The sequence below is a fragment of the Bos javanicus genome, chromosome 2, assembly GCF_032452875.1.
Source record: "Bos javanicus breed banteng chromosome 2, ARS-OSU_banteng_1.0, whole genome shotgun sequence".
NCBI lineage: Eukaryota > Metazoa > Chordata > Mammalia > Artiodactyla > Bovidae > Bos > Bos javanicus.
In genome coordinates, this window is record NC_083869.1 from 63,554,550 (window position 1) to 63,626,638 (window position 72,089).

The 72,089-nt window shown below is 42.4% G+C and overlaps 1 long non-coding RNA gene across 2 annotated transcripts; it reads left to right on the forward strand.

The window, feature by feature from the left end:
* The first annotated feature begins 7,804 nt into the window (after positions 1-7,804).
* Positions 7,805-50,736, forward strand: LOC133260882 (uncharacterized). 2 transcript variants are annotated; one of them, XR_009741018.1, is made up of 4 exons: positions 7,805-7,972; positions 24,636-24,850; positions 34,718-34,911; positions 44,277-50,736. It is a non-coding gene; the product is annotated as an uncharacterized LOC133260882 (long non-coding RNA). The 2 variants fall into 2 exon arrangements; XR_009741017.1 differs by lacking the exon at positions 24,636-24,850 and having other exon boundaries at positions 7,806-7,972.
* Positions 50,737-72,089: the final 21,353 nt, after the last annotated feature.

Below are 72,089 nucleotides of genomic sequence, written 5' to 3' on the forward strand. Positions count from 1 at the left end.
CAGAATTTATGATTCTATTTGGTTACTCAGACAATTAGGGTATTCTCTTAGGCAAGGGAGAGTCTAGGTATGAGCCCTGGGGCTCTTCCATGGCGGGGTGCGGGGGGGGGGCCCAGGGGGGGTGAGGTGGGGGATGGGAGTGAGGTGGGGGGGTGGGGAGATGGGGTGGGGGGTGGGGTGGGGTCTGGTTTTCCAGTTGGTTTGTCGTTTCCATAGATACCAGGTATACAGCTCAAAGTCCACAGTCCGGCCCAAGATGGAGTCCTGCTTTCAAGATGGAGCCTGTTCTGTTTCCTCCATCACAACTAGAGAAGCCCCTGGGTGCCACAACGAAGACCCAACACAGAAAAAAAAAAAAAAAAGTGGTTGCCCAGTATTCCATTCTTTGGTTGTTTAAACCATTTAACTAGTCATTAGCTATTTAAATGATTTAACTGTAAACTATTTAACTAGTCTTCTCTTAAGAAACACTGAATTATTTCCAGTCTTTGATATAAGCAAAACTGCACTGAATAAACTCATATACATGTCGTCTTGTACCCATCTTGCAGGTGTGTCTATAAGATAAATTCCAAGAAGTAGGATTGATGGGGCAAGTCTATGTTCTTTAGTGGACTTGCTAGCTATGAACAAGTTGCTGTTTTCTGAGACTGTTTCCAGGTGGTTCAGTGGTAAAGAATCCACCAGCAATGCAGGAGACGTGGGTTCAATCCCTGGGTTGGGAAGATCCCCTGGAGAAGGAAATGACAACCCACTCTAGTATTCTTGCCTGGAGAATCCCCATGGACAGAGGAGCCTGACGGGCTATAGTCCATGGGGTCACAAAGAAAGAGTCAGACAAAACTGAGCACGCACGCATGCACAAGGCTGTACCAATGTGTGCACAGTAGTGTACTATGACCACTGAGAGGCAGACTTGATTCAATCATGTGTTTCTTAAATATCTTGGATTATGAATCTTCAGTGTGACAGGCAGTGTTTAACTGCAGTAAATTACAGTTGGCACCTCTGGCTTACCTTAGTGTCTCACTTCTCAGTAATGTCCCAGCATTTTCGTGTCCTTGGGCCAGGACCCGCTACCAGACTGGACACAGGGTGCTTGCTCTCATGCAGGCCTGGTTTCCCCAAGATGCTGCTTAATTTTATTGGCTTGAAATAACTTTTTCAGAATAATGCTCTCTTCTATAAAGTCTTGACTGCTTTTAAGGTCATCAGATTGTTACTAAACACAACTTGGATCTGCTCGCCCACAAACAGTAAGGTCACTCTACTGACACCAGGTTGTGGTAAGGGCAAGTGCAGCATTTACGGCGGGCACCAAGCTGGAGCCTAGAGCAGTTAGTGCTTAAAAGGCCTGAACTCCCTGAAAGCTTTCGGGGAAATGTTTATAAAGACATAGTGAGGGAAGGGAGTTGTGGGGTGTGGGATCCACTCACAAATATTCTTCTGATTGGTTGGTGGTGAGGTAATTGGGAGTCAACATCATCAACCTTCTGGTTTCAACCCATCTGGGATCTACATAGGCAGCAGCATACAATTAACTTCTACCTGATGGGGGTTCCAGTATCTAAAACAACTCAAAGGACATGGCTCAGAATAGTATCCACTGACCTTGAAGAAGAACTAAAAATGGCTTTGACTTTGTTTAATGGCTAAGCTATTATTATTTTGTTTTCCTTTCTCTCTGCATTTTTTCACTTCTCTGATTATATTTACTCTTTGGAACTCAGGGAAGGCCCAGGAAGCCACACTTTTTCTACAGACAAAAGGTAGGCAGAGGACAAGGAGGGGGAGAGAGGTCTTTCCCAACAAGGCCCCAAAGGGTCTTGCTTGGTTACAAAAATCACAGTTAAAACTTGTGACTTCCAGGAGTGTGTACCTGGGAAAGCCCAGTACTCCAGCCACCCCTACATATATCCCTGTTTGCTTTGAGGCTTGGTTTTTCCTCTTGAGGGTATACAAAGGGTTTCTCTTTTTTGCATTCATGAATATACAAAGACTGCTTCTCAGAGGTACAAATGACACCATCTTACAAGTCTCTGGTCATATTAACCACTGCTTTCAGAAGCTGAAGCAGTCTTGTCTACAGTCATAGCCTCATCTTGGTTCTTTCTAGAAGAGTCTTCAGATGAACCCTTTGCTTGATTCTGCCTCTCCTCTTAGTTCCTCTCTTGAGCAGCATTTCCTTTTATTCTGGGAGGGAGAGCCCAGTAATGGAAACAGTATATTGATTCTGCAGCCTTTGTTGTCTCTCCAAGCCTCTGATTCCTCAGCTGTAAAATGGGATCATTAATAGCATCCTCTAAGCTTCACAGAGCAGTAGTGAGAATGCTCTGTGCACTGAAAAGTGCTGATTATACAAAGTGAAGTAAGCTAGAAGAAAAACACCAATATAGTATACTAATGCATGTATATGGAATTTAGAAAGATGGTAACGATAACCCTGTATGTGAGACAGCAAAAGAGTCACAGATGTATAGAACAGTCTTTTGGACTCTGTGGGAGAGGGAGGTGGGGCATGATTTGGGATAATGGCATTGAAACATGTATAATATCATATAAGAAATGAATCGCCAGTCCAGGTTTGATGCAGGATACAGGATGCTTGGGGCTGGCATACTGGGATGACCCAGAGGGATGGTATGCGGAGGGAGGTGGGAGGGGGGTTCAGGATTGGGAACACGTGCATACCCGTGGTGGATTCATGTTGATGTATGGCAAAACCAATACAATATTGTCAAGTAATTAGCCTCTAATTAAAATAAATAAATTTAAATTTAAAAAAAGAGTATATTTTTTCTAATTTTAAATTAAAAAATTTTATATCAGACTGTAATTACTTTATAATGCTTTGCTAGTTTCTTCTGCCCAATGAAGTGAATTTGCTCTATGTATACATATATTCTCTCCCTCTTAGACCTCCCTCTGACTCCCCCATTCTACACATCTGCAAAAAGGAAACATTGAAGACATAAAAAGGGGTCTGAATATTGTGTATTAAAGCATATGTATGAAATCTAGAGAAATGGTACTGATGAACCTATTTGCAGGGGAAGTAGAGAGACACAGACACAGAGAACAGACGTGCCGACTCAGCAGGGGAGGGGAGACTGTGGGACTAATTGACAGAGTACCCTTGAGACAGATATATTACCAAATGTAAAATAGATAGTATTGGGAAGTTGCTGTATAACACCGGGAGCTCAACTGGGTGCTCTGTGACAACCCAGAGGGGTGGGATGGGGTGGGCAGTGGGAGTGAGGTTCAAGAGGGAGGGGGGATATGTTTACTTTTGGCTGATTCACAGTGTTGTTGGGCAGAAACCAACACAGCATTGTAAAGCACTTATCTTCCAATTAAAAGAAAAAAAGTCCACAGTCTAGCTATGCTAATCCCCGCAATTGCTATTTTCCGGTATTTTGTATTCTCTTCCCATCCTTATCCCCACAAAAACAATCAGATACGATCCGGAGCTGAATCACCACTCCCTCCAGGCTGCTCTCTGCCCTTCTGTTCTCCAGCCCATGGGAAGGGAGCAGAACCGAACCCCCTTCAGGAGGATGCAGGGTGAATGATTTATCTCTGAGTGTTTTGAAAGAGATCAGACATTTTATGCAGCATGATCAGGCTGATGTAGAGTTTGCCTAACACCAAACAGATAAACACAGACAAAAAAAAAAAAAAAAAAAACACTCAAAAGAGGCTTTGTAGCAGCGATGACCTATTTTTCCAAGTATCTCATAGTTTTGAAAGGGTCTTTATATGTATTAACTCACTCTAACCTTTTAACAGTGCAGGGAGGTAGGTAGGACAGAACTCATTTATTTATTTTTGTTTTCTGGTTGAGGACAAGAAGCCCAAAGAGGCTGAATAATTTGTTCAAGGTTGTGGTTAGTTTGTGCTAGGGTTGGACTTGGAACCCAGATTTGATAGATTCTTTTCTCGATCTTCAAGTTTTTGTTAATTTAATCCTTCATTATAATCTCTGTGCTTGGTGGCTATGGACTAGTATTGCTTTTGTATCCATCTCTCCATGGTATCTCTCAATATACACTCAACTGATTATTTGATTAGTAAAGTAAGCTTGGAAGCTACATATTTGGTTATCTGAAAATCAACAATTGTCAGATATAACTTACTATAACCCTTTCTAATGAACCCTGCTGCTGCTGCTGCTAAGTTGCTTCAGTCGTGTCCGACTCTGTGCGATCCCATAGACAGCAGCCCACCAGGCTCCCCTGTCCCTGGGATTCTCCAGGCAAGAACACTGGAGTGGGTTGCCATGTCCTTCTCTAATGCAGGAAAGTGAAAAGTGAAAGTGAAGTCGCTCAGTCGTATCCGACTCTTCACGACCCCATGGACTGTAGCCTACCAGGCTCCTCCGTCCACGGGATTTTCCAGGCAAGAGTACTGGAGTGGGGTGCCATCGCCTTCTCCTAATGAACCCTACTGAACTACAAATCTGGTGGCTTTGCATTTACTTGGAAGAAAAGGGTTACAGACTTGAGATCTAATAATTCAGATCTAATAGGACCCGACTTTGTATGTTATTAATACTGTAAAGTTTTCCAATCACTTTTATATATTTTATTACATACAGTTCTCACTGCGTCTCTGAGGCAGTTATGACAGCTTTGAAACCCTGATGCATCTGGGTCTGCCACCCTCTGGGGTCACATTTCACTTGAACATGCAGATATGAAGACTCACGTCTCCCTTCTGTGTGGTTCAGAAGGGAGCATTCAATGGTTCTGTGTATTTCCGGGGGAGACAAGCTTGGGGTGGAGAATGGAGAGATGAGTTCTGTTCTGCTTCAGAGGGGCCCTTATGAGGGAAGTTTGCAGCCCCCTGGTCAGTGTCAGCCTACCCTGCTGCCATCTGCTGGCAGGATGCTGTCTGATCCTCATGAGTGCTGTACCCTGCCTGACTGTCACGCTATGGACAGCCTTTCTTCATCCTGACAATTCACTATTCATATCAGATTGCTCTGTATTGCAGACTTTTTTGAAGTTTGGGGGAAAATGGAAGATAATTACACTGCAGGTAGAAAACTACCTTAACTGCCATTCAGATGTTCTTGTTCATAGAAATCTACTAAGCACTTTTCACCGCAGGGAACTTCTTATTCACCTGCTGCCATTTTGTCCAGCCTTCTCACTGCCAACAAGGTCTCCATCTTCCTTTCCGACAACTCTCCACCCTTTTATTCTGGGCCTAAATTTTCTCTTACTTTGGTTTGCAGAGCAATTCCTTTCTTCAGCTTGTTTTTAACCTTATCTTTTCAGACCATGACTCTGGAAGTTCTTACCTTTGATTCTCAATACTTTGATAAAGTATTTTCCTAAATAAAGAGCTATTAGATTTGAATTCCTAGCTATACCAAAGTGACTACAGCTGGTTCTTATATTAAGTATTGATTTTTCTTTCCTTTTCATGAATAATTCTTTCCATTTAGCAGATGAGGAAACTGAGGCTCCAAGTCTATAATTAAATGAGCACCAGAGCTAGTAAGTGGTGGTGCTGAGACCTTATTTTTCCACTCTGTTCTGTTTTTCAAGAGACTTTAATGACAACTTCATTGTTTAATGTTGTCATGATATCAAGCTGTATCTTAATTTATTTTTCTCCATTAGAACTGATTACCTCAAAGAACACTTTTCATTGACTTTCCACTGCTCAGAATGCAAGGAACAAAATCTCCACCCTAAGGAGCGATGGATGTCATAGCTGCTGTTCACATAGCTGAGTCAGGCTGTTTATATTCCTTGTAAAAGTAATTGTCTCATTAATCTTCACCTCAATCACCTAGTCCTGTGCCAAGGTCAAAGATGCAGGTGAATTGCAAATGTGTCCTCATGCACGTGGAACACAGCGCCTATGTCAGTTTGGTTTGACATGGCAATGAATGTTGAGGAGTCAGAAGCTGGAGGTGAAAGAGATGGAGGCCCACCTTTTGCAAATGTGCACAGTGTCTCTACTTTTAGTAACACCATAAATAAGTATGTTAACCAGGCATGGAAAAATCCTGTTCAGCAAGGGAGGGCTAATTTCCCTAAATTCTACCATTGTTGCAGAAACCAGTACTTGAGAAACCACGCACCACACTTGGAGAGTTGGAGAACTTAGGTATATTATGCCGGTGGCCCCAGAGGAGTTAACACTCCAAGCTCTGACCTCCCAACAAAGGGGTTACAGAGTTTTTATATATGGACAGGCGTGATTGAGCAGGTTTGTGGGTTTGTAGGGGCTCGAATGATTGCAAAGAGTGGGACAATGGTGGGTGAGATAAGATCCAGTTCCTAGTATTGTGAGTCCCCACTTTCTGAGACCTACATGATCTAGACTTTGCAAGGAGCAAGCTGAGTTACAGAGCCAGAAGGAGAAGGAGGTTATATAAAAATTTTCATTTTTCCTCTTCACCATAAAAAAGGCTCAGCACTGAAGAATTGATGCTTTCAAATTGTGGTGCTGGAAAAGACTCTTGAGAGTCCCTTGGATGGCAAGGAGATCAAACCAGTCAATCCTAAAGGAAACCAACCCTGAATATTCATTGGAAAAACTTATACTAAGGCTGAAGCTCCAATACTTTGGCCACCTGATGCAAAGAGTTGACTCATTAGAAAAGACCCTGATGCTGGGAAAGATTGAAGGCAGGAGGAAAAGAGAGTGACAGAGGATAAGATGATTGGATGGCATCATCGACTCAATGAACTTGAGTTTGAGCAAACTCTAGGAGACATTGAAAGACAGGTAAGTCTGGCGTGCTGCAGTCTATGGGTCACAAAGAGTTGGACATGACTGAGTGACTGAATAACAACAGCAACACATTTACTCATTTACTCAGTATTGAATTAAATGGTAAACTTTTACTCCATTCTTAGGCCTTCGTTTGTTTTTTACTCATCATCCTGCTGTCACAGAGGCAATGACTTAAGTGCAGAAACACCCATACAGACAAGAGTTTTCACATCAATGCTCAAGTTACATCACTGGGCAATCACTGGAAAAGAACTATATCACAGCAGGTCACTGATTTGTGGGCTAGGCTTAGGAGAAAGAAATAAGGGAAAGGATCCTTAGAGATGGATTATACATCTTTTAGGAGAGAGAATCAAGTGTGTGCTTTTTAATTTGATTTTCTTATTCGACAGTTATTCACTGGGCCAGGTACAGTGTTAAATACAGGAAAAGCAATACATAAGATGCTGAGCCTGTTGTCAGAAGCTGAGGGTAAACAGGTGATTATGTTATGACTGCACAGATGAGCTGACAGGTGATGGGAGAGAGGTAAAAATCCAGGGTGCTGTGAGACCCTAGAGCAGCACAGTCTTGGTGGGCAGAGAGAGCTTCTTTGAGGAAGTGTCACCTAGAAGAACCCTATGGGGCCTTCTTGGAACAGATTCCCCACCTCCATGTTCTCCACCTACCACTTGTCTGTAGAAAACTTCAGCCTCTTAGAACTTCTCACTTCTCTGAATTCCAAAGACTAAATTTAATCAGAGAAGTGAAAAAATGCAGAAAGAAAGGAAAACAGACAAGCAAGACAAAATAATAGCCCAGCCATTAAACAAAGTCAAGGACTTTTAGTTCAAGGACTATGAATAATATTCTGAGCCGTGTCCTTTGAGCTATTGTGCAGATGCTGAAACCCCCGGCAGGTGGGAGAAGTTAATGCTCCCCACAAGCACGGAGACCTCCAGACTGGTTGGAACTAGAAGGTTGATGATGTCACCTCCCAGTTACCCCACCATTAACCAATCAGAAGAATGTTTACATGCTGATCCCACACCCCACAATCCCCTCCCTCCTCCTGTTTTTAAAACATTTCCCTGAAAGCGATCAAGGATCAGTCTTTTAAGTACAACTGTCTTGACTCCTTCCCTGAAAGTGTTAGTCACTCAGTTGTGTTCGACTCTTTGCAACCCCATGGACTATATAGTCTGCCATCTCCTCTGTCCATAGGATTCTCCAGGTAAGAATACTGGAGTGGGTAGCCAGTCCCTTCTGCAGGGGATTTTCCAGACCCAGGGATCGAACCCAGGTCTCCTGCATTGCAGGCAGCTTCTTTACCATCTGAGCCACCAGGGAAGCTGGTTCCTTGCAATAAAGGATGCACTTTCCTTCATCAAACCCAGAGTCAGTAGATTGGCTTTACTGTGTGCCAGCAAATAGAACCAAGTTTGGATTGCTAAATGGAAGTAAGCTGGTATCTGAAGGATGAGAAGGAGTTTGTTAGGCAAAAAGAGAGGTGCAAGTGGATGTTCTAAACAAATGGGACAGCAAAGTTCAGAGGTTGGAAGAAGAATTGTGAGAGCAACTGCTGCTGCTGCTGCTAAATCGCTTCAGTCGTGTCCGACTCTGTGCGACCCCATAGATGGCAGCCCACCAGGCTCTCCCATCCCTGGGATTTTTCAGGCAAGAACACTGGAGTGGGTTGCCATTTCCTTCTCCAATGCAGGAAAGTGAAAAGTGAAAGTGAAGTCGTTCAGTCGTGTCCGATTCTTAGCGACCCCATGGACTGCAGCCTACCAGGCTCCTCCATCCATGGGGTTTTCCAGGCAAGAGTACTGGAGTGGGGTGCCATTGCCTTCTCCGGTGAGAGCAACTAGGTGTGGTCAAAGGGGAAGAAAGAAAATAAGGATTAGTTTTGGACTCAGTGAGGTTGAGATACTTTAGAAGCATCTAAGTAAAGATGCTCAAGAGAAAAATGGAGCAGACACTTGGGGAATGAGCACTGCATGATCTCAGGAAAACCTTCTAGTGGACTGGTCCAGGAGATGTCACAAGTCAGGCAGAGCTGGTGGGATGTGGCACATGGTAAATGTGGCATGTCTGCCGGCCAGATTCAGCTTCAGGATGGCCACTTTGAGACCCTGAAAAGAAATCAATTCATTGCATTTGCAGATGAAGAAACTTGACAACCATGGTTCAGTGACTTGCCCGGTGACTCATCTTTGGTTATTGTCAAAGCAGAGAGAAAACACACATGAGTCCTGAGTGCTTTCCCATGCTCCACCCTGCTTCAGTTTAGAATAGGCATTCACAACCCCCAGTTTGGTGCCAGGTTTCAGGTGAGGTGAGGAAGACCGGATACTTATTTATCTGCCAGGATAAAGTCATGAAAATTCTCCATGCTGTAACTGATCCACTTTGCTTATGCCTGAAACTAACACAACATTGTAAATCAACTATACCCCAATAATTTTTTTTTTTTTTAAGTAGAGAATACAATTCACATGAGCCTATCTAGGAAGCAGAAACAGACTCACAGACATAGAGAACAGACTTGTGGTTGCTAAGGGGGAGGAAAGGTTGGGGAGGGATGAAGTGGGGATTTGGGGTTAGCAGATGCAAACTATTGTGTATAGAATGGATAAACAACAAGGTCCTATTATGTAGCACAGGGATCTATATTCAATATCCTGTGATAAGCCATAACGAAAAGGAACCAGGAAAAGAGTATATATATATATATATATTGAGTCACTTTTCTGTACAGCAGAAATTAAACACAACTTTGTAAATCACCTAAACTTCGATAGAATTAAAAAAATAAAACCCACTCTCCATGCTGTACTGAAGAAATAAGGCTTTTCATGCACTTTTTTCTCTTTCTTTTGTGAACAGAGGACAGTGTGTGTGCTTTTCCTCCACTTGGTACAAATGGTATACTCATACCCCTGATTCACAGAACATTCCAGAGTCTCCCAGAAACCTCTGGAATCCTTTGATAACACAGACCTCACATTAGAGAGTAACATTCCCACTCAACTCAGCTAGCACTTTTGGGGCTGCTGCTGCTGCTGCTGCTAAGTTGATTCAGTTGTGTCCGATTCTGTGCGACCCCATAGATGTCAGCCCACCAGGCTCCCCTGTCCCTGGGATTCTCCAGGCAAGAGCACTGGAGTGGGTTGCATTTCCTTCTCCAATGCGTGAAAGTGAAAAGTGAAAGTGAAGTCTCTCAGTCGTGTCCGACTCTTTTCGACCCCATGGACTGCAGCCTACCAGGCTCCTCCGCCCATGGGATTTTCCAGGTAAGAGTACTGGAGTGGGTTGCCATTGCCTTCTCCTACTTCGGGGGCTAGCACTGGGCAAATGGGCTTCCCAGATGGTGCTAGTGGTAAAGAATCCATCTACCAATGCAGGAGACTTAAAAGATGTGGGTTCGATCCCTGGGTCTGGAAGGTCCCCTGGCGAAGGGCATGGCAACCCACTCCAGGATTCTTGTCTGGAGAGTCCCTTGGACAGAGGAGCCTGGTGGGCTACAGTCCATAGGGTCGCAAATAGTCGGACACGACTGAAGCAACTTGGCACGCACACACTCTGCAAAAACTGTTTTTAGTTTCTTTTCATTGGGAATGTAAGAGGTTGAGGGTGACTGGCTGCTTCATATTAGGGCACAAATAATACCAAACTTGTCTTTTACATCTTGAGGAACATCTTAAAACTCTTCACAAGCCACCAAAGCTTTGGGGGAAAACAACAAACAGTTTTCTCTCAAAGCTTGCCAAGCATAGCCGGGCCCCTTGCGTCCTCCGAGGCGGGGGCAGGCCTCCAGAGCTTTGAGGGCCTAGAGAAACATGAATGGACACAGTAAATTCCTTCATTCTTTCATGTTTTGAATAACAAAGATTTTACTGTATGGCGTTGCCAGATCTGGTTCTCCTTTAAAAAATTCTTTAAACTGAATTTCCTTTTGGCCTCAGGCAGGACAAGCCCATTTCATTCACTGCCTTGGGCACAGGAAGTGACACACCTTTGTCTCTTTTTGAGTACTCTGTGCAGAGAGGCCAATACTAGGATAGCGTTTTGAGAAAAGAGTTTCACTCAGAGATCAATCAGAAAGAAGACAGTAGGTAAAGCTCTCAAGTCTGTCTCCTGGATCCAGGGTGCAGTGTGAGATGTAAGGAGTTGGGGGGAATTTCAAACTTGGAAGCTGGTTGCTGGTCTTGAATTAGTCCACACAAGCTATTCCTGCTGCTGGAGTCAAATTTTCCTTACTGAAGAACTTCTTGCTTGCTATGGAGAAGGAAATGGCAACCCACTCCAGTGTTCTTGCCTGGAGAATCCCAGGGACAGGGGAGCCTGGTGGGCTGCCGTTTCTGGGGTCGCACAGAGTCGGACACGACTGAAGCGACTTAGCAGCAGCAGCAGCAGCAAGGGGTTCTGGAGGCAGCATTTCTATTCTTTAGGCTCTGCAGATGGAAGGTTCTTGGTTCCAGGTCATCCTGGCAGCATGGGTTCCCTTCGTGCATATGCGCAATGCTGTCTCTAAAAACCATTCAAGGTTTGATTAATCAGCCTAAGGAGGCAAAACGAGTTAAAACTGGCCAGTGTTTTACACATTAATTTACTGCCCTGCTTCCCTTTCCTTGCTTTTTTTCCCTCTTCTTGTTTCTATTTCTAGCTTCCCCTTTCTTGCTTTTTTCCCACTTTCTTATCTTGCTTCTTGACTCTTTTTCTTTAAAAATTTTTTATTGTAATATTGTGAATTTACAATATTATATTAATTTCAGCTGTACAACATTGTGATTCCATATTTTAAAAGATTTATACTCCATAGAGATCTCTTCAAGAAAATTAGAGATACCAAGGGAACATTTCATGCAAAGATGGGCACAATAAAGGACAGAAATGGTATAGACCTAACAGAAGCAGAAGATATTAAGAAGAGGTGGCAAGAATACACAGAAGAGCTGTACAGAAAAGATCTTCACGACCCAGAAAATCACGATGATGTGATCACTCACCTAGAGCCAGACATCCTGGAATGTGAAGTCAAGTGGGCCTTAGGAAGCATCACTTTGAACAAAGCTAGTGGGGGTGATAGAATTCCAGTTGAGCTATTTCAAATCCTGAAAGATGATGTTGTGAAAGTGCTGCACTCAATATGCCAGCAAATTTGGAAAACTCAGCAGTGGCCACAGGACTGGAAAAGGTCAGTTTTCATTCCAATCCCAAAGAAAGGCAATGCCAAAGAATGCTCAAACTACCGCACAATTGCACTCATCTCACACACTAGTAAAGTAATGCTCAAAATTCTCCAAGCCAGGCTTCAGCAATATGTGAATCGTGAACTTCCTGATGTTCAAGCTGGTTTTCGAAAAGGCAGAGGAACCAGAGATCAAATTGCCAACATCCACTGGATCATCAAAAAAGCCAGGGAGTTCCAGAAAAACATCTATTTCTGCTTTATTGACTATGCCAAAGCCTTTGACTGTGTGGATCACAATAAACTGTGGAAAATTCTGAAAGAGATGGGAGTACCAGACCACCTGACCTGCCTCTTGAGAAACCTGTTTGCAAATCAGGAAGCAACAGTTAGAACTGGACATGGAACAACAGACTGGTTCCAAATAGGAAAAGGAGCACATCAAGGCTGTATATTGTCACCCTTCTTATTTAACTTATATGCAGAGTACATCATGAGAAACACTGGGCTGGAGGAAGCACAAGCTGGAACCAAGATTGCCAGGAGAAATATCAATAACCTCAGATATGCAGATGACACCACCCTTATGGCAGAAAGTGAAGAAGAACTAAAGAGCCTCTTGATGAAAGTGAAAGAGGAGAGTGAAAAAGTTGGCTTAAAGCTCAACATTCAGAAAACTAAGATCATGGCATCTGGTCCTATCACTTCATGGGAAATAGATGGGGAAACAGTGGGAACAGTGGCTGACTTTATTTTGGGGGGCTCCAAAATCATTGCAGATGGTGATTGCTGCCATGAAATTAAAAGACGCTTCCTCCTTGGAAGGAAAGTTATGACCAACCTAGATAGCATATTAAAAAGCAGAGACATTACTTTGCCTACAAAGGTCCGTCTCTTCAAGGCTATGGTTTTTCCAGTAGTCATGTATGGATGTGAGAGTTGGACTGTGAAGAAAGCTGAGCATCAAAGAATTGATGCTTTTGAACTGTGGTATTGGAGAAGACTCTTGAGAGTCCCTTGGACTGCAAGGAGATCCAATCAGTCCATCCTAAGGAGATCAGTCCTGAGTGTTCATTGGAAGGACTGATGTTGAAGCTGAAACTCCAAGAGTTTGGCCACCTGATGTGAAGAGCTGACTCACTTGAAAAGACCCTAATGCTGGGAAAGATTGAGGGCAGGAGGAGAAGGGGATGACAGAGAATGAGATGGTTGGATGGCATCACTGACTTGATGGACATGGGTTTGGGTGGACTCTGGGAGTTGGTGATGGACAGGGAGGCCTGGCGTGCTGTGGTTCATGGGGCCACAAAGAGTCGGACACGACTGAGCGACTGAACTGAACTGAACTGATACTCCATTTAAAGTTACTATAAAATATTGGCTATATTCCCTGTGCTGTACCATATACCCTTGTTGCTTATTTATTTTATACATAGTAGTTTGTACCTATTTATCCCCTGCCACATGCTGCCCCACCTCACTTTCCTCTCCACACTAGTAAACACTAGTTTATTCTCTTTATTCCTGGAAAACTGGGGCTCAGAATTTCCTGTCTAAAATAGGAAATTCTTCATATTTCAGCCGGGAAACTTGGGGCACAGATAAAAATATGGGAAATACATTTACACAGTTAACACATTTTGAATTGTTTTTGAAGAAATCATCAAAATTTTTATATGTCTTATGGTACTCATTATCAGAGTACTCCTTATGAGAATGAGTATCAGAGGTACTCACTATCAGAACGTGGACTTGGTAAAACGTGACTTTCACATGGCTTTCTTGTCCATATTTATCTTGTTGGTAGATTCATTGGCTTCTTTTGACTAATTAGTTCTTTCTGAAGCAAAGATTAAAATGGTATATCTAGTTCATGTGGTTTTTAATAATTTCATGCAAAGTAATTTATCAGTTGATTTTTCTATTGTATATAATTTCCCATTTTCATTTTGTCACTTTTTTCTTCTTGTTGTTTGTAGCTATACATCAATTTTTTTTTTAATTGCAGTAGAGTCTGTATTTGTGTTGCAATACAACATAGTGATTCAATATTTTTATGGCATAGGGTTTATTTAAATATTACCAAGTTGTGAGCTGTTTGGAGATGAATTGCTTGTGGGTAGCTTGGTTTGCAAATATTTCTTTGCTTTCTGGGTTGCTTTCTTTCATTCCTTAAGGCCCTTCTTTTGGGCACCTGCTTTGAAACTGAAGTAGGTCGTGTTTTCCTGGTTTTGGGTTTATTTCCCATTGCTCTATGAGATTGATTCAAAAAGACCTTGCAATAATGTCATCCAAACTCAAAAAGACCTTGTAGTTTATATCATCACATGTCCTACCTATGTTTTCCTTAAGACTTTCATAGACCCCCTCCTGACCTTTAGAAATTTATTAATTGGAGTTAATTCTGTGTATGGTGTTAGAATGTTCTAACCTCATTCTCATTTTCTTTGTTTTAATAACCCTCACAAGATCCTTCAGAGTGTCTCTTACCAATGTATATCCCCAGCATCAGGGGAGGAATATTCCCTTTTCTCCACACCTTCTCCATCAGTTAGTGTTTGTGAAGTTTCTGACAATGGCCATTCTGAGTGCTGTGAGGTGATTTCTGCTGAAACTTCCTGTGGTTTCAATTTGCACTTCTAATATTTAGCGAAATTGACCTCTTTTCATGTGGTTTATTTTCAAGGGTGAGTTCATGTTACATCTCGAGGAGGCTTCTTATAACTCAGCCCTGTTTTGAATTCTTTTCTCACAACCACCCCTAGGATGTTTGTTGAGATCAGCTGTTTTTGACTTACAGACCCTTTGGCCTTGAGAATACTCAGTGCCCGTCAGCACACTTGCTCCTTGGAAGAAAAGCTATGACCAACCTAGACAGCATATTAAAAAGCAGAAATATTACCTTGCCAACAAAGGTCCATCTAGTCAAGGCTATGGTTTTCCAGTGGTCATGTATGGATGTGAGAGTTGGACTGTGAAGAAAGCTGAGCACCAAAGAACTGATGCTTTTGAAATGTGGTGTTGGAGAAGACTCTTGAGAGTCCTTTGGACTGCAAAGAGATCCAACCAGTTCATCCTAAAGGAAATCAGTCCTGAATATTCATTGGAAGGACTGATGTTGAAGCTGAACCTCCAATACTTTGGCCACTTGATGCGAAGAGCTGACTCACTGAAAAAGACCCTGATGCTGGGAAAGATTGAAGGCAGGAGTAAGGAGTGACAGAGGATGAGATGGTTGGATGGCATCACCGACTCGAGGGATATGAGTTTGAGTAGGCTCCGGGAGTTGCTGATGGACAGGGAAGCCTGGTGTGCTGCAGTCCATGGGGCCGAAAAGAGTTGGATACCACTGAGCGACTGAACTGAACTGAACTGGATCAGCACAGCTTTTCAAGATGTCATTACAGAAAATGGCCACAAAGCAGCAGCATTATTTAACCTGATACATTCCCCTCCCCCCACCCACCCCCCGACCCTCCATCGCCCGTCATTTCTGTGTGCTTTTACATTGGAATAGAGGTGATTTCTTTCTTTCTTTCTTTCTTTCTTTTTTTTTTTCCCATGGGGATGGTCTGCTGGTAGGGATTGGGGGTAGGAGGAGAAGGGGATGACAGAGGATGAGATGGCTGGATGGCATCACCGACTTGACGGACTTGAGTTTGAGTGAACTCCGGGAGTTGGTGATGGACAGGGAGGCCTGCTGCTGCTGCTGCTGCTGCTGCTGCTGCTAAGTCGCTTCAGTTGTGTCTGACTCTGTGTGACCCCGTAGATGGCAGCCCACCAGGATCTGCCTGGCGTGTTGCAATTATTCATAGGGTCACACAGAGTCGGACACGACTGAGTGACTGAACTGAACTGAACTGAGAGGTGATTTCTGATTTTATGTGTGTTTCAGGTGTACATGAACTTGATTCATTAATGCATGAACAATTATCTATTCTCTTTCAAGTTCTTGTTCCCATCTAGGTGATTACAGTGTGTTCAGTAAACTTCTACCTGCTATTCAGTAGGTCGTTTTCCATCACCTATTAGATACATGTATGTGTGTCTACGTGAATTCAAATCTCTTAATTTACTTTGCCTGTATCTAGAGATTGACGGAGAAGGCAATGGCACCCCACTCCAGTACTCTTGCCTGGAAAATCCCATGGATGGAGGAGCCTGGTGGGCTGCAGTCCATGGGGTCGCTAAGAGTCGGACACGACTGAGCGACTTCACTTTCATTTTTCACTTTCATGCATTGGAGAAGGAAATGGCAACCCACTCCAGTGTTCTTGCCTGGAGAATCCCAGGGATAGGGGAGCCTGGTGGGCTGCCGTCTATGGGGTCGCACAGAGTCGGGCACGACTGAAGCGACTTAGCAGCAGCAGCAGCAGAGATTGAGGGCTCCTGCAGAGGGCAAGAGGCACTCCAGAAACATCGTGAGGTCACACTGCCTACCACATCCTCCCAGGACTCTGAGCCCCACAACAATCCAGCCTTGGGGGACCCAGGCCTGCCCGGTCTCCAGAGATGTGATTCCAGTCAAAGTAACCATGGGATGAGGGGAATAGAGTCAGCATATGTTCTATACTTATTGTGTTTATACAGTTATTTGAACTTGAGTATATATGGGGGAGCCTGGTGGGCTGCCGTCTATGGGGTCGCACAGAGTCGGACATGACTGAAGCGACTTAGCAGCAGCAGCAGCATATAGGTGAATTACAAGGCAGTGGGTGTTTTGTTTTTTGCTTTTTTCAATTCATAGCCACTCCATTCACTTACACATAGATGTGTATATGCTGTATTTCAGGCACTGTTCCTGTATTGATTATTACAGAAATTGGAGTATCATTCCTAGTGTTACCCAGTGGGTCCTTGTGATTTGTTTTCTAAATAGTAGTATGCACATGTTAGTCAAGTAGCTCATTTTCATGTGCCCAACACCTTTTTTCTCTGCTAACAGTAAGTGAGAAGAGTTTTTCCCAAGTCTGTGAACTATTAATCTTGGCTTAAGGAGCTCATATGTATCCATTTTTAGGTTCCACCTAGAAGTGACGTCATATTTGTCGCTGCCTGTCTCTTACGCCACTTGCTATGATCATCTCTGTCTTCTTGCCTGTGCCTGAGCTTGGCATTGTTTCATTGCTCCTTAAGGCTGATTAATCTACCATTGTGTGTATAGAACCCATTTTCTTTATTCATTTCTGTGTCCTTGTACACTTAATTTGCAGCCATGTCCTTGCTATGGAAACTGGTCTGGCAGGGATGGCATGGCTACCCTTTGTCTTTGAAAATGTTGCTTTTCCCTGACTGTATGCCCAGGCATGCGAATGCTATTTCCTAAGGCACTTCCATGTTTTGTTTCTAACCATCCTCCATGTTGTTCTTTCTAGTGAGTGAAACAATGGACATTTTTAGTAATCCCATTCAAATTAATCTCTTGATGGGAATTCTGTTCCTGAAACTTCCCCATTTTTATTTTGCTAACCTTCATTCTTGATTATTGCTTTTGTTTGTAGGTATCCATCACTCCTTTTCAACTGGGGCACAGTTGATTCACATTACTGTATTTGCTTTGGGATACAACAGAATGATTCAATATTTTAATGGAATGCAAATGCCAAGTTGTTTCAGTTGTATCCAACTCTTTGCAGCCCCATGGGTGGTAGTCCACCAGGCTCCTCTGTCTATGGGATTTTCCAGGCAAGAATACTGGAGTGGGTTTCCATTTCCTTCTCCATTTAATGGAATATCTACCATTTAAAGCTATATGTCAAGGCTGTATATTGCCACCCTGCTTATTTAACTTATATGCAAAGTACATCAGGAAAAATGCCAGCTTGGATGAAGCACAAGCTGGCATCAAGATTGCCAGAAGAAATATCAATAACCTCAGATATGTAGATGAAACCACCCTTATGGCTGAAAGTGAAGAAGAACTAAGAGCCTCTTGATTAAAGTGAAAGAGGAGAGTGAAAAAGTTGGCTTAAAATTCAACATTCAGAAAAGTAAGATCGTGGTATCCGGTCCCATAGCAAATAGATGGGAAAACAATGGAAACAGTGAGAGACTTTATTTTTGGGGGCTCCAAAATCATTGCAGATGGTGACTGCAGCCATGAAATTAAAAGACACTTGCTCCTTGGAAGAAAAGCTGTGACCAACCTAGACAGCATATTAAAAAGCAGAGACATTATTTTACCAACAAAGGTCTATCTAGTCGAAGCTGTGGTTTTTCCAGTAGTCATGTATGGATGTGATAGTTGGACTATAAAGAAAGCCGAGCACCAAAGAATTGATGCTTTTGAACTGTGGTATTGGAGAAGACTCTTGAGAGTCCCTTGGACTGCAAGGAGATCAAACCAGTCAATCCTAAAAGAAATGAGTCCTGAATATTTATTGGAAGGACTGATGCTGAAGCTGAAACTCCAATACTTTGGCCACCTGATGCAAAGAACTGACTCCTTGGAAAAGACCCTGATGCTGGGAAAGATTGAAGGCAGAAGTAAGGAGTGGCAGAGGATGAGATGGTTGGATGGCGTCACTGACATGATGGACTTGAGTTTGAATAGGCAGGCTCCGGGAGTTGGTAATGGACGGGGAAGCCTGGTGTGCTGCAGTCCATGGGGTTGTAAAAGTCAGACATGACTGAGCAACTGAACTGAACTGAAAGATGTTATAACATCTTGGCTATATTTCTCTCTGATGCATACTATATCCTATTTTCTTCTTACATTATACATAGTAATTTTTGTCTCAATTTTTACTTCAATCTGGCAACACCCACAACCAAATCCCCACAGGCATCCATTTTCTGGATTTGTGAGTCTCTTTCTGCTTCATAGATAAGTCCATTTATGTCTTATTTTAGATGGAACTTAAATGTGATTTCTTATGGCAATTTTCTCTGTGTTTCTGACAACCTAGCCTTAGATGAGAATATGTAAATATATTTTTCTGAGAAGAGTGTAATTTTGGGGAATAGTATAATGTCAAATAGAAGTTTATTCTCTAGATCTATGAGTCTGTTTCTGTTTTGTTATATTATTTATATTATAATATTTGTTTGTTTTACTTTTTCAATTCCACATATGAATGATAAGGTACAGGTTTGTTTTTCTCTGTCTGACTTTTATTTCACTAAGCATAATACCCTGTATGTCTATCCATGTTGCTGAAAATGACATTATTTCATTCTTCTTAATTGCTGAGTAATATTCCATTATATGTATACACACACACACACACACACACACTCATCTTTATCCATTCATCTGTCCATGAACACTTAGATTGTTTCCATACTTTGGTTTTTGTAAGTAATGCTGCTATGAACATTCGGGTGCATGCATCTTTTCAAATTAGTGTTTGCTTCTCTAGTCTTGCTTCTTTTTCTTGGTTCCTTTTCCCCTCCTTTTCTGTATCACTTTTCTCATTTCTCTTTTGTTGTTTCCGATGATGGCTGGGCAGCTTCAGTGGCCATTACACTGCTTTCCCTGGTGCTTACCCATCCTCCAGCAGTCTGGGGTTCTCTGCTCTGTTATACCAAGAAAGAAAAGCTATGACCATGAAGGTAGGGGCTGGCGAATGTGTTTCTGGCTGAAAATCTGTCAAGGAAAAAGGCCTTTTTGGTATGTGAAGAGGGGGCTGGAGATGTACATCAAGGGATCATCTCATGATTGAAAAGTGAGTTTGGTCCTCTCAGTCCGATGCCTCTAACTTCACAGCGATGAAGTCACTTTATTCTCAATGACATTCTCAGGCTGTGGTTCTTTCCTCTTCTCGAGGCAGAATTAATTGCTTCTTCATCTTTGATGCCTTTGCTTTCATGTATTCTTGTGTTGGGGCACTATCACCTCGGAATAGAATTGGTTGTCTGGGGTCTGCTTCTTCCCTTACACAGTTGAGCATGTATACATTCGCCCACAACACACACACACACACACACACACACACACACTCTTCTTTGAGGCCTTTGTTCATCTCTATTTTTCCTTACTTGGTGCCTGAAACATAATAAGACATCAGTAAATGTTTGCTGCATGAATAAGTGACTGAATGAGAGTTGTTCCACCTAGGATTGCCTCCCTCTCTGTCCACGAGTTCTTACCTGTGTGTTCCCTGCTATGAAAACACACATATACGTTTCAATGTTTTTTCAAGGTCCTGCTGGGACCTTGGACTGGCTCAGACATTTGATTTTCCAAACCATGGCAATGCAATAGTGAATACAATGGGTTATGTGTTTCCCTGCACTGGTGTTATAGATAAGTGTCTTCTCATCTTAATCTATACAGAATGATTTCCCCATGTGCCCTCTTCAGCAATCCGGTTATTTTGTAGTGTTTCTGATCAAGTGTGCTTGTACTTCTCTCCTAAGTGACATGTCTCCATCGGCCGCCTGTGTTGCCTAATTATGGTGCAACCTTGGGTTAACTCCTCCTCAAACTGACTGTCCATCTTCCCTTTTCCTCCACTGTTTTTTATCCCTGCAATAATTTCCAAGCCATGGCAGCTACCCGGGACATGGTCATTTTGTACTGAGCTTCCCTTCTTGTAGCTGAGTGAGTGGCGGGGGGCGGGGGGCGTGGCGTGGGGGCGGGGTGCTGTTTCCTACCTTCCTGAAGATATTGAAGGGAGTCTCCTGGCATCTCTAAAGGTGGTGTGGAAGAGATTCATGTGTATTTGTGCCTGTGTATTAAGCCTGTGAGTGCGTGTGTGCTCAGTTGTGTCTGACTCTTCGGAACCTGATGGACTGTAGCCTGCCAGGCTCCTCTGTCTGTGGGATTCTCCAGGCAAGGATTGGAGTGGGTTGCCATGACCTCCTCCAGGGGATCTTCCTGACCCAGAGATTGATCCTGGGTCTTCTGCATTGCAGGTGAACTCTTTACCGCTGAGCCACTGGGGAAGCACATGTATTAAGCCTAAACTACTCATATTATAAAAATATGATTGTGGTCAAAGGAGTGAGTTCAGCGCACAGAAATCAAAATTTTTTTTTTAAAAATGAGTGCTTTCCTTTCTAAAGTGGTATCAATGTTGGTGTCTACCCAGATCGGAGTCATTTTGCAGATGTCTGGGCTCTCCTAGTTCACCAGCATTCTGCCATCTGACAGCTGATAATTCAGAATTTGCTGATTCAGAGGCTGCTTATGGGTACAGAAATTTTAATCCACTTACTGTCTATAACTGATAGCTCCTCTGGTTATGTATAATCCCCCATAGGAGTGCTGAGCCTTGCATATGCCAGGTTTTTGACAAGTGATTTTTGCACATATAGGATTAAATTATTTCACAGGGGAGAAAAAAGAACAAGGAATGGGAACATTGAAGGCTCCAGAAAAGGGGAGAGCAAGGTCACAGTAGCTCTTTTTTCTCAGATCCTACAGGAATCTCTGTAAGTTTTCTGGCTTAGGGAAATGACTCTGATATATCAGAATATTTTCCTAAGATTGCCCTTTTCAAAGACCACAAGCCTAAAGGTTTGAACCCAAAAGGAACAGTTCAGAGTCAGGGCTCCAGAAAACTCATAGAAATCTTTGTAGATACCCTTCCTCTTATTTTTGCAATACCTTATTTGCTGAAGCACCTGGTATGTTTATTATTTTGACTGTTAGTGGTGTCCTTTAGATGAATGTAGCCACTATGAAGAACAGTATGGAGGTTTCTTAAAAAACTCATAATAAAACTGTCATATGACCCAGAAATCCCGTTCCTGGGCACACTCCCGGAGAAAACCATAATTCAAGGAGGCACATGTACCTCAATGTTCATTGCAGCACTATTTACTATAGTCAGGACGTGGAAACAACCTATATGTCCATCAACAGAGGAATGGAGAAAGAAGATGTGGTACATATATACAATGGAATATTACTTAGCCATGAAAAGGAATGGGACAGTGCCACTTGCAGAGATGTGGCTAGACCTAGAGACTGTCAGACAGAGTAAAGTTAAGTCAGAAAGAGATAATCTCTAGGTTTCTTAATGACAGGGATTTGACTTCATTCATTATGGTAACTGTGCCTGTTATATACCAAGTATTCAAAGTCCTTAGCTATGAATGTTGTGATAAAATGTGGCAATCAGAGAACTGACAAACCAGCATTTTTCAGGTCCTCTTCTAATACAAAAGAGAGATAGAGATAAAGTTACAGTGACAGTGTAGCACAGAGAAATGCCACAGGAGAAGGGGAGTCTGGGCCACCGAAGTGTTTACATGTAGAGGAACCAGTGTGTAGCTGAGGCCAGTAGACCTTGGCAGGCTGTGCTGGGGTGGTGTCATGCTTTAGAAGCTTGGTGATCGGGGGATCATACAGCAAAGCAAGCTGTAATCCTAACATAAGCCAGGAGGATCACCTTGGTGCTCAGAACATGGTCAAGGTGTCCAAAAGCATCACTCAAAGCATATCACCACTGACCTCAATGGGACCAGTGTTGATTCTGTGATTACATTTGGAGTGATGGTGCCAGTGGTCAAATTGAACCTTACAGTTCTCTCTCTACTTGGCATTTGGAAGTCACATGGACTCTGGGTCTGAAAAAGGGTCTAGAATATCAAAGAATCATAGTAAATGTGGGTCTTGAGAAGGAGCATCTGGACTTCCTATTGGTAAGAACAGTTTAGTGCACCAGTGATTAACTGGAAAAACAAAAAGAAGCTTTGTTTTTTTTTGATCCCAGGTTGAGGTGACCAGACATAAAGTTTCAAATGTAAAATCTGAAACATCTATGAAATATCAAGGTGGAGGTTCCAGAAGGCACATATGAGCCTATAAACAAGGACAGGATGGGGGTAGAAATAAAAGCTTGAAAATCATCAGCATATAGATAAGACAGTCTTGTATTTAGCTTAATATCCCAGTACCTATAGAGGAGGGGTGAAAAATCAGCCTTTGTTGAATGAACAACTTGATGAATATGTGAATGAGTCAAGTTCCAACGACAAAGTAGAATAATTAGTTTTTTCAAGCAAATATATTAGGAATTTTCATCTAGATTTTTCTCTACTTCAAAGTAATCATCTTGGATGTATTCCTGCAATATCTTTATTGCTCAAGGCAGTTTCGAGCTCCTGTAGGAATTAATTGCATTCAGAGCACATGTTTTTACTTATCTTCAGTGGTGACGACTTTTTATCCTTTGAGGAGGATTGTGATTTTTGGAAACAACTGAAAGCAATTCATAGCCATGTTTGGTGAATGATTTGGGAAACAGGAGAGAGAACACAATTTTGGTCATTAACAGTTTTAAATTTTAAAGTGAAAGAGCTTAGTTCCTAGTTCTGAAGTCAGTTTTAAAATAGGAGCACGAAAACCACAGCCTCCCATGGTGATTACTTTGAAGCCCATATTGTATTTATTTTAGTATAAAGACCTAAAACAAAAGAACATTTATTTTTAAAAATATTTATTTAAAAATTTCATTAAGTATAATGTGAAGATCTTCAGCGTGGGCCAAAAGTATGCTTCCTCAACTTTCTGTTCTTCCTCATTGGAATTCACCTTCTCTTTCTTTTTTGTCCCAATCCATATATCATTCCTTGAGTCATAACAGCTGGGTTGTTTAAAATGCCCTATGAGTAGACATAAGTACTGCTAACGATAGGACAGACTCTGGCAAATGGCAGGAGATGGGGTTGATACCTCACTACACTTTGATTCTTGTGTCTTTCGTTACACTGTGCATGCATGCCTGCATGCTAAGCTGCTTCAGCCATGTCTGACTCTTTGTGACCCTATGGGCTGTAGCCTCTCAGCCTCCTCTGTCCATGGGATTCTCCAGGCAATAATACTGGAGTGGATTGCCTTCCCATACTCCAGGTGATCTTCCCAACCCAGCGATTGAACCTGCATTTCTTATGTCTTCTGCTTTGGCAGTTGGGTTCTTTACACTAGCATCACCGGGAAAGTTCCTATTGCGGGGATGGTAGGAAAAAACCCAATGGTAAGCTCAGAAGACCTGGGTTCCAGTTCTGCCAACATTAAAAATGTTATTACTTTTCCTTCTACTATTATTGCTGCTGCTATGATTACTAGTGTGTCTGTATTTTAGATTTACACAAAATTATGTATATTTTGTCCAATTAATCTTCACAATAGTCCTGTGAAATAGGAAGACATCAGTGGATCCATTTTCAGATAAGTAAAATGAGTACAAAGTAAACTTTTAATATTCAATCAAGAACAACATTGGACATCTTAGTTTAGATCCTGGAGCTAGACCCTGTAAGACTCATTTTATACTCTTTTCTTTTAATAGGGTGCAATATGTCATTATGTTATCACAGTATAGCTCTATATTTCATGAATTCCTCAGAAATGGGATCCTAGGGAAATACTCTCTCCTGGTAAGAGTTATAATACGTGCAACAAACAAGTTACATAAAGTCAAATACTTAAGGAAAAGATTAAGTCATGAAAGTGTTTGGAGCATATTGTAGTCTTCCTACTTTCCCCTCTACGTTGGGTAGAACCACTACTCTTAGCGGAGAAGTTGCTATGGAAACCAATTTGCACTGTCTCCCTTTGCCATGGTATTTTTCTTAGGCACGCTCTATCTCTCAAGAATCTTAACAGCAGTGAAACAGACATTCAACCCCAGAGGATTAAAAAATAGGATTTGTATTTCTTCTCTCCAGCTTCACCCTCCTCCCTTCAAAGGCATGTCTATTGACAAATTGGTGGCTCACAAACTCCAACAATGGTCTACTTTCCCCTCAGACAGATGCTGACAGAGGGGCTGCTGCCTTGGTGAAGGGAAGGCTGTGACTGCCAGTCTGTGACTCTCCTGCTGACTACAGTCCCACCTGCGGTGGACACAGGCGCTCTGTCCTGGTTTGAAGGACGAGAGCCATTCATCGTACTGGGAGGAACATAGGAAGCACAGAATTATTGTTCATCAACATCAAAATGATCAAGCTGGAGCAGAAAGAGGGGTGAGAATGAGGCTAGTTTTATTTTTAGGGTTCTGAAGGCACTGACCAAATAGGCATTGGGGAAACTTGGAAAGAATCTGGAAACATTGTGTTTGTGGGGTTCTTAATCTTGTAGGAAAGTTTTCAAGGGTTCCACTGCATGTCTAAAAATGGTCTCAAAACTTAGTGATGTAAACTGGCAGCCATTTTACTTTGCTCACCAAACTGTGAGTCAGAAATTCAAGATATTTCTGGCTTAGAAGCTCTCACTTAGAACCTCTTATGTGGTTGTCTACAAAGGTTGCCTGAAGTTACTGTCATCTGATGGCTCAACTGGGCGGGATGCTCAGGATGACTCAGTCACAGGGTGGCATTTAATACTGTCCATGGGTTAGTCATTCAGCCATGGCTGTTTATTGACACCCTACATGTGATATCGGAATGACAGTTCATGATAGCTGTATTTCTTGCATGGTGGCCGACTTTCCCTGGAGTGAGCATTCCAAGAAAAGTAGGTAAAAGGTACATGAGCTTTGATGACCCAACCCAAGTCTTGGAGTATCATTTCTGCCATACTGAATTCGTGGAAGCAGTTATGAGCCTGGGAAGACACAGGAGAGAGGGATGTAGACCCTAACTTTTGCTGATAAGGCTGTCAAAGAGCTCATGGTCATTTAAAAAACCTTCTAATTAGATGAATTTTCTGGAAAACTGCTGAAGACTTAACGTACAAAACTTTTAAAGGCAAATTCTTTCTGGATATCTCAGATCTCCATTAAGAGCATTTGTTAATGCACTGTCTGAAGTAAGTATTATCCCTAGGGCGTATTGAATAGAATAATTTTCTTTTTAAAAAACTGCCTTTTACTGAGTGCTTCCTCTGTTCCAAATGTTTTACATGTTTTATATCAGTTAATATCTGTAATACTCTGATGGTAGATAGATAGTGTTAGCTGCATTTTAAAGCTGAGAATTAAAGACAAATTGCCCAAAGACACGTAGTTAATAGGCCTCAGAAGTAGGTGGCTAAGTTTGAAGTGCCAGATTGTAAAACCCAGATTTTTTTTTTTTTTTTTGGTGGGGGAGTGATGGTGTTCTTAGTACTCTTGCCTGGAGAATCCAATGGACGGAGGAGCCTGGGAGGCTGCAGTCCATGGGGTCGCGAAGGGTCGGACCCAACTGAGCGACTTCACTTTGACTTTTCACTTTCATGCATTGGAGAAGGAAATGGCAACCCACTCCAGTGTTCTAGCCTGGAGAATCCCAGGGACAGCGGAGCCTGGTGGGCTGCCATCTATGGGGTCGAAGGGAGTCAGACACGACTGAAGTGACTTAGCAGCAGCAGCATAGTTGATTTATAATGTTGTGTTAGTTTCAGGTGTACAGCACAGTGATTCAGTTATATATATATGTTAGATTCTTTTCCCTGATAGGTTGTTACAAACTATGGAGTGTAGCTCCCTGTGCTATAGGATAGGTCCTTGTTGTTCATCCATTCTATATATAGTAGTATGTATATGTTAGACCCAAACTCCTAGTTTATCCCTCCCAACCCTCCCCCCTTTGGTAACTATAAGCTTGTTTTCTATGTCTGTGGTCTATTTCTGTTTTGAAAATAAGTTCATTTGTGTCATATTTTAGATTCCACATATGAGTGATATCATGTAATATTTGTCTTTCTCTGTCTAGCTCCCTTCACTTAGTATGACAATCTCTAGATCCATTCATGTTGCTGCAAATGGCCTTATCTCATTCTCTTTATGGCTGAGCAATATTCCATTGTATATGTGCACCACATTTTCCATTCATCTTTTGATAGACATTTATGTTGCTTCTATGTCTTGGCTATTGTAAATAGTGCTGCAATGAACACTGGGGTACATGTATTTTCAAATTTTGTTTTTCTCTGGATATATGCCCATGAGTTGGATTGCTGGATCATATGGTGGCTCTATTTTTAGTTTTCTAAAGAATCTTCATACACTTCTCCATAATGGTTGTACCAATTTACATTCCTACCAACTGTGTAAGAGGGGTCCCTTTTCTCCGCAGTGAGGATATTTTTTTTAAAAAACACTTCCTCTTGAAGGAAATAGGGGCCTTCTCAGGCCCAGCGTCTTCTTCACGTTCTCTTTTTTGTCTTGAGGACAGCCACTTTCCACTCTTTTGTGATGAAGCCCCTTCTTTACCTACATTTTTGAGTCCTTTTCCCTGATAAAATGATTGACAGAGAGCTCTGTCTCCTTGATTTTCCCTCTAGCTTATTTTACTGCCCCCCAAAAAACTAAGAAACACTTTGTGCTTAAAGAGTTTACTGCTGATCCTCATAGAAAAGACAGACAGAAGGCAACAGAAATTTCACTTTTGCAAGCTGAGTAAGAGTCCACATAGCTTTAGTCTCTGGCCTAAAGTTCTTGATGATATTTTTGCTATAACTGGTAGGTCTGGGACTCCCAGTGCTTGCTTCTAAACAAGGTTAGGTTTGTACTCATTATACTCAGATGGAGACTGACCTCCAGCTTGCCTCTCCCCAGCCTATTATTGGAAACCCTTCCTGGTGTTGTCTCAGGGGACCTTGTTACTAGATCACTGCCAGCTTGTGTCTTCCACTCCGGCCTCCTCATTCTGCTATCTGGCCATGTCTCTGCTGGTGACCCTTGCTGGTGCTCTCTGCTGCCACCACCAGTCCTGCCTCAGATGGGGGCAGTGGGCAGAGAGAAGTCATTACCTCCGTGTTACCATGGCTTTCCAAGTGTGGAAGAGATCTTTCTCTGGATTTCCCACTGCACAGCCAACGCCAGGCTCCTTTTGATCACAAGCTGGAGATTCAGTTATACTAGGTGGAGGAGAGTGAAAAAGTTGGCTTAAAACTCAACATTCAGAAAATGAAGATCATGGCATCTGGTCCCATCACTTCATGGGAAATAGATGGGCAAACAGTGGAAACAGTGTCAGACTTTTATTTTTGGGGGCTCCAAAATCACTGCAGATGGTGACTGCAGCCATGAAATTAAAAGACGCTTACTCCTTGGAAGTGTTATGACCTTACTAGATAGCATGTTGAAAAGCAGAAACATTACTTTGCCAACAAAGATCTGTCTAGTCAAGGCTGTGGTTTTTCCAGTGGTCGTGTATGGATGTGATAGTTGGACTGTGAAGAAAGCTGAGCACCAAAGAATTGATGCTTTTGAACTGTGGTATTGGAGAAGACTCTTGAGAGTCCCTTGGACTGCAAGGAGATCCAACCAGTCCATTCTGAAGGAGATCAGCCCTGGGATTTCTTTGGAAGGAATGATGCTAAAGCTGAAACTCCAATACTTTGGCCACCTCATGCAAAGAGTTGACTCTTTGGAAAAAGACTCTGATGCTGGGAGGGATTGAGGGCAAGAGGAGAAGGGGACGACAGAGGATGAGATGGCTGGATGGCGTCACTGACTTGATGGACGTGAGTCTGGGTGAACTCTGGGAGTTGGTGATGGACAGGGAGGCCTGGCATGCTGCAATTCATGGGGTCAAAAACAATCGGATACAACTGAGCGACTGAACTGAACTGAACTGAGGTGGGTCACGTACCTCAGCAGGAAATAGTAGCTCTTACCAGACGAGCACCACCCGAAGGGTCCCTGAACGTGAACTTCTTTTCCCACAAAGGAGCAGAGCCCTTCTCCACCTGGATGCTGGCCTGCCACCTACACTAGTAGGTAGTTCTGGTCTCAGTAGCCCTGAAAACCAGAAACAGAAAAGACATCTCCTTCCCTGAATTGAAGTCCCATCCAGGACTCTTCATTTCCTGCCTTAAGGCTGACTTCTTTCTAGGAAGCTTGAGGGTAGGAATATTCACTTCCTTAGGGGAAAACCACCCGTCCTCAATGGTGTATTTTTCTGGCTTCTCCTGTCCTTTTTTTTTTTTTTTTTTGGCCAACTTCTGAGGTTTGGAGAGTGGCAATTTGGGGATGAGAGGTATCCACATCACTGAGATGATGAAATGAGGATCAGCCACTAGTTCATCACCCACCTCCAAGCTCTGCAAGGGGAGCTGGGACTTCACAAGGAGGGAGCAGGCCATATGTCTTGTGTGTTGTCTGCATCTTGACTGGGGAGGGAAGGAGGGCAGGCTGGGTGGGTGTGGAGATTTCCTTCAACCTAGGTCCAACTTTAAGAAAAATAATTAGAGAGCTTTTTATTCATCTCTTGGAAGTAGGGGATGTGAGGCCATCTAACTTATATAATGTATGAGGCATCTAACTCCTACCCAGTAAAACTTAGAGTTGTATCATGTGGTGTAAAAGTCAAGCTGGTCTTGGAAACGCCCTGCAGTCTAGGGGGTGCAGCGCACTCTGTAGGTATGTACTTCCTGTGGGTCTAATGTGAATTCTTTGAAAAAGAATCAGGCATCTGTCTTCTTTATTTATTGATTGGTTGTTCTGTGTCTTCATTACTGCGCATGCTTTTCTCTAGTTTCGGTGCCTGGGCTTCTCATTTTCACTGGGGTGGCTTCTCTTGTTGCACAGCACAGGCCCTAGGGTACTCGGGCTTCAGTAGTTTCAGCACGTGGGCTCAGTAGTTGCAGCTCCCAGGCTTAGTTGCTCCGTGGCATGTGGGATTCCTCCCAGATTAGGGACTGAACTTGCGTCTCCCGTTTGGCAGGCAGATTCTTTACCACTGAGTCACCAGGGAAGCCCCGGCATCTGTTTTCTTATCCTACACAAGGGGACCCTCTGGAAGGGAGAGATAATTCCCAACAAGAAGAAGAACCCTAGAAAGCCAGGAGCTGAGGGAGCATCAGAAGTGAATAGCTAGGAGAGATGTCATTTGTGGCAGGGGAGCTGCAGGTAGGAGGACCCCAGCCTCCAGCATGGAACACGTTCTCCCAGTGCCTCATGGGAGATTTGGCACTTTTGCAATGGCACACATCCAGAAGGCTCATGGCTTTCCACAAGTGTGCTGGCCAGAGATGACTGTGTTCCCTCCTTTTCTCCCAAGCCCAGGCCAACCCAAGAGTGGCCAAATAGCTCTGCTAGTGGAGAAGGCAATGGCACCCCACTCCAGCACTCTTGCCTGGAAAATCCCATGGACGGAGGAGCCTGGTGGGCTGCAGTCCATGGGGTTGCTAAGAGTCGGACACAACTGAGCGACTTCACTTTCACTTTTCACTTTCACACATTGGAGAAGGAAATGGCAACCCACTCCAGTGTTCTTGCCTGGAGAATCCCAGGGATGGGGGAGCCTGGTGGGCTGCCGTCTATGGGGTTGCACAGAGTCGGACACGACTGAAGTGACTTAGCAGCAGCAGCAGCAGCAGTGAGTAAGGAAAATTACAGGGAGAATAGTAAACTTCTTATCAAGTCTGTGCTCCCTACTGCTGGCTCCTCAGTCTGGAGCAGAAGACAAGGCAATCCAGGAAGGCAAAGAGTGTCTATTTTAGGTGTTTAAGTACTCTGTATGATATTGTAGTATTGGATATGACATTGTGCATTTGTCAAAACCCAAAGAAATTTATGGAACAATGAGTGAATCTTAATGCACACAAATTTAAAACCAGTTCAGAATGTTAGAGGATTTCAGGAAAGAATGTATCCTATAATAAAAGAATCTAATTGTATCACAAATGTATGAAACAGCCCACTGAAGGAGTTTCAGGGGGAAGGTGTTGAACTAAATCACTTTGGAAATTAATGGAGTCTGTAAAACTAAAGGCAAAAGGAACTGCCCATAAGAGATATATTTTAGTTAATAAAGCCGGTTTTCCACAGGGTACAGGTTAACAATTCTGATACTGCTATATATGTATAGTGGAGTGGACCAATTAAGCAAATGGATGGTGGATGGTGGGATCAAGTTTTCTCATTGTAGAAGTGGGAATTTACAGATAAGCAAGAGTAGGGGATGTTAGAATCCATGTGGGGTGGTCCAAAGGTACAAACTTCTAGTTATAAACTAAATAAATTCTGGGGATATAATGTATGGTGTGATAATTGTAGTTAACACTACTGTATTTTGTATTTGAAAGTTGTTAATAGAGTATATCTCAAAAATTCTCATCACAAGAAAATAATTGTAACTAGTTGTGGTCATGTATGTTAACTAAATTTATTGTGCTGATCATTCCACAATATAAACAAATAACAAATCATTATGTAGTATAGGAAAAGGAGTCCATCAAGGCTGTATATGGTCACCTTGCTTATTTAACTTATATGAAGAGTACATCACGAGAAACTCTGGGCTGGATGAAGCACAAGCTGGAATCAAGATTTCTGGGAGAAATATCAATAACCTCAGATATGCAGATGACACCACCTTTATGGCAGAAAGTGAGGAAGAACTAAAGAGCCTCTTGATGAAAGTGAGATAGGAGAGTGAAAAAGTTGGCTTAAAGCTCAACATTCAGAAAACGAAGATCATGGCATCCGGTCCCATCACTTCATGGCAAATATATGGGGAAACAGTGGAAACAGTGGCTGACTTTATTTTTGGGGGCTCCAAAATCACTGCAGATGGTGATTGCAGCCATGAAATTAAAAGATGCTTACTCCTTGGAAGGAAAGTTATGACCAACCTAGACAGCATATTAAAAAGCAGAAACATTAGTTTGTCCACAAAAGTCCATCTAGTCAAAGCTATGGTTTTTCCAGTAGTCATGTATGGATGTGAGAGTTGGACTATAAAGAAAGCTAAGCACTGAAGAACTGATGCTTTTGAACTGTGGTGTTGGAAAAGACTCTTGAGAGTCCCTTGGACTGCAAGGAGATCCAACCAGTCCATCATAAAGGCGATCAGTCCTGGGTGTTCACTGGAAGGACTGATGTTGAAGCTGAAACTCCAATACTTTGGCCACCTGATGTGAAGATCTGACTCATTGGAAAAGACCCTGATGCTGGGAACAATTGAGGGCAGGAGGAGAAGGGGACAACAGAGGATGAGATGGCTGGATGGCATCACTGACTCTAATGGACATGAGTTTGTGTCTACTCTATTAGTTGATGATGGATAGGGAGGCCTGGAGTGCCATGGTTCATGGGGTTGCAAAGAATTGGATGACTGAGCGACTGAACTGAATGTAGTATACCTGAAACTAAGACAATGTTATCTGTCAGTTATATCTCAACAAAAATCGTAAAAGAAGAAAGATTCATGTGGACTAGAGATAGAGACAGCAGTTAGAATTAATGTTAACTTAAAGGAGCCATAGGTAGTTACATATAGAAATGTTTATACAAAGTCACATATACACATATATTTGTTCTGCCCACTGAGAAGGCCAGTAATTAATGAGCACAACTAGCGTCCAGATTTTGGTTTCTAATATCTTTCTCTAAGAGTAACCAGGGCTCCTTGAAGACATGGCTGATTCTAGGATTGGGGCAGGAGATATGCAAATGAACCAGAAGCATCTTGTAGAGCCAGAAAATAAGGAAGTCAATAAACAAAAACAAAACAAAATGATGACTCATTGGTGGGGCATCATTTGTCCAGTATGTCAAAGGGACACAGGAGTGAACTGAAAGAACCCCCAGTGGCTAAAGCTGGAACAATCTGAGTGACAAATTAAAGTAACATTGGGTCATAACCCAAAGTTCCCTTTTCCAGGGGATCTTCCCAACCCAGGGCTGGAGTCTCCAGCACTGCAGCAGACCCTTTACCATCTGAGCCACCAGGGCAGCCTTATACATAAATATATATATCCAGGAGCCTCCAGATCACAATGCATTAATAAATGGGAGAAGAAGCCATTTTCCTGTGCACAAGAATTCCAAATAAATTATGTAGATATTCCACCCTACAGGAGCATAACTCCCCATACCTTAAATGTGCATAGTAATTTCCTTCCAAAGAATACAGTATGGAAAGATGGGAGGGAAAAGGAATAACTTTACTGATAAATACTACCTCAGCCAGATGATCACGGTCAACATCAACTGTATAAATCATGTTGATAGTGTGCACACTTGATACAGTGTGCTGAAAATGGCATTTTATGTCTGTGATCTTTCTCCCCCAAACCCATTACCTCAGTCTAATCATGAGAAAGCACCAGACTGGTTCTTATAAAGGGGCATTCCACAAAATCCCTGACCAGCTCTAGTAAAATTGTCCAAGTCATCTAAAACAAGGAAAGTCTGAGAAACTGTCAGTGTAAAGGAGCCTCAGGAGATATGACGACTAAATGTAATGTGGTGTCCTAGATGGGATCCAGGCGTAGATAAAGGACAGTAGGTAAAGCTAAAGAATTTGAGCAAAGTATGGACTTTAGGTAATAATAACAATGTATTATTCTTAGCGCATTAGTTGTGGCACGTGTAAGATCCTAATGTAAGATGCTAATAATATGGGGAAACTGGATGTGGGAGGTAGATGGGAACTTTCAGTACTATCTGATCAATTCCTCTGTAAATCTAAAACTGTTCTGAAAAAGAAGCTCTGTCAATTAAAAATTAAACCAATGGATTCTATATCTAACCATGATCTTATCCAGGCTATAGGAAAGAACAAGTTGACATGGCTTCAAGTTAGAAGACTGTGGAGTTCAAGTCTTCTTTGCCATTAACTCTCCTGTGACCTTGTAATGGTCATTTGATCTCTCTAGATCTCAGTCGATTTATTTATAAATGGTAGTAATATTATTGTATTCACCAGGGTTCTTCAGAGAAAGAGAACCAATAGAATGTATTATATATACGTATCTATAGAACTGCTGCTGCTGCTCAGTCGCTCAGTCATGTCTGACTCTTTGCGACCCTATGTACTATAACCCACCAGGCTTTTCTGTCCTTGGGATTTTCCTGGCAAGAATAACAAAGTGGGTTGCCATTTCCTCCAGGGGATCTTCCTGACCCAGAGATTGAACCCGAGTCTCCTTCATTTCATTCATTGCCAGGGGATTCTTAACCACTGAGCCACTGGGGAAGTCCTCCATACAGATACAGATACAGATACAGATACACATACACACACATATACACATACACACACACATACACACAGTACATCCTATTGGCTGTATACATGTCATATTATAAGGAATTGGCTTACATAATTATGGAGGCTGTCAAGTCCCAAGGTCTTTAGATTGAGACCCAGGTAGAGACCCAGGAGAGCTGATGGTGTAGTTTCATTCTGAAGCCCAGCAGGCTCAAACCCAGGAAGAACCAATGTTTCAGTTCAAATCTGGAGGCAGGAAAAAGCTGATGTCTCACTTTGAAAGCAGTTAGACTGGAGGCATGCCCTCTTATTCAGGGTAAGATTTTTCTTCTATTCAGGCCTTCAACTGATTGGCTGAGGTCTACCCACATTAGGGGAGAACAATCTGCTTTACTTAGTCTACTGATTTAAATGTTCATCTCAGACAAAATCACCCTACTTTGAAAGAGACATCAAAATAATGTTTGACCAAATATCTGGGCACTATTCTTGCCTAGGAAATCCCACAGACAAAAGAGACTGGTGGCTACAGTCCATGGGGTTGCACAAGAGTTGGACACAACTTAGTGACTAAACAACAACATGCAAAGAGCACTCTGATGTACTCATGAATTACAAGGCCTTTGGCCCTGCCTGCCCTGTCTAATTGCCTATGTCTCTCTCTGCTTCTGGTCACATTGTTTTCTTTTCAGATTTTGTTCTTTCCAGTTCAAACCCTGTATTTTGCTCTTAAGTTCCTGCTTGTTCATGGCCTTGGTGCATCAGGACTGACATCAGCTTACCCACTTTGTGGCTATTCACACAGTCCATGGACTAGGTTCTTAGCCACTCTCTGGGTCCCCTGACTCCCTGCCCAGTTCATGTTTATTTCATGTGGTCCCATCTCTGACCAGTACCCTCCTAGCCAATATTTTGTCAGGCTCCTTGTTCCTTGAACATCCACACGTGCCCTTTTTATTTTGCCAGGAGTCCATCGTGCCCTTTTCCCCCTGGAGGGCAGACTGGAAGAAAAGGAAGGAAATGAAACATGGGATCAGTTGGCCTCACTGTAGCAATTCGTCTGTGATGCTGGTGTCTCAGGTCACTCATTCCCTCAGGACCCTCTGTAGCAGAGTACACAGAACTCACTCTGATGTCTGATGTCCTGGCTGGACGTGCAGGTGAGGGAGCTGCTCCTGTTTCCAAATCTGAAGCCTGCACATAGCTGTTCTCATTACAAAATAATTCCCTTCCCACTGGCTGCTCTGTTTTTCAAGTAGGAAAAAATTGTCCCCCTAAATGGCTGACATTTGTTACTCTCCCTCTCAGATTGCATGCTTAGCTATGTCCTCAGCTCAGCTTCATTTGGGTCTCAGCAGGATCCTGGAACCAGTGGAGATTAACAGTGTGACTAATGTTGGTGTCTAATCAGTGACTAGCTTCCCAGTGGCCATGCCTCCAAGTCTTCCCTTGAAGCTTGTGAGTCCAGCTCATTTTAGACCCCAGCCAGCTGCTCACATCTCTCCTAGCAGCTGCTGAGCATGCAAATGAGAGCTTTTTCGGGAAAATAGTTCTATGACTACTATGGACCTCCACTCTTATCGCAGAGAGGAAATGCTTATCTCTGAGTCATAATTCAAATGAGAGAGCTGCATAATGTCTCACTCCTTTAAACTACAGGGAATCAGTGTCTGTCCTTCTGAAAGTTCTGCTCTTCTGCCTGAACGTAAATGATGCCAAAGTAGGGAATGTCTAATGATGCTTGTCACTAACAGGACACTAACAGGATGCTCAGCATCCTCACCAGGCAGGGCAGCCAGTAGGCGCCTCAGATATTTCAGATACTGTTGTCCCTTGAGATCTCCTTGAGGTTCCCTACATTAATTAGTCTATTCCTGACATTCACATCAGATAAATATCAGGAGGGAACACTCGGGTAAAAGAGGGTTTTGAAACTGTCTCCCATGAATGAGAAAATTAGGGTGAAAATGCCCACCTGCTATCTTTTGTGGGTGAACTGGACTCTTTATGCAAAGATTATAAGGATGGCTGCTTTTCTGCAGAATATTTTTCAGCCTGAAGGCTAGATAGCAATTTGCAGGGATTTGAAAAACCTATGATTATGGCTAGTTTGCTGATCTGTTTTTTTTTTTTTTTTTCTGTGCCTTTCAGAAGTATTGTGACTGCCTATACTTGGAAAACAATAGTTCTCAGGAAGCTCTACACTACTCCAATTGTTTTATGTATGAATGTTGGTTTAAAAGTGAAGTTATACACAACCATGTGTCAAATAGAGAGCTAGTGGGAAGCTGCTGTATAGCACAGGGAGCTCAGCTCACGGCTCTGTGATGACCTAGAGAGGTGGGATGGAGGGATGGGAAGGAGGTCTAAGAGGGAGGGGATATATGAATATCTATAACTGATTCATGTGCAGCAGAAATTAACACAACATAGTAAAGCAATTATACGCCAATTTAAAAATAAACAAAAAGTGAAGTTATGACTCATGTTTGGGGGCGGTGGGGCCAAATTTTATTATTTCAAGTCACTGCTACAAGCTTTTATATGGAATGTCACTATCAGTGATGACCCATTTCCAAGAGCGCCATCATGGAGAGGGGCTGTGATATGGGTTAAGAACAAATTCCAAGTTCAGGGATGTGTATGAAGGTATTTCTCTTGGGGAAGAACTTTTAGGAGGAGGAGGAGAAAAATGGAAAGCTATATAAAATGATGAGGGACAAAACTTTATTTTTAGAAATTGAGATATAATTGACATGTAAAATTGTATTAGTTTCATGTATACAGCATGATGATTTGGTATTTCTACATACTGTGAAATGATCGCCACAGTCCATCTAGTTCTCATCCATCTGCACACATAGCTATCGTTTTTTCTTATGCTGAAAACTTTTAAGATTGACTTCCTTAAGCAAATACATTTTTGGAATTCTCTTCCTGGGGTGCATTCTGAAGTTGTTGGAAAGCTGAAAGTGAACCTACCATTGGAAAGTTGAAAACGAACTGGGGTAGGGTCTAGGGGTAAGCAGCCATGGAGTAGCCTGTAGTTCAGGTGAACCAACCCCTTCTCATACCCTATTTGCATAGGCAGCTTACCAGGTAAAGGTGACTCTGAACTTTGGTCCCAAAGCCTTAGCAAGTGTTTACAAAGCAGGGATTTCTCCTGGTTGCCTCAGACCTTTAGAGAGAAGTTGCCTCTGGCCATGGTAGGTGATAAATGAGACCTTAGAAACATCAGGATCTTGGGCCTCAGCCAGTGGAGGCTTACTATTTTTTTTTTTTAATTGAAGGATAATTGCTTTACAGAATTGTGTTGTTTTCTCTCAAACCACAACATGAATCAGCCATAGGTATACATATGTCCCCTCCCTCTTAAACCTCCCTCCTATCCTCCTCCCTATCCAACCCCTCTAGGTCCTAACCCTGTTTCTATTTAACATCTCCTAATAAAGTAGATACATGTGCCAAGTTACAGGATAAGGTTCTGATGCTGAGAACCTTGAAACTAACACAACATAGTACATTACAATTCAATAAAAATTTTTATTTACATTTACTGGTTTTCCACTTAACCAAGCATCCTTCCTTACTGTCTTCCTGCCTGAACCTTTGACCTCTTAATACAGTGAATGGACATGCTTGATCTACATACCTCGACAGGTTGACAAAACAGTTTTCATATTTAAAACTCGTGAAGTATTACACACTTTGTCTACATGTCATATTTAGGAGCTCAGCTATTTTCAATGAAAGGTGTACTTAGCTGTGGGCTGAGACCTACAGTCTACCCTGTGGAGTGGCTGCAAGTCACCTAATGTTATATTGGGTTCACTAGTGTATTAATGACCGTGTACTATTATTTAATTCAATCTTAAGTTTCATGTCATTAAGGAATGAGAGACAGGGAAACAAATTTGTGGAACTAATTATTTAAAAGGTACACATGTTGAAAATAATTTATTGAAAACAAAAACTTTTCAATTAAAGCATAATGTATGATGTGTTAGTTTTAAGTGTACAGCAAAGTGTTAGATATATATGCTGCTAAGTCGCTTCACTCGTGTCCGACTCTGTGCGACCCCATAGATGGCAGCCCACCAGGCTCCACCGTCCCTGGGATTCTCCAGGCAAGAACCCTGGAGTGGGCTGCCATTTCCTACCAGGCTCCTCTGTCCATGGGATTTGCCAGGCTTAAGAGTCGGACACGACTGAGCGACTTCACTTTCACTTTTCACCTTTATGCACTGGAGAAGGAAATGGCAACCCACTCCAGGGTTCTTGCCTGGAGGATCCCAAGGACGGTGGAGCCTGGTGGGCTGCCGTCTACGGGGTCGCACAGAGTCGGACACAACTGAAGCGACTTAGCAGCAGCAGCATATATATCAGATCAGATCAGATCAGATCAGTCGCTCAGTTGTGTCCGACTCTTTGCAACCCCATGAATTGCAACATGCCAGGCCTCCCTGTCCATCACCAACTCCCGGAGTTCACTCAGACTCACGTCCATCGAGTCAGTGATGCCATCCAGCCATCTCATCCTCTGTCATCCCCTTCTCCTCCTGCCCCCAATCCCTCCCAGCATCAGAGTCTTTTCCAATGAGTCAACTCTTCACATGAGGTGGCCAAAGTACTGGAGTTTCAGCTTTAGCATCATTCCTTCCAAAGAAATCCCAGGGCTGATCTCCTTCAGAATGGACTGGTTGGATCTCCTTGCAGTCCTAGGGACTCTCAAGAGTCTTTTCCAACACCACAGTTCAAAAGCATCAATTCTTCAGCGCTCAGCCTTCTTCACAGTCCTACACATATATACACACCTTCAGTTCAGTTCAGTTCAGTTCAGTCGATCAGTCGTGTCCGACTCTTTGTGACCCCGTGAACTGCAGCACGCCAGGCCTCCCTATCCATCACCAACTCCCGGAGTCCATCCAAACCCAAGTCCATTGAGTCGGTGATGCCATCCAACCATTTCATCCTCTGTCGTCCCCTCCTCCTCCCATCCTCAATCTTTCCCAGCATCAAGGTCTTTTCAAATGAGTCAGCTCTTCACATCAGGTGGCCAAGTATTGGAGTTTCAGCTTCAACATCAGTCCCTCCAATGAACACCCAGGACTGATCTCCTTTAGAATGGACTGGTTGGATCTCCTTGCAGTCCAAGGGATTCTCAAGAGTCTTCTCCAACACCACAGTTCAAAAACATCAATTCTTCTCTAGTTGCTCAGAGATCCAGGTTCAGTCCCTGAGTTAGGAAGATCCCTTGGAGAAAGGAATGCCTACCCACTCCCATGTACTTGCCAGGAGAATTCCATGGACAGAGGAGCCTGGCGGACTACAGACAAAGGGTTGCAAACAGTCCGACATGAGTGAGTGACTAACATACAGTCACACACACACACACACGTTTCTTTTTTTCAGATTCTTTTCCAAAATATAAAATATTATAAGATAATAATTCCCTGGGCTATACAGTAGGTCTCTGTTGGTTAAAATAAAAAAAAATAATTTTTTGAAGTTTTGGATATAGAAAATGGAGTCTTAGATGATTGACTCATGGCTTGATGTAGTTGTGAGGAGCATTTGGGAGGAGAAGGTTATCAACAACATATCTGCCATGTTCCTTTAAAATGTTCTATGGATCCTTTCTTGTGCAGGATGGGTCACAGGTCTGACCATTTTATTTTTTATTTTGAGTCTTAATGATGTACTTAGTTAAGAAGACATCTTAACTAGAAGACATGCTGAGGTGACATTCTCAAGTGCTCTTTTGGACAAACTCACCAGCTCTTCCTTCGTAGTTCTTACACCTAACCTACTGATTAATTTGGGTCTTGTTCTTTTCCATGGCCTTGGAGGAGGTGCTGGTAATAAGTGTGACTCTCTAGAAGAGCAACAGAACAGGGGAGGAGGAGAAAGAACCAGATATTAGATGATTTACTCCCAGATGCTTCAAAATATTGACAGTATATTGCATTCCTGTCCTTTGCCAAGATAGAAATGAGCCTGACTTCACTGACGCAAGCCTCAGTAAATCTTCCTCATGCTCAGGCAGCCATCATTAAGCACTTCTGGTCTGCCATAGGCTTTGAAGACCCACTTCCAGCCAGAGCAAGGAGACACTGGGTTTTATCCTACTCCTAAAGTCCACAGGGAAGCCTGGTGGGCTGCTGTCTATGGGGTCGCACAGACACGACTGAAGTGACTTAGCAGCAGCAGCAGCAAAGTCCATGAGCCATTTGACCTCAGTTGTTTCTGTTACTTTCTAAGCTCATTTCTCGTTCAGATGCTAACCAGCTGTCTACCAGGACTATTCTTGGTGTCACTTGTCCTGACATCTGGATGATGGAATTCTTCATCAGCTCAGCCATGTGTGTTCTCAAATGTGGACTGGTTGAGTCGGCTGCTCTAGGAACTGGTCACAGGCTGGTCCTCATTTCAGGGTTTCTGGGCTCTGTTTGAGGCCATTTCCCACTGCTCTATTTTCAGAGATTGGCGTGAAGACATGGTAGATTTGGAAGACTTGGTTGCTTTAGAATTTCAATTTTCACTTTTTAATGAGGTGGCACAGCTGTGGAGTTAGATTAGCTATTGGAATTTTATGGTGTGTGAGATTTGAGATGTCAAGGGAAGGGAGGAGGAAACACAAAATAATTAGTTACAAATTCATCCTCTTAACTTTGTCCTCAGAGGATCTGTAAAGTTCACACTGGCAGCTACCTTCAGTGCTGTGGGAACTAGGTTCCATCCAGCTGCTGTCCCTGTCTTGGGGTGGGCCTCTGGCCGGCCAGTTGTCATCTTTGAGTCTTCATTTTCTACTAATGGGGATTTTGAGCTTAGGAACATTAGGATTTTAGCTTAGGTAACCCTTGCCTAGGAGCTTGTTGAACCCACTAAAATTAGATATATAAGTATGGATGTTGGATGAATTTTTTTGGAGGAAGAGTATCCAAAACCTTCATCTAATTCTAAAGGATCTGTGACTGGAATAATATTATGAGAGACTGTATTGGATGGTTTCCATAGCCCGTTCTAACCTGGATGTCCCTGGATTCTGCAATGCTTTATAACAAAAAGAAGTGGACGTCAGGCTCAGTTCCTGCCCACTGCCTGTGATGGAGCATCATCTAACTACTTTCATCCATGCTGAACTCTGCTTATCTCCTATAGGCTTTAATTAAATCATTCAATTATTCATTCATCCACTCATTCATTAAATATCTACTAGAAAGCCAATTAACAAATATTGATTGAGCACCTTCTCCATGTCAGGCAGTGTCAAAATGAAGCCCAACTGCTCAAATCAGGCATAATGAGCCTGAAAGCATTTTTGGAATCCCTCCTATACTTCCAGTACTACTGAAACTGGTGGGTTTTAATTTTGGCTGAATATTGGGGATCATTAAAGCTCTTACATCTTAGCCTTAGCCTAGACCCATTAAATCAGAATTCCTACGGGTTAGAGCTCAGGCAGTAGGGTTTTTAAAAAGTTGCCCCCATGGTCCAGTTGATTCCAAAGTGTAGCCAAGGTTGAGAACTGGTAATTGGGCTGGTGTTCCCTGGCCTGGAAATGACGTGAGTGGGCTAAGAAAGACCAGTAGCATGATTGTTTATAATTGTCAAATTGATTGGCATAAACTCCAAACCATGGTTTCAAGTCCTTAGAAAATCTGGCCCCTCTCCACATTTTTTCATTCATTCCACAAGAATTACTGTATGTCCAAGTTGTGCCAACCAATGATCTAGGCAGTCAGGATAGAATGAGGATAAGTCAGATAAGTTCTTTACTGTCTGGAATTTACATTCCAATGAAAGAGGCAAACCATTAGCATGTAAACACATTTATTGATAAGAGAGTCTCAGTGGTGGTGGTTATTGTTTAGTCACTAAGTTGTGAGTGACTCTTTTTGACCCCATGAACATAAAACAGTTATAAAACTTGTGTAGGAAACACGTTAGGTTAGTGGTCCCAAGAGTGATAGGATGGTGGAAGGTTAATTTAGGTTGACATGTCAGGAAAGGGCTCTCTGGAGAGATAAACTTGAAGCTGAGGTTTCAATGCTTAAAAGGAGTAAGCTTTATGAAAACTAGGGGAGGAAGGACTCTAGGCAGTGATAAAAGCACGTGCGAAGCTCTTGGGGTAGTAAAAATGGAGATGAAATCTGAAGGTGGTCTTTTGCCCTGGTGATTTAGAGCCTTGCAAGCATGGTTTGGGTTTCCTTTGAAATGCCCTGAAGAGAACTTGCCCTGAGGCCCCACTTTAGAATTGGGCATTTATTAAGTATTATTAGGTACAGGCAGTCCTCATATTATACAGTACTACATGGTCAAATCTCAGTTCCCACTGAATCCTGCAAAGCAAGGACAAGATTCCTATGTGTACAAGCTCCACGTAACATGGTACCATGCAAAGTGAGGACAACTGTATCATGCATAATCCTATAATTATTTTTATGCTAGTCTTGTTTTCTTAATTTAATTGAGAGATCATTTGGCAAGGTGATGAGCCATTGAGCTGGTGGATTATTGCTCCCAGCTATTCACTCCCTTTGTGTGATTAGCTTACACCTTCCATGGGAGAAGTAGAAAGCCTTGCCTAATTTACTTTGGGCTTGGTCACATGACTTACCTTGGCCAGTGGGATAAGTAGACTGGACATTTGCTATGTTCAAGCAGAGTCAGTAAATGTGTGTTCTGCTTAGCCTCCCTCTACTGCTTTGCAATTCCTGCCCACTGCATGTCCCAGGAGGAGCTCCTCATTCATCTTGGTCCTACAGGGAGGAGATACACATGGCTGAGCTAAGTGGAGCTGAGGCAAGCCCAGCAGAGTCAATCAGAGTTGTAGTCAACCCACAGCCCTTAAGTAACATGAGCAAGAAATAAACATTCAACACAGTAAGCTGCTAGTAAGTGGGAGGTGTCTGTTTCTGAAGTGAAAACTGACTAATATAGCCTAGGTGGTACTGAAAACGCAGGACTCATGAAACAGTCCTGAAATATTTAATGACTGATTTAATGCAATCAGGAGCATGGTTCCTGAAGTCAGATTGCTTGGGTTTAAATACCAGCTCTGACACACAATCTGTGAGATCATGAGCAAGTTACTCAACCTCACTATGCCTCAGTTTCTCCATCTGTAAAATTGAGATAATAGTAGTACCAACCACAAAGGTTTTTGTAATGATTAAATTAGCTCATATATGAAGTGAAGTGAAGTGAAGTCGCTCAGTCGTGTCCGACTCTTTGGGACCCCATGGACTGTAACCTACCAGGTTCCTCTGTCCATGGAATTTTCCAGGCAAGAGTACTGGACTGCGTTGCAATTTCCTTCTCCAGGGGATCTTCCCAACTGAGGGATCGAACCCAGGTCTCCCGCATTGTAGGCAGATGCTTTACCATCTGAGCCACCAGAGAAGTCCATATATATGACCGTACATATATGTCTAAAGTGCTAGTGCTTTTTAGCATACATGAAGGACTTAGACAAAAACACTGATTTTAAAAGATACATGCACCCTGATGTGCACAGAAGCATTATTTGTAATTGCCAAAATATGTAAGCAACCTAAGTATCCATCAACATATGACTGGATTAAGAAGATGGGGTATGTATATATGTGTACACACACACACACACACACACAATGGAGTACTATTTGACCATAAAAAATAATGAAATTTTGCTATTTTCAGAAACATGGATGGACTTGGAGGGCATTATGCTTAGTGAAATAAGTCAGACAGAGAAAGACAGATGCTGTCTGATATCACTTCTGCTGCTGCTGCTGCTAAATCCCTTTAGTCTTGTCCGACTCTGTGTGACCCCATAGACGGCAGCCACCAGGCTCCCCCATCCCTGGGATTCTCCAGGCAAGAACCTACTCCAGGCAAGGAGTGGGTTGCCATTTCCTTCTCCAATGCAGGAAAGTGAAAAGTGAAAGTGAAGTCACTCAGTGGAATCTAAAAACTACTTTGAATATAACAAAGAAGCTGACTCACAGATTCAGAGAACAAACTAGTGTTTACCAGTGGGGAAAAAAAGGGAGGAGGGGCAACACAGAGGTAGGGGAATAATTGGTACAAACTATTAGATATAAAATGTGCTACAAGGATGTCTTGTACAACATGGGGAATATAGACCATATTTTGTAACAACTATAAATGGACTATAATCCTAAAAATTGTTATTACTATGTTGCGCATCTGTAACATATAAAATTGTACAACTATGCCTCAATTACAAAAAAAAAAGGGAATTAAAAAGTATATACATGAAGTGCTTAAAATTGTGCCATGGTACACAGTATTTGCTGCTATTGTTATTATTCAACATTTAGCCTAGCTTAATTTTGACAATACAGTCATCTTTATTATACATTTAAGTTTTTTCTTTCATTTTATGCATTATTTAAAGTGACTTCTTACCAACCACAGTTCATTTTATTAAGTCGATTTTGTGTTGAGTATCTAAGAACTTCTCTGTGAATGTAATATTCCCCTGTATTCAGTGAACCTGTTTTTATTCTCATTTCAGGTCAAAGATGAAAAGTTTCAGCAGAACCACATTTTATACATAATACATGTCTTCTACATGATGCTTTATCGAGAAAGGATTTTTATTAAGTAGAAAATAATTAATTAAAAAGAAACACAGAGTGAAATGAATGTCAAGCAATGGAGGAGATTCCAATATTGGAAACTGGAATCATGACAGAGGAAGAGATGCTCATATTTAATAAAAGTGATGGACATGTGCTTAAAGCCAAAGAGCAAAAACAAGAATCAAACTTGCAATTTCATTTCAGAGAAAAGTCAAAAGCTTGTAAATCATGAAGTCTGTCAGTACAAAATTTACTTTAATTTCTCTTTCTTGCTTTATTGGTGATGCCTATTCACTCAAGCTTCTATTGTATAATGTACCCCTTTTTGTACAGCTCACTGTGCCTCAGTTAAGCTTTACTAGCCAGCCCACCCTAAAGCCTAATGCAAGCTAAAGGTTTTTCTTTTATTCCTTTATCTTTATTGGGCACCAAACTTAAGCCATCTATCAGGACTTTATACTCAGTTCCTGAATAGGCATTTGTTACCTGAAACTCTTCCCCAGTTTCCCAGAGTGTTCAAAATATTCACTGCCCCTTGAAATACTTTTACATCCAAAAATACAGACCTTTCAGCCAGAACTGATACTGCCACAATATAACTATTGATTGCTTGAGTTTTTATTTTTGAAACATCATCAGACAGTGGATGTGAACAGAAATAGGAAAGTCATCCAACTTAACCAGGTTTATCTCTGTGATAAGGATGTTCAGCAGCAGAGAATTGTCCCTGGGCATCAGAAGCCCTGAGAACAGAGGGAGAGTCATTGCTGAGGTTTTATTGCTACAGATCATCTTTGGGTGAGCTGGTGATGATAAAGAAATAATAATAAAACTAGAAACAAAATTTAGAGTTATTGGGAGACAGTCTGATGGACTGGAAACCTCATGGACTTGAGCAGCAGGTTACCTGTGATCTGATGTCACATCTTAGAATAAGTGCATCTTTCCATAAGTATTTTAGGTCTCATTTTCCTCATCCATGAGTCCAAAGCATCCTTTGAGCAAAGAGAAAAAAACGTTTTTTCATTCAGGAACCGACTGCCTTGTCCCACACTATTTCATCACCAACAACTCACAAGACATAAACCTCCTATGGGCCGGGATATTGCCTGATTTGTTCATCCCTATTTTCAGTGCCTAGTACAGTACCTAACACACAGTAGACACTCAGGTTAGTTCAAAGAAAGGGGTGTCTTTGTACCAATGAGCTGGTCTCATGGGAGTTCAAGTTCAGGAACAGTTTCTGGCTGGACTTCATGAAGGTGAAATGCCATGAAAATTAAGAATCTGAGGCAGGATTGGGGAGCAGTCCCTTTCACTCTCAGCTAATCTATGCCTCTCTGTGCATTTGCTAATTTCTCTCCTTTCTTTGCATCGCTGCCTCCTAACGTATATTTGCATATGGCCGTAAATATTTCCCCAAGCTTGCCTCCTGACTCTCATTGGTGGCTGCCCTGTTGTCTCTGTCTCTCAGTTCTCAGTTCCTAAGAGAAGAATCTGCTTAGCTGAGTTCATCTGTTGAACTCAGATATGGTAACCTGCAAACCTGCAATAGGATCTTCTGTTGGGTGACCAGGCTTGGTCTGGTCAGCTGTGGCTGGGGCGAGCAGAAAATGCACACAGGACAATGCATGGCTTTTAGGGGTATGGATGGTTACACAGAGCAGTTTCCCTTGAGTGCGGAGTGAGCCAGTAAGCAGACAAGTAATGAATGGCGTGTACATCAGGGCCCAGCAAGAAAAATGGCAGCAATCCAAGAGAGTTTCATAAAGGGAGTTTTTCAAAGGTATGAGCTGGGTGTAGGAGAACCATAGTGGGTATCACAGTACCTGGGGCTAGAATGCCTGAAGGAGAGGTACCAGCAGCTACCAGAGCTCAGAGACAGAGGGCCCCCCAAGATGCTACCCTCTGTAGGTGGTGGTGGGATCTGTGACTCTTATGGGCAAGAGCAGGGGAGTAGTGAGTTACCCTGATCTTTCTCCCTCTTCCTGCTCTGCTCTCCTGCCATGGCTTCCATTAGCCAGACCCAGCTAGAAGCCAGAGAGCAAGGAAACCATTTAGCAGGGAAAATGGTAGAGATGTGGAGAACAGATATGATGGGCACACTGAGATATCCAGCATGAAGGGCATCGCCAGTCTGAGAGGACAGAAAAAGGCAAGGATGCTGAGACAAGGGATTTTCATAACACTTCCCAGAGGCAGGATTCACACCAGAACTCAAGTCTCTTACTAAGCAGGGACTTTTTGAAAAGCCTCAGGGGACTATTTTGTGGGAAAAAAGGTCTCTGATTTATATCTCTGTTAATAATTTATCTTCACTTGGATTATTGGAGATGTAACTAAAGTGATTTTAGATATATATAGTCAAATGTTAAGTAGATTTTCAGACACCTGAAGTTATACCCACACTTTTGATTTAAAGCAAAAAAAAAAAAAAAAAAAAATTCTTTCATAAAAGGGAATGTATGTGTGAGTGTACATATGTGTGTTTTTGAATGCATATGTGAAATATATATATATATAGATATAGATAGATAGATCTGTGATTTGTGTCTATGTATGGATTTGTGTATGGGTTTCCCTGGTGGCTCTGTGGTAAAGAATCTTCCTACCAGTGCAGGAGACACAGGTTCAATCCCTGGGTTGAGAAGATCCCCTGGAGGAGGAAATGGGAATCCACTCCAGTATTCTTGCCTGAGAAATCCCATGAGCAGAGAAGCCTGGCAGGCTACAGTCCATGGGGTCCTAAAGAGTCAGGTAAGACTTAGCAACTAAACAACAACAATAACAACAACAATGTGTGTTGTTATATGTGTGTATAAACAAACATGGATTAGCCAAGAATATCTTTAAAAGTTTTTATTTGGCATATTTAAAATATTTGTTGACATATAATTGATTTACCATATTGTTTTAGCCATGGATAACTTAATGAGTTGATTTAACATTCCTAGTTGATGAAAATGTCCCAAGAAAACTGAACATGAGATAGCGCAAGGAGGGCAGTGGTGGAGAGACATAACAGGAGTCTTCTGAGGCATTGTACATGGAGGGAGGACCCACCAGAGGCATGGAGGTAATGTCAACAGGAGGCTCCCTTTAGAATTCTGCTTTGGTGTGGCGCAGTGGCAGAGAATCTGCTTGCCAGTGGAGATGCAAGAGACGCAGTTTTGATCCCTGGGTCAGGAAGATCCCCTGGAGGAGAAAATGGCAACACATTCCAGTATTCTTGCCTGAAAAATCCCATGGACAGAGAAGCCTGGCAGGCCACAGTCCATGAAGTCAGAAAGAGCTGGACATGACTGAGCAGACGTGCACAGGAGCGATTCCCGCAGGAACCTTTACACAAACAGCTGGGTATTTCACAGCCCCAGTTCAATGTTCTGCTGACCCAGCTCTACATCTTCAACCAGGTTGTCCCAATCTAAGCAGCATTTCATTTTTCTTTCCTTGTCCAAAGCCTACTGATCTGTGGGCACAGCTCAAACCCACTGCCAGGGATCCCCACTACTCCAAGCCCCTCAGATTCACATAAATCCCCCCTATATTTTCAACAGTAGCACTGCTTTCTTGGGCAGTTATTCCATGCCAGCCACTGTGCTGAATACACGAATAAGTATTGCCTTTCATCCTCAGAAGTCTCCTATGAGGAAGGGATTCATATTCATATTCATAATAGTTCTGTGCTTTAAATAAGGAAGGTGGGGCCAGTCCCAGCCAGCGAGTGGTAGAGAGATACACAGCCCTGGGCTTTGAGGTTCCACGCCCAGACACCCAATGTCATGCCACCTGACTTATTAGTGTTCATAGAAAGTAAGTTCCTTTTACTTATGTTACTAGTTTATAAACAAACACTTTGAGGATAAGAATGACATTCTTTTCTTGGGTATTTCTCAAGGCACATAGCTTGTTGCTAAGCCTAGTGAAGTGAAGTGAAACTGTTAGTTGCTCAGTTCTGTCCTACTCTTTGCAACCCCATGGACTGTAGCCCACCAGACTCCTCTGTCCATGGGATTCTCCAAGCAAGAACACTGGAGGGATTCTTGTATTGGCAGGCAGAGTCTTTACCACTGAGCCACCTGTGTCTGCCTACACCTTCAGTAACCCAATCAGTTCATGGATAGGAAGATTACCTGTAGTCCAGATGTCAGCTCTTCCCAGCTTGATCTATAGATGCAATGCAATCCCAATAAAAGGCCCAGCAAGTTATTTTGTGGATAGTAACACAGGGATTCTAAAGTTTATATGATGAGATCCCAAAAAGATCTGTTGATAAAATACCCCCAAAACTAACATCAAATTGAAGGAGAGGAACAAAATTAGAGGACTGACAGTATCTGACTCCAAGTTGTGCTAGAAATCCAATCAGATTGGTTTTGGTTCCCAGTTCCTGTCCTGTGCTTTCTTGCATCCTTTGGGTTTGCTTTTGTATAGTGGGCTGAATGGTGTCCTCACCCTGGGCGGGGGGAGGTGGAAAGATATGTCCATCTCCTAATCCCTAGAACCTGCACATGCTACCTAATTTTAGAGAACAGACTTCTCAGACGTAATTAAGTTCATGCTCATGAGATGAAGAAATCATCCTGTATTATCTGGTGGGCCCTGAATCCAGTAAGTGTCCTTTTTAAAGCTAAGTCCAGGGTGATTTGACAAACAGGAGGGGAGAAGGCACAGAGGGAGATATTGAAGTGATGTGACCAGAAGTCCAGAGGAGCTGACAGTCACCGGAAGCTGGAAAGGGCAAAGAACTGCAGAGGGAGTAGGGCTGTGCTAACACCTTGACTTCAGACTTCTGGCCTCTGGGACAATGAGAGGTAAATTTCTATTGTCTTAAGCCACCATTCCATGCTAAGTTGCTTCAGTCACGTCTGATCTTGGTGACCCTATGGACTGTAGCCCGCCAGGCTTCTCAGGCCATGGGATTCTCCAGGCAAGAATACTGGAGTGGGTAGCCATTTCCTTCTCCAGGGGATCTTTGCAGCCCGGGGATCCAACCTGAATCTCTTGCGTCTCCTGCATTGGCAGGTGGGTTCTTTACCACTAGCACCACCTTAAGCCACCCAGTTTTTGCTAATTTGTTATTGCAGCCACAGGATACTAATACATTGAGCCCCCTTCACTGTCTGAAATCTTATTTACCATTAACAGCCCAGCTTACATGTGCACTCACTTATGCAGCCTTCCCTGATCTCTCAAGCTAATGCTAATAGTTATCTCCTCTTTATTTCCCTGTTATAATCTATGCCTCTCTCATTGGGTTGAAGACATCAGTCTTGACATCCAACATAGCTGGATGGTTTGTTGTTGTTATTTAGTCACTAAGTCGTGTCTGACTCTTTGAGTTCCCATGGACTGTAGCCTGCCAGCCTTCTCTGTCCTTGAGATTTCCCAGGCAAGAATACTGGAGTGGGTTGCCATTCTCTTCTCCAGGGGATCTTCCTGACCCAGGGATCAAACCCACATCCCCTGCATTGGCAGGTAGATTCTTTCCCGCTGAGCAACCCAGGACACCCAGCTGGATGGTTAGAGGTAGGTTAAAAATCGTACCTCTGCCTCTTGCTACCTGTCAATAGATGAATGGAAGCAACTTAACCTCTTTGAGACTGTTTGCTCATCTACAAAATGGGTATGATAATAATGCCATTGTTTTTTACCCTTATCAGTGCTGTAATGTATGTAACATGCTTGGCATAGAGTGAACATTCAACATTGGTAGTTATTATTATTAATTATTATTGTTAACATGGCCTTTTGTATATCCTTCTATGCATTATAGCATTATTTCAGTTCAGTTCAGTAGCTCAGTTGTGTCTGACTCTTTGCGACCCCATGAACTGCAGCATGCCAGGCCTTCCTGTCCATCACCAACCCCCGGAGTTTACCCAAACTCATGTCCATTGAGTCAGTGATACCATCTAACCATCTCATCCTCTGTCACCCCCTTCTCCTCCTGCCTTCAATTTTTCCCAACATCAGGGTCTTTTCAAATGAGTCAGCTCTTCGCACCAGGTGGCCAAAATATTGGAGTTTCAGCTTCAACATCAGTCCTTCCAATGAACACCCAGGACTGATCTCCTTTAGGATAGACTGGTTGGATCTCCTTGCAGTCCAAGGGATTCTCAAGAGTCTTCTCCAACACCACAGTTCAAAAGCATCAATTCTTTGGTGCTCAGCTTTCTTCACAGTCCAACTCTCACATCCATACATGACCACTGGAAAAACCATAGCCTTGACTAGATGGACCTTTGTAGGCAAAGTAATGTCTCTGCTTTTGAATATGCTATCTAGGTTGGTCATAACTTTCCTTCCAAGGAGAAAGCATCTTTTAATTTCATGGCTGCAATCACCATCTGCAGTGATTTTGGAGCCCCAAAAAATAAAGTCAGCCACTGTTTCCACTGTTTAATAACAATATTTAATAATTATATAACAATTCTATTATATAATAACATATATATATATATATATATATATATATATATAATAACTCTCTTCTCTCCTAATGAACCACATTTTTCTTGATGGCAAAGGTCAGGATTGGTTCATCTCTGCCCTCCCCCACCAAATGATTGTTGGGAGAGCTTGTAGGTGATCAGTCTTCAATACATATTGAAAAATTTGGCTTTGCAAAAATAGCCATATCTCTTGTTTTGTCATCTGTAAAATGGAGATCAAATCATACCAAAGTCACCTTCAAGACCTCTTTCATTTCCAACAGCATCAGTCCATGAGCTCAGATGCCAGCATCAAGTCAGCTCCATTGGTCATGGTACAGCATGACTGTGTGTGTGTGTGTGTGTGTGTGTGTGTGGTGGGTGGGGGGATACAATAAAATCTCCAGAAGTACCCTGTAGCCCTTGATTGCTGCTGGCTGGGCTTTCTGTTGTGACTTTGAAGATGGCATGTTACTTTAGGAAGTAATTCTTTTCCCTGAATTTGAAAATTAGTACTTTCCTTGAACATCATTAATAAGGGCATGTATCCTGGATTTAAATTGCTTGCATTCAAATCCCACATCTGCCTCTTATTCTTTGTGTGGCTCCGGGAAAAATGACTTCGTTGCTCTCTGCCTCTGTTTCCTCAAGAGTGAAATGGGATGGCCAGGGTCATTGGGTGGATTTAGTAAGTTATTAGAGGTACTTCGGATTTGGCTCATGGTTAGCGTTCGATAAATATTAGCCAGCACCTTCATCACCACCACTGCCATCATCACCATCATCACTCTGAAGTCATGTTTGCTAAGAACTAAGCAAGTTAACATTGTTTTCGTGTTCATAAATTTCCTATATCTTATTGTGAGGGCCTGGCTTCTTCTTCCTCCTTTCTTAATTGTCCATTTCTAAGCCATTTCCAGCCTATACTGTTAGGACTTATCTCTAATGGAGAGAAAACCTTAATAGTGGGTGGGTTAATAGGAGAGATTCTTGTCTTTAAGAATTTTCTGTTTATTAGAGGTCCTAATAATATTGTACATCTTAATGGAAGAGAACAGTTACATTTTTATGCTTCTTGGCTGAGCTGCAGATAGAACTGGTCTCAAAAGCCATTTGTGAGGTGACCTGATTCAAAGTTCCTTCCCTGGGGGTTTCCCTGGTAGCTCAGATGGTAAAGAATCTGTCTGCCAATGCAGGAGACATGGGTTCAATCCATGGGTCAGGAAGATCCCCTGGAGAAGGGAATGGCAACCCACTCTAGTTTCCTTGCTTGGAGAATTCCACGGATAGAGGAACCTGGAGGGCTACAGTCCATGGGGTTGCAAAGAGTTGGACACGACTGAGCCACTAACATTTTCGCTAACACTTTCCCTGGAGGCTTAGACGATTAAGAATTTATCTGCAATGTGGGAGACCTGGGTCGATTCCTGGGTCTGGAAGATCCTCTGGAGAAGGCAATCCACTCCAGTATTCTTCCCTGGAGAATTCCATGAACACAGGAGCCTGCTGCTGCTGCTAAGTCACTTCAGTCATGTCCTGGCAGGCTACAATCCATGGGGTTGCAGAGTCCCAGACAACTGAGCAACTAACACTTTCACTTTCTATCCATTCCCACCACTAGATAGCACTGTGCCCGTAGTTTTAGTGTCTTCTTTATTGGTTTAGAAAAATGAAACCAGTTCACAAAACATACAAAGAAGTTTCTCAACACGATTACTTGGTGTGAAAAGGTACCTCCCAGGATTAAATTAAGAGCTTTTAGAAACAGTTGGTGGATGGAACAATTTAAATCTCTTTTTGTGTTTTCTTAATTCCTAGCAGAAAATTGGTGAAATTCCTCTGAAAAGGGTAAAGTTGCTGCAATAGTTCTCTTAATGAAACAGCAGTCACTTTCTTTGCCCACCTTTCCTGTCCCGTCTTTAATCCTGAAATATAATCTTCCCACCTGTGCAAATGGAACTTTGAATTTACTTTTAAAGATGGATATTAAGTGATACCAACAAAATAGTGAGGATTAGATTAATACCCAAAGAGCTGGAATGAATTAAGCAATTAAAGATACTTTCCCTCATGAGTGCCCTTTTGGATACAGGCATTTTTAGCTACAGGGCTTCCCCGGTGGCTCAGGCATGAAGAATCTGCCTGCCAATGCAGGAGATCTGGTTTGATCCCTGGTTCGAGAAAATCCCCTGGAGAAAGAAATGACAACCCACTCCAGTAGTCTTGCCTGGGAAATCCCATGGACAGAGGAGCCTGGTTGGCTACAGAACATGGAGTCGCAAAAGAGTCAGACACAACTTAGCAACTAAACATTTTAGTTAGAGTGCCTGCAATTTGAATATATGTGAAAGTAATTTATAAAACCCAAAGTATAAACTATTAATACTACCTTTAATTACATATGTCTCATTGAACACAGGGGAATCGTTTATTGGATTGTGATTTTTTGATAGTGGCCAGGGAAAATTATGTTTTGGTAAGAAAATAATCACACTGAGAGAAAGAGATGAGAGAATGCTTCAATAGTATTGTGAAATGAATTAGACATATGGTAGCAGAGAAATGAGAAAGCGGAGACAAAGAAAGAATGCATCTCTCATTTCTGCCTTTGAGAATTTTCAGTGTAAGGGGAGAAATAAAACATTAGCATCTATGAAGAGTCATTTTGTGAGATAAACAAAGCAAATATCAATTGGTTTAGGGCAGGGTATAGCATGCTTTAACTGCTAGGAGGCGGCCTGTTGACCTAATAAGAAGGCAAGAGGCTTATGATGGAAGGTTTCATAGTATGAATGGATTTCAGAATGAAAGAGAGGGACATGGCTTGGTGAGGCCTGTGAAAATGGCATTTGGGACGAATTTGTGTGTTGGGGAGAGATAGGGCACCTCTGAAGCTTCAGTGATGAAGACAGATGGGAAGAGAACCTGTTTAAATTATTGAGTATCCACAGTAGATTCCAACATCAGGGTGAAAATTATATTTCTCTAAGCGTGCTGATTCACCTGTAGAATTAGGAGCATTGCTCCTGTTGGTTTTCAGCTCTCTCATTGATCCTACCTCTCTCTCTCTTCTCAGAAACATAGGGCACTCATTTGAAATGGAGTTGATTGGTGGAGAGCTCAGTGACTTTTCGTAAAATAGGTTTTCTTTAGAAACAAGATTCAAGGTAATTTTTTTTCAAATTCCCTGCTCTTCAGGTGGTTTCCATTTAGGGAATCAGTATGAAGCTGTGTCTCCACACAATTGGGAACCGGGGGTAGAGGCACTTGAAGGAAAGTGTAGGAAGGAAGCTGTCATGGCAGCGGGATGTCTATTTCAGAAACTATGAGACCATGAGGCCGCCTCTCCTTTGGGCCTTGGTTTCTTCATCTGTGAAGTGGAAGGAATACTGCCTGCTGTCTCTGACCACATGGTTGTTAAGTGGTAAACGGATGTGAAAACTCGGAAAAGCGGTAAAGAGGATACAAAACAAGGCCAAATATCATATTGATAAAAAGCTGTGACAAATATGAGCAATGCCTTCCTTTCAATGCCTCCTCACAACATCGATAGGCAAAATGCTCATCTTAGCATTGAGTCAAATGTTGTGTTTTTATATCCTTTGGATCCATAACCTTATAAAATTTGTACTTATTAAGCATTTATTGTGCACAGCTCAAGGCTCCTTTCTTTTCCCAAGGAGCAGAAGAAATGCAAAGATCCTCGAATAAGCTCCCTGAACTTTTTATTGCTACATGATTACTTTGTTTTTCCTTTTTTTCCTTTTTTAGTGGTGGGGAAAGAGAAATCTAGAAAATTGGTCGTTAAGAAAGGCATGATTGTAAAATTTTTTAAAAAGTGTGTTTGGGTGCTCATTAAAGGTATCCAATTACATCACGGCAAGTGAGTCAGCTCATAACTGCCGCGTGTTTCCTACAGCATCTCAAGGCTGCATGTGGTCCTTCATTGGCCTCCGGGGTGCTGTCTGGGGCCTATCTCCTGAAGCTGGCAGTGCCCAGTGGAGTCTTCAGAGGCAGTGGTGGCGGGGACTGCTGCTTTACATTTGGCTGCTGTTTTGAATGTGGCTGCTGGTGGATTTTAAGGGTTCTAATTAACTTCACTTTTTAATTGTGCAAGTTTTCAGGATTTCTGAAATGAAGAGCCCTCGTTTTGGAAAAGGAACATCAACCACTGTCTGTTCAGCTCTGTGGGGTTTTGTCTGGTTTTAGGGGGTGCTCAGGGAAGTGATCTGGCTCCTCATTTCTGAGCTGCAGTGGGGAGGGCATTGAAATGAAGATATTGCTAATATCTATCACAACTTTTTATAAATACGATATCCACTTTTGTGGTATAGCTGGGGATCAAGAACAAACGACTGAATAATCAAACACACAAGCAGCCTAGAAGTAGGGCCTGGGGGATATTGAGAATGCTGGAGTTGATGATTTGGGGGGGAGCGTGCTGGAAGGCAGAAGTGGGGTCAGGCCTCTAGAGGTCAGCACCTGGGGAAGCTCACAGCCCAGATCCAGGGGCCAGAGCAGCCTGGGGACCTAGAATCAGATCAGCTGACAGAGGGTCCTGATGGACTGCCAATATCTGCTGGACCTTGTCCCCTGGGTTGGCAAGTCAACTCCCACTTTTGGCTTCCTTCCAAACTGCCACCCCCACTGACCACTCTTCATGGAGGTGGAGGCTCACAGAGATAGAGGAGGCTGAAAGCAAAATGTACTTTCATATGCTCAAGGCTTGCTGTTGATATTCTCTTCGTGCCATGCTTGCCCAATGCTTACCAGTGATCCTGGACTTAGTTGCCATGTTTCCTCTTCCAGGAAACTTCCCTGGGTTGGTCCCTAGCCTTGGCGCGTCTTGGAGGCCATGGTACATTCCTTTGTAATGCTTCACTTTCCTCACCACCCCTAGACTCTGAACTCCTTGAAGGCAGATGCCCCCTGACCTGAGTGGTGCTTGGAGCAGAGGCTGGAGCTTGGTCCTCACTCCAATGTTTCCTGAGAACATGCCAAGTGTCTAGATCAGGGTTTTCAAAACTGCATTTATTTTGATGCCTCCTTCGAAATTTTTGCCATGCCCACAGGACCCTTTGTAATTTAACTTAATATTTTCCTCAAATAAATTTGAAATCAAATCATCCTTATAAAACTAGCTTTGTTGTAAGCGCTAATACCTGTGAAATGACAGGTTTGCTAAGCTGGCAATAATTTTTTCTAATGTACATTTAAATGAATATATAAAAATTAAAGCAAAAGTTCTATCTTTATACTCATCTCGAATGCCACTTATGCTGAATCCATGTGCACTGGGGTGCTTACACTAATCCTGAGTGACTGAATCCCCTGCTACTGCCCCACTTTGAGCATCACCATCACTCTGCTACAGCCACTAGTGCTAGGGGCACCGCTGCTGCCCACCTGCTTGCTCTAGATGCCCTTGGTCACACAGGACTCCCCCCATCTTTTTTTTTTTTTTTTGTATTTTTCCTCTTTCTTTTTATTGGGGTATAGTTTTTCTTTTATTTTTCAAACTTAAACAATTTTAAATTAGAATATAACTGCTTTACAATGTTGTGTTAGTTCCCACTGTACAACAAAGTCAATCAGCTACAGGTATATATATATCGCCTCCTTCTTGGACCTCCGCCCCATTCTGCCTCTCTAGGTCATCACAGAGCACTGAGCTGAGCTCCCTGTTCTATGGAGCAACCTCCCATGAGCTATCTGTTGTTATACACATGGTAGTACATATATCTCAATGCTGCTGCTGCTGCTAAGTCACTTCAGTCGTGTCCGACTCTGTGCGATCCCATGGACGGCAGCCCACCAGGCTCCCCCGTCCCTGGGATTCTCCAGGCAAGAACACTGGAGTGGGTTGCCATTTCCTTCTCCAATGCATGAAAGTGAAAAGTGAAAGTGAAGTAGCTCAGTCGTGTCTGACTCTTAGCGACCCCATGGACTGGAGCCTACCAGGCTCCTCCATCCATGGGATTTTCCAGGCAAGAATACTGGAGTGGGGTGGCATTGCTCTTTGTCTAAAATAAATCTCACCAGCTTCTTATGCTTGAGTGGTCTTGCTTTTACTTGTGAATGGTGGATTTTAATCTGTAACAAGGTATTAAAAGCTATTAAGATGATACAAATGAATGGCAACTATGGGCTACAGGGAATGGAATTTTTAGCCAAGAGTGGCAGATTCTTAAGGAATAAATTTGCAGTGGAGGGACATTTGGGGAAACTCTCATAACCTCTGTGGGACTTCCCTGGTGTTTCAGTGGTTAAGAATCTGCCTTGCAATGCAAGGGAAACAAGTTCAGTCCCTGGTTTGGAAACTAAGATCTCACATGCCATGGAGCCACTGGTGCCACAACTAGAGAGCCTGTGTGCTGAAACAAAAGATCCTGCATATCGCAACTAAGACCCAGTGTAGCCAAATAAATAAATTAGAAACAAAAACCCAAGAAACTATACTCCAATAAAAAGAAAGAGAAAAAATACAAAACAAACAAACAAAGACAGGAAAAAAGAAATGCAAAAAGGCAAAATGGTTGTCTGAGGAGGCCTTAGGAATAGCTGAGAAAAGAGACTCAAAAGGCAAAGGAGAGAAGGAAAGATATACCCATCTGAATGCAGAGTTCCAAAGAATAGCAAGGAGAGATAAGAAAGCCTTCCTCAGTGATCAATGCAAAGAAATAAAGGAAAATATTAGAATGGGAAAGACTAGAGATCTTTTCAAGAAAATTAGAGATACCAAGGGAACAATTCATGAAAAGCTGGGCACAATAAAGGACAGAAATGGTATATTCCTAACAGAAGCAGAAGATATTAAGAAAAGGTGGCAAGAATACATGGAAGAACTGTACAAAAAGGATCATCACGACCCAGATAACCACAATGGTGTTATCACTCACCTACAGCCAGACATCCTGGAGTGCGAAGTCAAGTGAACCTTAGGAAGAATCACTACAAGCAAAGCTAGTGGAGGTAGTATAATTCCAGCTGAGCTATTTCAAATCCTAACAGATGATGCTGTTAAAGTGTTGCACTCAATGTGCCAGCAAATTTGGAAAGCTCAGCAGTGACCACAGGACTGAAAAAGGTCAGTTTTCATTCCAATCCCAAAGAGAGACAGTGCCAAAGCATGTTCAAACTACCATACAATTGCATTCATTTCACATGCTAGCAAAGTAATGCTCAAAATTCTCCAAGCTAGGCTTCAACAGTATCTGAACCAAGAACTTGCAGATGTTTGAGCTGGATTTAGAAAAGACAGAGGAACCAGAGATCAAATTGCCCCCATCTGTTGTATCATAGGAAAAGCAAGAGAATTCCAGAAAAACATCTACTTCTGCTTCATTGGCCATGCTAAAGCCTTTGATTGTGTGGAACACAACAAACTGTATAAAATTCTTAGAGAGATGGGAATACCAGACCATCTCACCTGCCTCCTGAGAAACCTGTATGCAGGTCAAGAAGCAACAATTAGAACCGGACATGGAACAACATACAGGTTCAAAATTGGGAAAGGAGTACATCAAGGCTATATGTTGTCACCCTGCTTATTTAACTCATATGTACATCATGTGAAATGCCAGGCTGGAATCAAGATTGCCGGGGGAAATATTAATAACCTCAGATATGTAGATGTCACCACCTTTATGGCAGAAAGTGAAGAGGAAACTAAAGAGCCTCTTGATGAAAGTGAAAGAGGAGAGTGAAAAAACTGGTTTAAAACTCAACATTCAAAAACTAAGATCATGGCATCCAGTCCATCACTTCATGGCAAATAGATGGGGAAGCAATGGAAACAGTAACATACTTTATTTTCTTGAGCTCCAAAATCACTGCAGATGGTGACTGTAGCCATGAAATTAAAAGACACTTGCTTCTTGGAAGAAAAGCTATAACCAACCTCGGTTCAGTTCAGTTCAGTTCAGTTGCTCAGTCATGTCCGACTCTTTGCGACCCCATGAATCGCAGCACACCAGGCCTCCCTGTCCATCACCAACTCCCGGAGTTCACTCAGACTCACATCCATCGAGTCAGTGATGCCATCCAGCCATCTCATCCTCTGTCATCCCCTTCTCCTCCTGCCCCCAATCCCTCCCAGCATCAGAGTCTTTGCCAGTGAGTCAACTCTTCGCATGAGGTGGCCAAAGTACTGGAGTTTCAGCTTTAGCATCATTCCTTCCAAAGAAATCCCAGGGCTGATCTCCTTCAGAATGGACTGGTTGGATCTCCTTGCAGTCCAAGGGACTCTCAAGAGTCTTCTCCAACTCCACAGTTCAAAAGCATCAATTCTTTGGTGCTCAGCTTTCTTCACAGTCCAACTCTCACATCCATACCTGACCACTGGAAAAACCATAGCCTTGACTAGATGGACCAAAAGCAGAAACATTACTTTGCCGACAAAGTTCTGTGTATTCAAAGCTATGGTTTTTCCTGTAGTCAAGTACGGATGTGAGAGTTGGACTATGGTTTTGGACAAGACTCTCCTGAGTCCCTTGGACTACATGGAGATCAAACCAGTGAAATCCTAAAGGAAATCAACCCTGATTATTCATTGGAAGGACTTATGCTGAAGCTGAGGCTCCAATACTTTGGCCACTTGATATGATGAGCCAAATCATTAGAAAAGACCCTGATGTTGGGAAAGATTGAAGGCAGAAGGAGAAGGGGATGATAGAGGATGGGATGGTTGGATGACATCACTGACTCAGTGGACATGAGTTTAAGCAAGCTCTGGGAGATGGTGAAGGACAGGGAAGCCTGGCATGCTGCAGTCCATGGGGTCACAGAGTTGGACACACTGAGTGACTGAACAACATCTCATAACTTCTACACCATCACCCTTAGGTTAGAAATATCTGTAGTCTTTACATGCACCCCAATGTTCATTGCAGAACTGTTCACAATAGCCAGGGCTTGGAAGTAACCTAAATGTCCATCAACAGAGAAATGGATAAAGAAGATGTGGTTCATAGCTACAGTGGAATATTACTCAGCTATAAAGAGGAAGGAAACTGGGTCATTTGTAGAGATGCAGATGGACCTTGAATCTGTCATACAAGTGAAATATGTCAGAAAGCGAAAAACAAGTATCATATATTGATGGATGTATGTGGAATCTAGAAAAATGGTACAGATGAACCTATTTGAAGGGCAGAAATAGAGATGCAAATGTAGGGAATGGACACATGGACTTGGTAGGGGATGGGAGTGGGATGAGTTGGGAGATTGGGATTGACATATGCGCACTGCCATGTGTAAAACACACAACTAGTGGGCGCCTACTGTATAGCACAGGGAGCTCAGCTTGGTGCTCTGTGATGGCCTAGACGGATTCAATGGGGTGGGGGTGGGATGGAGTTTAGAGGGAGGGGATGTATGTATAGACATAGCTGAATCACTTCACTGTACAGCAGAAACTAACGCAGAATTGTAAAAGAATTCTTCTACAGTTTTTAAAGTTGTAAAAGAATTTTACAATTTCAACTTTAAAAAATTATAAAAGTTTTTTATTTTTAAAAATTTTTTTCTTGAACTTTTCTTTTTTTTTTATTTAATTTTATTTTTTAACTTTACAGTATTGTTTTGGTTTTGCCATATATCAACATGAATCCGCCACAGGTATGCATGTGTTCCCCATCCTGAACCCTCCTCCCTCCTCCCTCCCCATACCATCCCTCTGGGTCATCCCAGTGCACCAGCCCCAGGCATCCAGTATCGTGCATCGAACCTGGACTGGCGACTCATTTCATATATGATATTATACATGTTTCAATGCCATTCTCCCAAATCATCCCACCCTCTCCCTCTCCCACAGAGTCCAAAAGACTGTTCTATACATCAGTATCTCTTTTGCTGTCTCGTATACATGGTTATTGTTACCATCTTTCTAAATTCCATATATATGCGTTAGTATACTGTATTGGTGTTTTTCTTTCTGGCTTACTTCACTCTGTATAATAGGCTCCAGTTTCATCCACCTCATTAGAACTGATTCAAATGTATTAAAAAAGAACATTATTGATTATTATTACATGACTGTAACATTTTCTATTTCAGGATTAAACAATCCTAGCTTCCCTAACTTTTGGCCTACTATTTTGTATCTGCACACACACCTTCCCCCCCGCCTTTTTTTTCCTGAATTCCCCTCTTTTTTTTCCCTGAATTTTTCCTCATAGACTGGAGGCAGCAATTTAATTAGTGACTTCTGAGGAAATTAAGGACTCAGTGCCTGGGTTTATGAGTATAATTGTGCCCTGTTTCCTAAACACATGTCTGTGTATAAGAAACAAATGCTTTATAAACCTGAGTGCCACAGCAGCTAATGGGAGGAGCATTCCTCTGGGGTCACAAGAGCAGGTCCTAACCCTGCCTTTGTGAGTCTGAACTCTGTGACTGTGAGTCAACCATTGATCTTTTCTTTCTTAGCTTCTCATCTGTAAAAGAGGGAAAGTGATATTTTCCACATCCTATTCACCCAAAGTTATGCTTATGGTGAGGAAGCAAACAGAGTATGCTGTCCTATACCTGCCAGCATCATCTCAGAGCGCTTGACACAACCTATGCCTGGTTGTGCTGGATACGTTGGCTGGCCGAGCTGAGGGCCACCTGCCTCTCCTCTGTAAGAGAGGATGTCCAGCTGACAGTGTCAGTGCTACTGAAGATGCTTCAGAGACTGTGGGAAACCCAGGGGAAGCTGTGAAAGATTCTGAAACACCCCACACCTTTTGAGTCATTGTACATCACATGTGGAGGCCACGCGGTTGACACTGACTATAATATCTCTCTTATCCTTTATATTGGGTGAACTGAACCCACAGTGTTTAGCCATTGCATTCTACGGTCTCCTTGTTTTTGTTCCATTGCTTTAAGGAGCCTGTAGGGCCGGCTCTGAGCCAAGTTGAGGGCAGTGGCTGCCAGGATTGTCTGAGAGCCAAGTGTGAGCCTTCTGTAAGCCCAAGGGGGCCACAACACCTCATATCCAGCAGGGAGGGAAACTCATGGCTCATAAAACTCAGCACAGGAGAACAAAAAGAGACATTCAAGTCGGTCTAACTCAAAGGACGTTTCAATGGAGTCTGGCTGATAGAGGCTCAGATTCTGGACTCTTCGGTCAGATGGTTGCCTCTGGGGTGACACTGCTAGGTCGTTGGTGACCTCATTTTTGCTCTGGAGAGACATGGATAGGTATCACAAGATTCTCGTCTGACCAGGGCTGAATGGTGGCCTCTGTTTGAAGACAGATGTCTGACAGGACTGGCCTGGCTGATGGAGGATGTCAGGAGAGCCCTGACAAAGACAGGGGTGGGTGGGGGCAGTCAAACAGTGTTTCCCTCTGTACCGGCTGGAACCAGTCCGAGGTCCCTGGAGGCTCTTTTCACGAGCCTCTTCTTCCTCCTCCTCGCCTCCCACCCCAAGCCAAATGATGTAATTGTGATAAATAACCTCAGTGAGCATCCTGGCCGGCATAAATTCATCCTTGTTAATTTGTGCTTAGCTTGAAACCTTTGTCATCACAGATCACGCCTAATCCAAATACATGCCTAAACTTAGTTCTGGACCTGCAGTGTTATTAGTGAATTATGTGGGTTTGGATGAGGGTAGGATATTGTTAGCAGGCTAGTCAGCTGGAGGAGGGAGCTCTGGGTGTTCCCACAGGATCTGAATGAAAACACGATGTCTAATATTTCAGCAAGCACTCCCCCCGCCGCTTCCAGAACCATTGCAAAACCCAGCCATTAAGGCTGCTACTGGAATCTTGGCACATTCTTTCTGCCTCGTTGCTGGGAATCATTTGTAAAGTTATGTTGTGGCAATGTACTTGAATGATACTAATCACGTCCAGCTCTGTTATTTCTTTCACATGAGGGACTGTGTGTTAGTAACCAACTCAGAGCTTATTCCCACAAATCCATTTATTTCTCTCTGCGAATTGAGGATGGAATTTCTTCTTTAAAAATCACATATGTTGATTACAGTTGACCTTTCTTTTGTCTAGAGATAAACACCAGAAACCATCAGTTTGAAAGGTATTTCCAAGATCATGTTTCGGGATTGAGTTTATCTTTGTAGAAAGAATCAAATGAGTAGGGAGTATAGAAGGAGTGTGCTTTGAAGCAGCATTGAATCTGATTTCATGCAAGTGGTTTAATTATATTATATGGCTATTGTCTTTCTCTAATTAAAAAATTGGAGGGTGGTTGCAGATAGCTCTTGAACTTTGTGAAAACTTCAAATAGTACCAAAAGATATACAGAGTGAAAGTGAAGTTCCCAATTCTGACACTCAATGCTGCAGTACACCTGCGCCACCAGCAGCTGTTACCTGTTCTTTGTTGCCATTGCTGAGATGGTCTATGCATATAAAATACAGTAGAGAGCGAGTTCTGTGTCCTGCATTTTGTCTTGCTCACTGCTCTATTTCCAGCTTCCAAAATAGTACTGGGCACATAGCAGGATTTGTTGAGATATTTTGAAATGAATATTGAAATGAATAAGCAGGGATGTAAGCACAAGAACACACACCCAGTTCGTATTATACTATTTACACTGCTCTGCACATTTCACATTTTTTATAGTTATACCTGTAGATTTGCCTCATTGTGTTAACAGGTGCCTTGTATTAATACATTGTAGGCATGTGCTTGGTTTACCAAGCCACTAATAATGGGTATTTAGGATACGTCCATTTTTTCTCTATAGAAAAAAAAAGTTGCAGCACTATCTGTGTATCTTTGGCTTCATGCACATTTTGAAATCTCATCCATAAGATAAATTTCTGGTTAGGCTCTGAGATATCTGTAGAATAAAAATTTGGTAATGACTTGATTGAAGTATATGCATATGACATGGCTACTTTCTAAGTAACTAGCCCTTGCAAACTCTAAGGAGGGTTTCCCGTATTCATCAGTAAATGCAAAACTTTTCTTCATTGTTTCCTTTTCCTGAAACTCTCTTCTCATGCTCTTTAATTGGAGAATTCCTAGTTAGCTTTTCTGAACCATTCAAATGTTACTACGTCTATGAAAATCTTCATATCACATTAAATTATTATTTATTTATGCACTTATTTCTTTAGATGGACTGAAAATTCCCTGGTAACCAGGGCTGTGTGTTATTTAATCTCCATATCACCAATGACTGGCATAATGACTGCTATATTGTAAGTACTGATGAAAATTTATTTAATGGTGAACATGTCAGTGAATTTTAGAAAGTCAGTGTGGAAAACAAAAGTATAAGTACTCCTCAATGTTGAGACTCTGGCAGTGGAGGCCAGAAGAAACATTTGAATTAGCACTGTGAGATTCAAGAACAGGACCAGAAAGCTAGGTAGGCTTGGATCCAGCCAAGCTGGATCTAGCTGGTCAGGTTAGATGGGACTTGAAAGTCAAGGGCATAGCCTGTCAGTAGGTTAATGCTGAGCATCAGGCCTGGAACCACATGGATGGAGATACAAGAAGAAAACAAGATGAGTCTAAAGCCAGTTATTTGAACAGAACTGATGGGATGAAAATTGGGTTAGGAATTAAGGTCAGCTGTCTCCAAGGAGAGTTTTCTTCAAGGACCAAATGCAGTGTCTTCAGTTCAGGTATGGGCTTTTTAGCCAGAAGAAGCAAAGTCATATGCAAACTACTTCAAAGAAGTGGGTGCTTTTTGAAAAGAAGCTTATAAGGTAATACATGGACAGATATCTCTCAGGAACTAAGAAAGGCTATTAATTATCTATTGCTCTATAACAAATTACTCCAAGACTTAGTAGTTTAAAATAACAAACATTTATATCTCATAGTTTGTAGGGGCCAGAAATCCAAGAGCAGCCTAACTGTGTGGTTCTGGCTCAAGGTCTCTTATAAAGTTGCAGTTCAGCAGTCATCTCAAGGTAGGTTTTGCTTCCAAGTTGACTCACATGCTTTTTGGCAATTCCTCACTGGCTGTTGGCTGAAAACTCCTGTTCTTCTAGGCAAGCTCTCCATGGGCTGCCTGAGTGTCCTCATGATGGCAGCTGGCTTCCCTCAGAATGAGTGATCCAAGACAGAGCTCAAGACAGAAGTCACAGTCTTTAATACCTAATCCCAACCTTAAAACCTAGTAGTCTTGAGGGGAGTTCCAATAAGGCAGAGTAGAAAGACCCTCAGCTCACTTCCTTTCACAGGCGTACCAGCATTACAACTATTTACAGAATCGCTATTGATGAAAAAGCCTGGAACCCAACAGAAAAAAATCTTGTACAACTAAAGATATAAAGAAGGAAACACAATGAGAGGGGTAGAGTTGTGATACGTTCAAGACCCACACCCCTGGGTGTGTGATCCACAAATGGGAGAATGATTAAAATGGCAAAGGTTCTCCCCAAGGAGTGAGGAGTTTGAGCCCCGTATCAGGCACCTGGAGGGGAAGAAGAAAGAAAGTCATGCTTTCAAGGCCAGTGGGTTTCCTTTCAGGAGACCCAGAGGATGATGGGAAATAGAGACTCTGCTCATAAAGGGCACACACAAAACCTCATACATTCTAGGACCCAGGGCAGAAGCAGTAATTGAAAGGAGCCTGGGCCAGACCTACTTGCTGATCTTGAAAAGTCTCCTGGAGGGGCAGGAGGCAGCTGGGGCTCACTCTGGGGACATAGACACCAGTGGCAGCCATTTGAGGGATTTTGTTCTACCACACGGATGCTGGTACCATTTTGGAATGCACTTGGTACTTTTGGAATGCACTTGGTACATTTGGAATGCAAGCACCATTTTGGAATCCACTCTCAAACTCATTAGCCTCAGACCCCAGCTCTGTCTTGGCCACAAGCCTGTGGGCACCACTAGTGGAAGATCTCAAGCCAAGCAATTAACTGGCCAGGGATGCAGCACCACCCACCAGCAGATAGGCTGTCTTAAGACCTTCTGAGCCCACAGCCATCCTTGGACATGGCCTTGTCCACTGGAGGACCAAGAATCTGGCCCCAGACACCAGTGTGTAGGCGCTGTAATTGGGACCCACAGGACACTATAGCCAGAGACCCGAGGACCAAGATCCATAAACCAGTGGGCAGGCACCAGACTCAGAATCACCTGAGCCCCAGACCTTCACCCCAGCAAGCCTACTGTAGCTATGACCAGCTTCATCCTCCAGCAAGCCAGCACCAGCACTGGGACTGGTGGCCCTAGATTCATCCACCAGCAGGCCAACACAAGTTTCAGAATACCTCAGACCCTGCAGCCAGGTGAGTCAGGAACTGGTCCTACCCACCAGTGGCCTGACACCAGCCCTGGAAGCCTAGAACCCAGTCATGCATGTCAGTCATCCAGAACTAGACCCAGGAACTGGGATTGTCCTCTAGTGGATCTGTCTCCTGAGCAAAAAAAAAAAAAACCAAAAAAAAACCTCAGAAGCAAAAATAAACAAATGGGACCTAATTAAACTTAAAAGCACATGCCTGATAAAGGAAATCATGGTCAAAACAAAAAGACAACCTACTGAATGGGATAAGTGAGTGAAGTCGCTTTGTTATGTCCAACTCTTTGCTACCCCATGGACTGTGGCCTACCAGGTTTCAACATCCATGGGATTTTCCAGGCAAGAATACTGGAGTGGGTTGCTATTTTCTTCTCTAGGAGATCTTCCCAACCCAGGGATTGAAGCCGGGTCTCCAGCATTGTAGGCAGATGCTTTACTGTTTGAGCCACCAGGGAAGTATGGGATAAAATATTTGCAAATGATATGACTGATAAGGGGTTAATATCCAAAATATATAAACAGTTCATACAAATCACTATCAAAAGGCAACCTAGTTACAAAGTGGGAAGAAGATCTGAATAGACATTTTTTTCAAAGAAGACATACAATTGGCTATAAGGCACATGCAAAGATGCTCAACATTATTAATCATCAGAGAAATGCAATTAAAGCCATAATGAAATATTATAGCACACCTGTCGGAATCAGATCAGATCAGTCGTTCAGTCGTGTCTGACTCTTTGCGACTCCATGAATCGCAGCACACCAGGCCTCCCTGTCCATCACCAACTCCCGGAGTTCACTCAGACTCACGTCCATTGAGTCAGTGATGCCATCCAGCCATCTCATCCTCTGTCGTCCCCTTCTCCTCTTGCCCCCAATCCCTCCCAGCATCAGAGTCTTTTCCAAAGAGTCAGCTCTTCGCATGAGGTGGCCAAAGTACTGGCTATCATCAAAAAGAACACAAATAACAAATGTTGGTGAGGTTGTGGGGAAAAGATCCCTTGTACACTGTTGGTAGAAATGTAAATTGGTGCAGCCACTGTGGAAAATAGTATGGAGTTTATTCAAAAAACTAAAAATAGAACTACCACATGATCCAGCAATTCCACTTCTGCATATATATCTGAAAAATGAAAACACTAATTTAAAATGATACATGCACTCCAGTGTTTATAGCAGTGTTGTTTACAATTATTAAGCTATGGAAACAACCTACATATCCAAACAGAGGAATGGATAAAGAAGATGTGATGCCTATATATACAATGGAATACTACTCAGACATAAAAGAAATGAATTTTCTCAATTTGCAACAATGTAGAATGACCTAGAGAGTATTATGCTTTAGTGAAATAAGTCAGAGAAAGAAATACTGTATGTTATCACTTATATGTGGAATTTGAAAAATAAAACGAACTTATGAATATAAGAAAGAAAGAAACAGATTCAGAGATCTGGAGAACAAACTAATGGTTACCAGAGGGGAGAGGAAGGGGGAGGGGGGCAGGATCAGGGTAGGGGATTAAGAGGTACAAACTACTATTATAAAATAAATAAGCTGCAAGGATATATGGCACAGCACAGGGAAATAGATAACATTTTACTATAAGTGCAGTATAATCAGTGAAACATGTGAATCACTGTTGTACCCCTGGAACTAATACAATATTGTAAATCAACTGTACTTCAATAAAGAGTCTTTCAAAATCTAATCCCAGAAGTAATATACTATTACTTCTGCCATATTCTATTATTAAATACACCAGCTCTGGAGAGGGCTCCATGAGGGTGTGAATACTAGGAAGTGAAATACATGGGGTGCCATCTTCACTAGTGACTATTAGACAAATGAACTATACCACATCAGACCTCACTGCAACTAGGGCAGGAAGACTATAGGTACCAAGTCTACTTTTCATTGACTCTTTTAGAAGCTGTTTAGCCTTTTCCTCATAGCATTACTGCTACTTTATGCTCATCTTCTGCCCATTCATCCCACCCTCCACTAGTTTTACTCATTGACTTCCTCTCCTTATTCATCATTCATTGGCTGACACATGGTTCTACCAGGGCTCGCTGGTCCAGCCCTGCTCATATGTCTTTATTTCCTCTTCCTAACTGCTTGATGCCTTGATCACCCAATTCTAAATTTATACAAGATAAATCTGATTGTTCAGGCTCATCTTTTTACATCAAACCATAGGTAGTGGGTCAGCCTCTAGTGGAATAACACCTGGGATAAATGCCCACGTGCCAGCATTCAGTTATTGTTAGGGGCTTGCTCTGGATGGTACCCAACAGGAACACTGAAACACGAATACCTATGGTGGGAGGTAAGTCTCCTAGAAACTTTGTGGACAAGGTAAATACTGATGGAAAGCTGGAGCTTTCCAAAGTAGGGCCTGAATCTTGGTCTGTAATTTACTAGCCATGTTTCCTTAGGGAAGGTGTCTATGCCATCTCTGTAAAATAGACATAATAATAAGAGTATAGTTTTGTGTTTTCATGAAAATTAAAGGACATTATACATTGGCACAGTGCTGGGAACATAACAAACTTCAATAAATGCTAGCTGTCATTTCTATTGAAATGACAAAACAGGTTTTGATGATGTTTTGGAGGTCAGTGGATGGAAGAGAAAATGTGTCTCTGTAGTTTTAGCCATTCATTCATTCATTCATTCATGAAACAAGTACTTATTGATAGGTCTTCTTCCTTTCTCTTGGAATTTGCTTTTTGTTTATAGTATAGGCATTGAAATTATACATATGATCGATTCATTATCATGTGATTCACAAAAGCTTTTTCAAGCCTTTTTATTTTTAAAAGTTCTCTACAGATGCCCAGCTCTCCTGGAACGTTTTCTCACTTTTCATGGATAACATCTTGTCTGTTTTCCTGAGAACAGGTAATAGTAGGTAATGGAAAGAATCCTGAACTTGGCACAGGAAGATGTGAATTTGAGTCTTGGCTTTGCCTCTGATGGGTTGGCAAGTTACTTGTCTTCACTGAACTGACTTTCTCCTCTATAAAAGGGTTATAGTATGACTTACCTCACCCTCACCTAAGAAGCCATAGGGTGTGGTGGTTAAGAACGGTCTCTGAAGCCAGATCATTAGGTTCAAATTCCAGGTCTCCCTCTCACAAGCTGACCCTGCTCAAGTTACCTAACCTTTTAGTGCCTTGGGCTCTTCATCTGTAAAATGAGATGATGATACCAGGACCATGTCCATAGAGTTGAGTTGGGAGGGTTCAATGAGCTGAGAATAACCTGGCAATCATAATTGACACATAAATGTTACCTCTATCTACCTTTGCTCCTGGCTCTGAGAACCAATAAAAATAACATTTTAGTGTCTTCATTAGACACAAAATACAACAAGAACAAACATTTAGAAGTTGGAAGTCAGGAGTTACTTCTGTCTCTCCCAGGGATGCTTTGCATCATAGCCTCTTCTTTGTTGCAATGTCCTTCTATGCTGTTTCTACCAGTTTCTATCACCAGCTTCATGAAAAGGGAAACACAGTTCCCAGTTACATTTTTGTTTTCAATAACTTCTGTCTCCACTGACCCTCCAGTCTGGTTTCTAGCCTCCTGCCTATCTTCAGACTCCTGAGAGTCCCTTGGACTGTATGGAGATCAAACCAGTCCATTCTAAAGGAAATTAGTCCTGAATATTCATTGGAAGGACTGATGCTGAAGCTGAAACTCCAATACTTTGGCCACCTAACACGAAAAACTGACTCATTTGAAAAGACCCTGATGCTGGGAAAGAATGAAGGTGGGAGGAGAAGGGGACGACAGAAGATGAGATGGTTGGATGGCATCACCGACTCAATGGGCATGAGTTTGAGTAAACTCCAGGAGTTGGTGATGGACAGGGAGGCCTGGTGTGATGCAGTCCATGGGGTCGCAAAGAGTCGGACATAACTGAGCGACTGAACTGAACAGAACCTGTCTTCATTCACTCCTCCTCTTCACCAGAGTCACTTCCTTGACAGTCACTCAGGGCCTCCTCTTCTGGCATCGTTCTGTCTGCCTTCAGGGCTTCATCCTTCTGAGCATCCACCTGGAATTCTGTTCTATGCGCCACCTCCTTTTAAAAAACTTTGGATCATACTTTTCTTTCCTTTTTTTCTTTTTAATGTGCTTTTCATTTGTTTTATCCTCAATTTTCAAGTTTGTCGTCGACAGCCTTCTCATCAAATAATCCTCTTGCTTTACAAGTCAATCTTCTCCAATGACTTATTCTCATCTCTGTGAAGAAGGCTTCCGAAGTGTAGTGCTGAGTCCAACTTGCCTTTCTGAGTTCAAGTTCTTTGGGTTTTATATTCAAAATGTCTGAAACAAAATTCATCTTCCAATCTAACTTCTCATGTCTCCTTACCTCTATAAATTGCATCTCCCTTGCCCTGATCACCTAAAGTTCAGAGTCATCCACTCATGGCTCATTCAATTCTTTCAGCATCTATTGTGTAACAAGTATTTTGCTGGGTGTCAGAGTGCAAAGATGCATCTGACACAGTCCTTGGGCTAGGGAGAGAGAAACGTGGTGATGGGAGAGTTTGGTGAGTGTGAACAGGGCTCCTTCAAGTGCTCAATATGCCTAGTGGGACTCACGAAAGGATACAAGGAGGAGGTATGGGTTGATCAGAATATCACAGGTAAGAACGTTTTCAAAAAGAGCTGGGAAAACCCAAACAGAGAGTCTGAGCCAAAACAAGAGAAGAGAAACAGTCAAGAGCTGTCATGACATGAGCACCTGCCCAGCCAGGCACTCTGGCTGGGTTTCCCGGCAGACCCAGAGAGATATGTCTCTGCCATTTGTCTTTGCCTCTCTCTCCCCAGTTCCTTATTCAGTCCTCCATCTTTATTATTGGTTTGACTTTACTATTATCCTTTTCTTATGAAATGTTTAAAACACATACAGAAATAGATGCTATCATAACTTCCCATACACCTATCACAGCTTCAACAGTAATCAACTCTATATTTCCACCTAGCCCTTCCCGTCTGTATTGTAATGAAGAGTCTCACACATTATCTCAGTTTATCCACAGCATTCCTGAAAGATGAGTGCTAAATAAACATAGCCACAACATACTATTTACAGCTCAATAAAGAAATTAATAGTTATTTCTTATCATATACTCAAGTCTCAGACATGGCTTTATTTTTCATAGTTTGTTTCTATCAGAATCCATATAAAGTCCACTTTTGTGGTTGGTTGATCACTTAAAAAATTTTCTTTTAATCTATAGGTTCTGCATCCATTTATTTCTTTCTCTTGCAATTTATATGTTGAAGAACCAAGTCTTTTGTCTTTAGGTTTTCCTATGGTCTGGATCTTGCTAATTGTATCCCTGCATTGTCACTAGAAATATTCTTCTATCTGTTGAATTTCTTATGAATTGATTGGTAGACCTACACATTTGATCTACAGATTAAACCAAGAGCCTCATAGTGGCATGGGATGGACATAGTTGCTGCTTGTCTCTCTTTTAACATTACTGATGTTCAGGACCATTCATTCGTAAGAAGTGGCAAAATGGTGATATTCTAAATTCTATCTTTCCTTATTCATTTATTAGTGTAAATATTATATAAGAGTAAACTTCCTTCATTTAACATGTGGGTTCCCAGTGGTACATTATTTCATGGAGGAAAGACAAGATCAATGCTTGATTCTTTCCCTTACTTACTGGTTGGTTTCCCAGTGTCTTCGAATAGAGAACAATTAATGTTTTTCTTTTAAATACTGTTATGATATTGTAGATTTAACATCTGTGATGTGTTTTCATACCCTTAAGTTATGATTCTAATTGGATGCTCAAATTGCTCTGTTTTTGGCCTTTGGTCACTTCTCCAAGTTGTCTCTGAGTTCTTTTTATACAACCCAGTGGTCTTTGATAGCTTCTCTGTTATTTGACATAAGGTACTCCAGATTCATCTTGTAAATCTTCTGGCCCAGACTTGGGACCAGCCATATCTCTGAGGACGTCCTGATTTCTTGTGGTGGGAAGTGTATTCCAAGACTACAGTTTGGGTACTAGGGGTCTCCATTACTTTTAATTTCAGCTG